General features: G+C 48.1%; 1 protein-coding gene and 1 non-coding gene across 15 annotated transcripts; both read left to right on the forward strand.

Moving 5' to 3' along the window:
* Window positions 1-2,379: 2,379 nt before the first annotated feature.
* On the forward strand, window positions 2,380-2,452 carry trnar-acg (transfer RNA arginine (anticodon ACG)). The gene has a single exon. It is a non-coding gene; the product is annotated as a tRNA-Arg (tRNA).
* Window positions 2,453-9,143: 6,691 nt separating this feature from the next.
* On the forward strand, window positions 9,144-43,561 carry LOC125739742 (uncharacterized). 14 transcript variants are annotated; one of them, XR_007397273.1, is made up of 13 exons: window positions 25,667-26,145; window positions 26,873-27,027; window positions 27,398-27,568; window positions 29,664-29,984; window positions 30,325-30,615; window positions 33,803-33,827; window positions 34,208-34,299; window positions 34,879-34,916; window positions 35,588-35,731; window positions 35,996-36,406; window positions 40,703-40,756; window positions 41,045-41,130; window positions 43,139-43,561. XR_007397273.1 is itself a non-coding variant. In XM_049010181.1 (12 exons), exons 1-11 carry the CDS (start codon window positions 9,893-9,895, stop codon window positions 41,096-41,098), a joined length of 1,377 nt encoding a protein of 458 aa, XP_048866138.1. In that variant the 5' UTR covers window positions 9,840-9,892; the 3' UTR covers window positions 41,099-41,130; window positions 43,139-43,561. The 14 variants fall into 14 exon arrangements, 11 of the variants coding, with proteins under 11 accessions (XP_048866142.1, XP_048866147.1, XP_048866138.1 ...); XR_007397274.1 differs by having other exon boundaries at window positions 27,440-27,568; XM_049010181.1 differs by lacking the exons at window positions 25,667-26,145; window positions 26,873-27,027; window positions 27,398-27,568; window positions 35,996-36,406 and adding exons at window positions 9,840-9,938; window positions 15,144-15,464; window positions 16,472-16,589 and having other exon boundaries at window positions 29,791-29,984.
* Window positions 43,562-71,862: the final 28,301 nt, after the last annotated feature.

A 71,862-nucleotide genomic window follows, 5' to 3' on the forward strand; every position in this document is an offset into this window, starting at 1 on the left:
TTCGACAACTGCGTTTTCTCATTTGTTTTTCAAATTTTGTCATACCCTCTGGGTCATATGCAGGATCTGGAGCCCATTTGTTTTCTTTGCTATTTGAACTGCCCATAACTTTTCCTATCTGTTCACCAGTTACCCTCAACAATGCACTTCAGGAAATTAAGCAGTTTACTTCGTTGCGAAAGCAGAAGCAAGTTTCTTCGTTGCAATAGAATTTGCGAGAAAGCAAAAGCAAATTCCTTCCTTGAGAGAAAACAAAAGCAAATTCCTTCCTTGCGATAGAGCAAGCTATTTATTATAAACACAAAGCCCTAGCGCTCCTTCGCTAGAGAGCATAAGCAAATATTTTGTTTTTAGCAGGATTGGAGGATAATATAATTAATATTTTATTATGCGCACCAGATACACATTCCAGCAATATAAATTTTGACTTGTGTCTCTGTCCTCATAAATGAGACAAATTTAGTTTGGGCACGGCCACTTGGCCTCCGGCGCTTTTTACACCGGTATCTCTGTCTAATTTTCTGGACACTTATTAATTCGTTTATCTGATATTTTGCACTAGGCACATTCACATTCATCACAACCAGGATATTTACACGCTCCACACATTCACACAATTTCCTCCGGCAGGACACGAATCACTGCACGGCAGCTACTATCCATTCACTTCCCTGGCAGGACTCAGTCCGCTACCAGGCTGCCCCCGGCAGAGCCGTGTTAGCTGCCCGACGGGACAGTTTCCACACACACAACCTTATTCATACTCCCTCCCTGTCAAAGACCTGTGTCTCTACAGACACCCGTATTTGCTTCCTTGCAAATACCTGTATTCACCTTCCTGTGAATACGAGGATCCTCCTGTGGATCACAATCCACTAGCGCTTTTCCCAAAGTTTGTCAAACAGCACATATAGATACTATATAGACTTAAACATCGACTTGCGATTAAATAAATCAACTTACAATTTTTCCCTTTAATTTTGGTCCGTTGATCGGATTGGGACGTCCAGGCGTCCGTCCGACGAGGATGGGATGCTGAGCCGGATCGAGTAACTTTTTTCCTCGCTCCTTGGCTGACGGTAGCGCTTCACCGCTCCCTTCTAACAGGACACCTCGTTCCTCGCCGACCGTGCGCTCTGGCTGTTCCCTTTCTCCGATCCCGGACGAGCCCCCAAATCTGTGGAAGAAATTTCTCGAAGTCCGATGTTTAAGTGTTTGACAGAACTTTATTATTGGATGAGCTCAAAGGGAACAGACACTCAAAGGGAACAGACCAATCATGCGTCTCGTGTTCTGCTCCCCGAACAACAAGTGCATACATTTCTTATAGCCAAAAATGCCGTCATCAGATAGTTCAAAGAAAAGGATCAGGTGTCTGTAGACACCCGGCACTTCTGCTTATTGAGGCTTGCTTATCAGCACAGAAATTCCTCTGCAGTTTCATACTGAGTCGAGTTAAATTTATCCAATTACCCAATTACTTTTATCTCACTTCCAGGTCATGCTGACCCGGGCCCTTGCTGAGCAAGCTACATTATGGCAAACGTTAGTTCCTTCATAGAAAATAGAAATCCCTTTACTTACATTAAGCAAGCTTGCATTAGTACATTGTGCTTGATACATCAGACTGATTCAAGTGAGGTTATATTGTTTCAGTCATTATAGGTAAATCAACAACACATTATAAACTCAATTGTTAATTACTGATTAGGTAATGCATTTTGCATAATCGTCTATATTCCATTATTGATTACTGATTAGCATAATCAAGAATTTTCTACCACACAGCCAAAAAGAAAACACCAAGAATATGAGAGATTTTGCTCAAATTTAGCAGTTTTTCGGCCATAAATGCGTGCATTGTCTAGGATGCTGGATGCGAAGCCAAAAACGTCACCGATGCGAAGGGAATGTCCGTGCTGTAACACCAGCGTGTCAGCGGGGCGGGCGGGTCCTTGTTTCACTGGCCAACCACACGGGGCCAGTCGCCTCGCTTGGCCAATCGGTCGAGACCGTTGTAAAACATTTAGTTGAAACACTTCTTCAACTGGCCAACAGAGGGCTGAAACATTTGTTGCACTAAAGGCGAAAGGATGCTGGCAAAAGGAACATAGATGACAGACAGATTTGGGAAGCATTCCGTATTTTCAGACTGTAGCATTTACTTTTAGTTGATTTTCCATCTGTCATTCTCATAAGCATTATTGCTACTTAAAAAGATTAAATTTCTTGTGACATTATTTGATACTGAGAGGAAGAATCTGTTTTTAAGAAATACTTGAAAGTCATCTGAAGTGTGAAATCGACAAAAGAAAGATCTGGATGCAAATGCATTTAATCCTTTTCTCTTTGTGTTATTTGTTTGTCCTTCTCTGCTGTGGGCCAGTGGCGCAATGGATAACGTGTCTGACTACGGATCAGAAGATTCTAGGTTCGACTCCTGGCTGGCTCGGCCATTTCTTTCCTTTACTCTAATGCCTTTAGGCGTTACTAGAACAGCCAGAAACAGAGAGAAAAAATACATTTCTATTCGCCACATGCTGTATTAGTGTTTCTGCACTAGCTAGGATCTTAATCATTCAGGAGTTGGATTAAACCATTACAGACCTGTTACATCAGTAAAAAAATACAAATTTATGTTTTCATAGGTATTCAAGATAATTTCATTAATCGTCTCGCTTGTGATAAGCAACAAAATGCCGACTACAGGTCACTCAGTTATTCAAAATGATCTAAGTTACAGGTTATTTAGCTGTAGGCCCGCCTCACCTCCGATGGATCAGTCAACGGTAGGGTTTCAGCACGTGCAATGCGTGTCCACGCGAATCAACTCGGGGCCAGAATAAAATAAGGTGGTGTGGGGACAGTATGATCGGGGTATGCGGGGAATTACTTTTAACACTTCGGATACAAAGCCAGGGATGGAATTAATCGGAAAAACTACTATTAAAACAAGGTAAGCCAGCTTTTTATGCTTTAATTTTGCTGTTTTAGAGACTTAATTGGCGGTGGCGTTGGGAAGGCTGGTGACGTGTCGCCGTCGTTCAGCCGATCAAAACAAGATTTATATCAATTTTCCAAAGGGTCCGAGCTTATAAAATATAAAATAATGTGTTTGACTGCGAACACAGCAGCAGTCTTGACACTGCTTTTAATAAGGGAATGTCATGTTGACATCTGTCAGCCCTAGTTTGTTAACAACTCGAGTTTGTTTATCCGTGTAAGTAAGAAACAGTTTTGTGTTTGGCTGGCATCTCCTAACTATCTGGATTATACCTAGACTATGTTTGGGCATTTTTGTGCAAGTGTTTTAAGCGTTTTATTTCACGAAGGCCCGATCGTTTGTTCTATTCCCATATATGGGGCCCGGTGCTGGCCCTCGCCTTGAAGCACTGTTGTTATCTAAGTAGTTTCAATTTCTTTGCTCCTGGGGCTATTATTGTTGTTGCAAAATTAGTATCAAATGTGTGCGGAGAGTTGTGTAATGGTATCTCAATTCGTGTGTGCGTTATTACACTTGTAAATTTGCGTACGAATCTCTAAATATCTGCTGAGATTTGCGAATGTGTACAATAATCTGCGAATGTGTATTCAGAATCCGCGCAGTCAGATTTGTAATAGTGGATGCGATTGGGTTTCAGTTGTTTGCTCTTTGTTTTTTTTCTTTCCTTCGGGTTTGTAAACATGTAAAAAAACTCTGAATGTGTAATTAGTACGTTTTTCTCTGAACAAAATGTGTGAGAAGGTGACGAAAATGGCCGCTTTGGTTCTATATATCCCAGTTTAGGGTAAACTAAACAGACAAATCTTCACATGCATTTCGATCAAAAATCCCGTGTGAAACGGCAGTTAATGAAGAGGACCGCCTGAATGATATCTGATGACTTATCTGTATTTTCAGCAGTGTTAATTTTGTTGACGAAAAATATTCGCCATGGTTATCATCAACGACCTTTATTTTCAGAATAAAAAGAGAGGATAACTAAATAAAAATTATTTCGCGAGGCCTAAGACTGTGACGAAGGGTATTGACACTTTCGTCAACGAATAAAAACGAGACGAAAATGTTTGCCGGAGACGGGATATACAATCAGAACTAATGTAGTTCGCATACAGGGATATTCAACTAAAATTTAAAGTTAGAGAAATTTTCTAGAAGCAAAGGTCTGGAAGATCATAATGTCTAACTATTTAGTATGACATATATTTAAATAACCTATTAGTTGTATGAACACTGCATCTAATCAATAACTGACTGGCAAATCAAATTAATTCAGTACAATTCAAAAAGTTTTCGACAATATTTGTCATGTGACGTAGAACTGAACATATATGCATAAAGTTTTCTCATTTACTAAATAAAAGTAGGGCTGCATTTCATCCATCCATCCATTCATTTTCCAAACCGCTCATCCTATCGGGTCGCGAGGGGTCGGGAGCCTATCCCGGAAGCAATGAGCACGAGGCAGGGAACAACCCAGGATGGGGGGCCAGCCCATCGCAGGGCACACTCACACACCATTCACTCACACATGCACACCTATGGGCAATTCTTAGCTACTCCAATATGCCTCAGCATGTATTTGGACTGTGGGAGGAAACCGGAGTACCCGGAGGAAACCCCACGATGACATGGGGAGAACATGCAAACTCCACACGCATGTGACCCAGGCGGAGACTCGAACCCGGGTCCCAGAGGTGTGAGGTAACAGTGCTAACCACTGCACCACCATGCCACCCCGGCTGCATTTTAAAATAAGAAAAAATAAATAAAACGTGGAAATTGTACATGTTTGGATAAAGTGCTTCACTTAAGCCGTAAAACCCTAATACCGTCGTGTTTGTGTCATATATGTTAGTGTTCATGGAATTAAGTATTGGTTTCGATAACCCAACAACGGTAATACAATTACAGTCTCGCTTTAATATAAATACAAACTTATCACTTCGATCGCTATTAGAGTAGGATATTATTTCGAAAAGATATCAAACGTGACATGTTTTTCTCATATTAGCTTTATATTTGTCAGAGTAACAACGCAAATGGAATGACGAGCTGTTTCAGGCAAAAACAGCAGATTTTACTTTTTATTCCAAATAAAACATGGGGTTACCAACTTCAGCCAGGTGGCTGGAGTGAGGTTTTCAGTTTGAGTTGTCTGCACACAAATGTAACAGTTCTTACCTTGTAAATAGTCTGTATTTAACCGTGTAAATTCCCATTTGACCAATTTTTGGTTTATAATGGAATATTACCGGTTTGCCGTAAGATTTCCTGCGTGAATCTGAATGCGTGAGTGTAATGCCAGATGCTTGAGATTTGGCAACCCTGAAAAGGTACATTTTTTTATTTCACCTGAGTAGATTTATATAACAAATAACATCACTTTATACAGTTGTTAAAAAGCAGAAACTTCAACGAACATGAAAGCACCAATAAACTACGTCTTCAAATATCCATCCATTTTCCAAACCGCTTATCTTAAAGGGTCGCGGGGGTCCGGAGCCTATCCCGGAAGCAATGGGCACGAGGCAGAGAACAACCCTGGATAGGGGGTCAGCCCAACGCAGGGCACACTCACACACCATTCACACACACGCATGCGCACCCACGGGCAATTTAGAAACTCCAATTAGCCACGGAAACCCCAAGACGACATGGGGAGAACATGCAAATTCCACACACATGCGACCCAGGAGGACACGAACCCGGGTCCCAGAGGTGTGAGGCAACAGTGCTAACCACCATGCCGCCTCCATCTTCAAATATTTATTTAAATATTTCTGTTTTAATATTCAGAGAGAACAGGCCTGGTGGCATTATAGCCTACGCATTTTGAAGTGATTTAATTTTGCACTAATGGCACTAGAGATTTTACAGTTCTCAGTTTCCGGGGTAAACAAACACAAGTTTGTGTTTCAAATAGGAGAGAAATCTGTGTATTTGTTTACTGCACAGTCAGACCTTAATACCATCCATTAACATTGCTTTCATTTCATCTTGGTGAATATAGTGCAACCACCCATCCATTTTCCAAACCGCTTATCCTAATGGGTCGCGGGGGGTCCGGAGCCTATGGTGAATATAGTGACTTTCAGAAATCAAAGTGAAACTTTAAACATTATACTTAGCACTTTTAATTTTAGACGACTAAATCAACTGAAGTTTTAGTTCACTGTAATTATGATATTTAGTCAACTAAAAGTAAAATTATGATTGAAACTAAATGAGCAAATTAGCAAAACTTTTCAGGAAGAGTTTTATGTTTTCTCATTTAAGGCATATTGGAAACTACCAGGCTGCAGACGTGAAAACCTGCCTTTGCCATACCGGGAGCGGAACCCGGCCCGCCAGGCTACAGGGATGTCTACTTTCGTCAGCTGGCTGACATGCCATTTTCATTGTGGATAAATCTGCACAATGCTTTACATGCACGTAAGAGTTTTATTACCTTGTAAACAGTCTGTTGGGTTTGAAAACTGCCCTAGTGCATTTGATGTAGCTAATTTGGGGCTTAAAGTGGAAGAATATATATTTACCATAACACTTCTTGCAACAGCATGAAAGTCGGAAAGCGTGAGTGTCACGCCAAATGCGTGCAAGGTCGCCACCCTGTGGATGAATCGGGAATCGCTGGACCGTATGGAAGCTCCGCGCCTCTAAACACGTGACCCAAAGAGGAAACAATAGAAACGCCTTATCGCGCCTCCGGTCGGACGATCTTCGGCTTTAAGTCAAACAATCGTTTCACCTGTAACGGCTCACCATTGGCCTCCACCGCTGAAATGTTTCAGGACTGTCCCGCGCGTGATAGGGGTGATAGGCACAATAATGCTTCAAATCAATTTGCATCCAATGGGGCAATTTAGCCAGGGTCTCTGCGATGAACGCAGGACCGTTGTCTGTGGTGATTTTAGATGGAATGCCCCATCGCAGAATCACCTCCTTTAGCAGACATTTAGCCACGCTCAGAGCATCAGGGCGACGGCAAGAGAATGCCTCCACCCATCTGGAAAACAGATCTACAATCACCAAGCAATACTTATATCCCCTGCACGGCGTTAGCTCATTGAAATCCATCTGCAGGTGATCGAATGGGCTTTGGGGACTCGGGGTCACTGCAGGGTCGGTTGGAGTGCCCTTTCCCACACTGAATTTCATGCACACCATACACTTCCCGGAGAATTGGGCAGCAGCTGCGGCAAACCCAGGGGCATGCCACACCCGAGTCAGCTGCCACCATCCCGACACGAGACACATGATCCAGGCTGTGAGGGACCAAGCAGTAACGTAATTAAAGAAACAGAGCTTTATTGACCCCCGAAATGCAAACAATAACAAACTCAAAACCTTAATAAGTGGGCCCATAAAAGAGGCCAACAAAAACAAACATGGCATAATTTTACAAAGCAAAACAGTAACTGAAGCAAACTGACCTTTCTAATATGATGGTAACATGAGGGAACATATATAGCAGTTTGGCCAAACCAATTAACACACAAAAGGGATAAAACAAATAAGCACTACATATAACTAAACAAAGCAAAACACAGCTAAACCCCAACTCCCCCCTCTTGCCATGGCAGCACATGGTTCGCTCCTACTCCAGGGGTTGTCTTTTGAGACACCTCCGCCCTCAGCCACACCTTTACGCTGAATAAAAGACCATCCCCTGCAAACAAAGTAACTACAAACCAAAGAGATTAAACAATCACTGCACACAACCCTACAATATCAAAATATATATACACACACGCACTACACCTAACACCAAAGACAAAACACAACTAAAACCTATGAATTACTACTGTAAAGCAATTTAATTAGAAAATGCATACAAATACTGAACTAAGTTCTTACTGTGTGGCTGTAGCCATCACAAGGCCATGAACGGCTTTCTCCATCCCTGGATACACAGATCTCTTCATCCGCGTAGCTCACCCTCCGTTGCACCTGTTTGAATCAAAAGGAAGGTGGGCGGAGTCAGGGAAGAGGCGTTCATCCTGGCCAGGAGTCATGGCAACGAGGAGGGTAGGCGGAGTCATGACAGAGGCGCTCACCCTGGCCAGGAGCCATGGCAACGAGGAGGGTAGGCGGAGTCATGACAGAGGCGCTCACCCTGGCCAGGAGCCATGGCAACGAGGAGGGTAGGCGGAGTCATGACAGAGGCGTTCACCCTGGCCAGGAGTCATGGCAACGAGGAGGGTAGGCGGAGTCATGACAGAGGCGCTCATCCTGGCCAGGAGTCATGGCAACGAGGAGGGTAGGCGGAGTCATGACAGAGGCGCTCACCCTGGCCAGGAGCCATGGCAACGAGGAGGGTAGGCGGAGTCATGACAGAGGCGTTCACCCTGGCCAGGAGTCATGGCAACGAGGAGGGTAGGCGGAGTCATGACAGAGGTGCTCACCCTGGCCAGGAGTCATGGCAACGAGGAGGGTAGGCGGAGTCATGACAGAGGCGCTCACCCTGGCCAGGAGCCATGGCAACGAGGAGGGTAGGCGGAGTCATGACAGAGGCGCTCACCCTGGCCAGGAGCCATAGCAGCAGGGGAGTTGGGTGGATCTGTGACATCCACCCTCACATCCTGTAGGACGACATTTCTGCTTTTCAGAATGAGTGTCTGTCTGAAATTATCTTCTACATCATGCTAATGATTTAGCTGCTCTATGCTCATCTGCAACAGAAAAATGAGGATATAGCAGTTCAGAAAAAAAACTAGACTTATTTGCTTCATTTGCTTGTATTTTAAACTCTGTGAGCAGGAATGATTCACCATGAAGACCAACAATCAATTATTTTACTATGAAATTATGTTTCTAAAATTATAAGATTCCAAATATTTATTCCTGGTAACAGCAGGACAAAGGCTTTGATGCTCAAACTGTTTTCTTTTTTACAGACAACAAATACACAGAAAATGTATCACTGCACAAACAAGCTCTCTCAAAGATGATATCCTTTGATAGAATGTACAGGGGCTCACAGTTCTTCATTTCATGCTTTAACTTTTGAAGTTACCAAAAATACCTGTGACTCACATGTATGACAGGAAACCAAGCAAGATAAAGAATTTTTAAAAATCCGCTTTGGCTGCACCTGCAGTTCATTTAAGAACAATGAGACATCGACAGTAAACAGTGACTGATTTTGATGCCTTACTGTCAGAAGCCCGTCTTCTGTTGGTCTTGCTGTGGTTCATCAATGTCCCTCTGTGTCTTTGATGTATGCTGGAATTAGATATCTGACTCATACATCTGCCATCCCAGCACTGCTGAGTGCTGGTTTTGAATGTGGCCATAACTGTGTCTGTGTGCAGTTTGCAGGCTTCCTCTGTTCACATGGCATTTCTCCACCTTCCAGTGCCCTGCAATGGACTGACGTGCTGTTGAAGGTTTACCTCACTTTACACTGTGTGCTTCCTGCATTAGGGTCTAGAATCTGTCTTGATCCGATCTAGATTCTACATAATTATTCTAATGATGAAAACAGATGAATCTTTGATACAACAGAGGGATCAAATAAATATACTTTTCATATAAGCAAAAACATAGCATAAATACACATCAACACTAATTCATGCATCATCTGTATTCATGCTGATATTTTAATTTCATTAATAAAGAAGTCTATCTTCCAATAGTTTATTTTCTGCTCAATAGACAAATAATAATAGAATGACATGCTGAATAATATGATAATTATTATATTTTGATATTATTAATGATAAACTTTCAGCCTTGTGGTTTTGTCACTTCCTGTGTAAAGTGTCCACTCCCCCTTCACTCTGCCTGCTGTGTGTGAGAATAGAAACGACAGAGACAGTGAAGGTAGAGAGGATGAGGAAGTGAGTGTCAGTCTCCACAGATCTGGGCTCAGTGACACACACACATATGGATCCTCTGATGCTCCTGTTTCTTCTCATTGCTGGGCTCACAGGTGAGTGTCACTCATTACAGTGGTACTGAGTAGAGATCTCTCTCCTGCTCCTCCACACACTGTCAGCTACAGGTGGGAGATGATGATGGAGATCTGTTGCTAGTTACATGATGATGTAGTTGATGTGTTCTTGGAAATAATGAATACTTTTTCAATTTTAACAAATTTCACATTTTTGCATACAGTGGTTATCACGATGAATCACTTATATGGATCAAATACTTGGGACAGATTAATTCTTGTACAAATATTGTTTTGATAATTTGTCTGTCGTAATCAAGTAGTCAGCTTTCACTGTTCATTTTGGGTCTTTTTTACTGCAGTAGTTATTTTCTTTGTTTACTTTACTTTGATCATCCTACTTTGCCCTGCGGCAACCCATCTGCTTCTGGCTAGCTACTTGAGGCTAGCACAGAAAACAAGACTGGAAAAAGAAAGTCATTTTCTTTCAATAACAAATATAGAATAATCAAAACTTATGATAAACCACCAAAAACAAGGCCACGGAGATGCAGCAGCAAAACTACAGTGAGCGGTTTGAAACAATGTAACATTCTGAAATTTGTGCTGTGTGTTGCGTCGGGGCAGGCAATGGAAGCCTTATTGACGAGAGACAGACTCAGGACAGGGAGCATGAGAACGTCAATGACAGACCTAGGGGAGACAGCCTAGCACACAGACTAAATACACAGAACTAAAGGGACGGAAACACAGAACGGCTGAGAACAATCAGGAATTCACACGAGGATGAAAAGGGGGTGTGGCATACAGGAGTATCGTACGAGCAGGTCATGACACTATGTAAAAAAATTCTATTGAATTGAATATTTATGAGGGGCGGCATGGTGGTGCAGTGGTTAGCACTGTTGCCTCACACCTCTGGGACCCGGGTTTGAGTCTCCGCCTGGATCACATGTGTGTGGAGTTTGCATGTTCTCCCCATGTCGTCGTGGGGTTTCCTCCGGGTACTCCGGTTTCCCCCCACAGTCCAAAAATATGCTGAGGCTAATTGGAGTCGCTAAATTGCCCATAGGTCTGCGTGTCTGAGTGAATGGTGTGTGAGTGTGCCCTGCGTTGGGCTGACCCCCTATCCTGGGTTGTTCCCTGCCTCGTGCCCATTGCTTCCAGGATAGGCTCCGGACCCCCCGCGACCCAATAGGATAAGCGGTTTGGAAAATGGATGGATGGATGGATGGATGGATGGCTGAATATTTATGTACAGTATTATGCTGTATTATAGCATATTCGAATTATGCACAGTTCAGTAATTTAATTTGTACGGTACAGTAATTCGAAAAGCGTTTGAAAGAGCTGTACTGTATTTTGACATCAATAAAATTGTCAATAAAATTCAGTGTCTGTACAGCGTCAGTTTTATTACCTTATATTCATGTAAAAATATACAAATCTCAATTAGATGATAATCTGTTTAAGACATAAAGAGAAAACATCTGTTATAATGATAATCCGCTTACAGTATAGTGATCAATTTCGCCCAGAGAGACGTGATCACTATAGGCGGCTTCCACTGTAATTCCAAAAGAAATTATCTTTGTGAAGTGTTTGCAAACTATTTCTTGAACAGTGATATTTAAGACATGACCAATTTATCATGAATCGATTTATTGATATTGTTTAGTATAACATTTAAATATTCTGTGTGATGTTGTCATGTCTTCCTTTTAGTGATCAAGCAGTATAAATACTCTGTTAGTGCTCATAAAATGCCCTTGTCTTTTGTACCCTGTGATTTTCTGTGAGGGTGACAACTGATCTGACTGGGGTCATTTCAGTTTGCATGGTCTCCCTGTGGTTACGTTGGTTTCCTCTCAGTTCTCTGGTTTCCTCCCACAGTCCAAAGACACGTGGTTCAGGTGAATTGGTGCCTCTAAAAGTGCCCACAGTGACTGTGTGTAAGTGTTTGCTCTGTGACAGACTGGCATCCTGTCCTGGGTGTTCCCCTGCCTTGTGTCCTGTGCATATCATTCACAAGTCAAATATTACAGAACTAGGTGTATTTATAAATACAGTCTGTGTGGTCATCACACAAAATGATGAGCCCATTCATTCACCTCCCCTGTGCCTTATTACCAGTGATTTAAGGTTCTGGTTTTCCTCTCAGGCCTTCCCACACACTCCCAAACTCAGATTCCCCATGGTTCTGATAAAGAAATGTGACCCTAATCCAAGTATTACACAATCAAAAAAATAGGGTTGGGCCCGTTGGGCATCAGGGCTGGTGTGGTGCTGAGGCACCGCCCGCCGCATTGTGACACTTGGGTCCCAACTTGAGCTGACCCATCCGGGTAGGCCTGTGGAATGTCTTGTCTCTCTGACAAGATGACCATCTCCCTCTGCTGTCGGGGAAGCATTAGAAACTCTGCATTTCAGTGGTGACATTCTCTAGGGTAGCCAAATCTCTGTAGCTGGATATAACTACTTTTGGTCTGGTCGCTCTGACAGCTGCCATACTCGGAGTAGCTATTGCTGTGGCGGATCGGCTCCTCCCGATGGTGTATGATATCACCCCTTTCAACGACCATATTATGACTCAGGCTAAGGCAGTCCTTTGGTGTTTTGTCTGTTGTCTTAGTGTATGCTCTGACCATGCTGAGAGATGTCTCATTGAGGGAGACATTTTACTCGCAACATTGCTCAGTGGTTGATGGGTACCCATGAGCTGATGCTCCTTTGGTCATGGGTGACTTCATTGTGAACACAGGCACTGACAGGGAAGGCTTTGAGGATTGTGTCGGTCCCCATGGGTCTGGAGAATGGGGCGACAGTGGCTCCATATTCCTTGACATTGCGAAAGGTCAGAGGCTACAGGTTGCGGAATCCTGGTTCCAATGCCCTAAGCCGCATTATTGGACTTTGTACTCCAATGCTGGTGGTGCTGCAAAGGAGATCAATTACATCCTCGAGGGCAGACCCTGGAGGATCCTGCAGGGTCTACAGAAGCATCCAGTTTGTGAACCACAGATTTGTTGTTGCTATTCTGAAGATCTGTTAGATTCAGTAGACTAAGATCCAGTACCTACTAGGAGAATGAGGCTGGACTTGGCAAGGCTCCAAGATCAAGCTGTTCTGATGAGTTTGCATGCAGTTTGAGGAATTTGCAGACTTGGGTGCGACTGCTGACTGTAATGTGATGTGCGCGACCTTCCCTGGTAAGACTCTGAAGGTTGCTGAGGGTTTTGTTGGTGTGGCTGGTGTTTTCAGAAGGAGGTATTTCACCAAGAGGAGTCATAGCGCATGATTTGGTGGCAACTCCAGTGTCTACCTGAAAAGGAGGGCTGTGAGGGCTGTAAGGGCAGATAAGGATGTGTTTGTAAGACAAATTTGTGAGCAGGTGACACATCATTTGTGGTCTAATGACCCACACCCTGCTTACAGAGGGATTGAAGTATTACATATATCTGAATCTGTTCCTCAGAGACTTGCAGTCAGGGCGGGTGATGGAACGGTCCTTACGGATGACACTGCAGTTGTGACCTGCTGGGCCGGCTACGTTGAGCAGTTGTTTAAAGCTGACCCTCCAGCTAGGATGTTGGACATCTCTGGGTCTACAGTTCTAAAAGAAGATCCTCCAATCAGCTGTGAACCACCCAGTCTCACTGAGATTGCATGGGTGGTGAATCAGCTGGGGGTGGGGAAGGCTGCAGGGATCTGTGGTATCTGGGTTGAACTTCTCCAGGCTGGTGGTAAGGCTGTCCTCCCGGCACTGCAGGCAGTCTTCGCTTCCATTTGGCAGTCAGACATCATCCTAACTGACTGGAAAACGGGACTTATAGTCCCTATCTGGAAAGGGAAGGGTGATCACCTGGATTGTGGCAACTACAGGCCGATAACACTGCTCTCACTGCCGAGTAAGGTCCTTGCTAGGATTAACAGGATTCGTGATCACTTGCTCACCTATCAGTGGCCAAAGCAGTCTAGTTTTACACCTAAGAAGTCTACCATTGGCCACATCCTTGCACTGAAAGTTCTCATTGAGTGTAAGCACGAATATCAACGGAGGTTCTTTGCAGCTTTTGGTTTAGTTTCTTAAGGCGTTCGATTCAGTTGATCGAGTTGTCCTGTGGGACATCCTGAGATTTTGCGGGATCCCCCTACAGCTTCTGGATGTCATGGCCGGCCTGTACATTGGTACAGTGAATGCTGTACAGAGTGGAGGAAGAACCTCTACATTCTTCCCAGTTGATTCTGGGGTTTGCCAGGGATGTGTTCTTGCTCCTACTCTGTTCAATGCTTGCATGGACTGGGCGTTGGGCAGGGATGTGGGGTCCAGTGGTTATGAGGCATTTGTTGGTGAAGTAAGATTTACTGCTCTTGACTTTGCTGTGCTGTGATCTTTCCGGAGTCAATGGACGCTCAGCTCGGGGCTCACCGGAGACTGAGTGAGGAGTCTGAGTTTCTGGGATTGCAGGTGTCCTGGATAAAGACCAAGATCCAGGCTTTTAATGATTTCTAAGGCACAGCCATCAATTGTGTGTCTGTCTGCAGGGGAATATCGACCTTGTCGAGAGATTTACCCGCCTCAGCAGCGACATTCATGTCTCTGGTGAATCTTCCTATAAAGTCAGCAGACGGATTAGAAAAGCATGTGGGGTCGTGAGGTTGCTGGAAAGGGGCGTGTGGCATTGCCAATATCTTTGCAAGAGGACGGGGGTTCAAGTCTTGAGAGCCCTGGTGCTCCCTGTGTTGCCCCTTATGGCTATAAGAGATGGACGCTATGCAGTGAGCTGAGATGAAGACTGGACTCCTTCAGTACTGTGTCTCTTCAGAGAATCCTTGGGTACCACTGATTTGACTTTGTGTCGAATGAGCGATTACTAGAGGAGCCCTGAATGAGGGACATTATCTGCATTGTGAGGAAGTTGTCAGTTACGGCACTACGGACATGTGGTGCGTTTCCTTGAGGGTGATCCGGGTCACAGGATCCTCAATGCTGTGGACCCAAGCGGCTGGACCAGGCCAAGGGGATGCCCATGCAGCACCTAGCTGCGGCAGATGGATGGCCATTTCCGGAGGGTGGGACTGGACAGTGTATCTGCCTGGAGGATCGCTGGCCGGGATCCCGGGGAGTTTCGCTGTATGGTGGGTGCAGCAACATGCTGCATCAGCGCATACTCCCCAACCTGACCTGACCTGACCTGATCGTGGTGTGGAAAATGTGAATTCAGTTGGTTGTTCTCCCTGCAGGTGCTGACAGTGTGTCCACAGGTGGATGGGTGACTGTTCGCAGTGGAAGATCTGTCACCATTCCATGTTTCTATGGTGACAGATATAAAACTCATGTGAAAAAATGGTGCAGAGGGTATAATGTGAGGTCATGTACTCCCATAGTACACACTGACTCTCCACAGGAGGGTAAAGTGTCAATCAGAGATGATCCTGACCAGCGAGTCTTCACTGTGACCATCAACAATTTGACAGCTGGGGACTCTGGTTGGTTCTCATGCTTTGTAAATATCAGTGGAGGTTCAGATGTTCGAGATTGGGTTTACCTGTCAGTAACTGAAGGTAAGATGCCTGAAGGTAAAATATCTGACCAGACCTATATAAGCATGAATGCAAATGTTCATTTTATGAGTTAAAATGACTGTAAAGTATTTATTTGTAAATAAGGATGGAATTAAAATAAATACAAGGAATGAATCAGCCAGTGTTAAACTGCATTTTTGTAAATTAAAGTCCAAATATACATATTTATCACTTATGTAATAAATAAAATCAGAGAGAAGTAACAGTACCAGTTTAAATGGGCTACATCAGGGGTCCTGCAACTTTCAGGGATAAATTTGAAGTTTTCATCTATCCATCCATCCATCCATCCATCCATATCCTGTAACCACTTGTCCTGTTCAGGGTCGCAGGGTATCCAGAGCCTATGAGTGGAAGGCAGGGAACAACCCAGGATGGGGCGCCAACCTGTCGCAGGGCACGCACACACAGACACACACACACACACAGACCTGTACTCATATCTTTGTGGGGACCATCTATTCATATCTATGGGCAAAACCTTATTCCCAACAATGAAACCCTTGATCCCAACCAAATCCTAACCTGGACCATAAGTAACCAAACAAAATACACAAGAAAATGGTCCCCACAACATCAAAATAACTGGTTTTTATTACATTGTGGGGATATTTGGTCCTCACAATGTAATGTTTACCTGAACCCCTTCTCCACACACACACCATTGATACCTACGGGCAATTCGGATACTTAACCTGAGCATGTTCTTGGACAGTGGGGGGCCACTAGAGCACCTGGAGGAAACCCCACAATGACACTGGGGGAGCATGCAAACTCCACAGACACAGAGCCATAGCAGAGAGTCAGACTCTATGTGAGGCAACAGCGCTAAGCACTACACCACCATGCCTTTAGCAAAGCAAATTTTTATATTCTTTGTTTAATACTCTGTGTTTAATATTCTGCCTCTTTATTAATTTGTGTATAAATGGTGTAATAGGGAGAGAGAGTTAATCAGCCTGGTAATTTTCATACCTTCCCTGCAGGTGTGTCCACACTGAGACGAGTGTCTGTACAGAGAGGAGGATCTGTCACCATCTCATGTTTATATGGTGACAGATATAAAACTCATGTGAAATACTGGTGCAGAGGGTATAATGTGAGGTCATGTACTCCCATAGTACACACTGACTCTCCACAGGAGGGTAAAGTGTCAGTCAGAGATGATCCTGACCAGCAAGTCTTCACTGTGACCATCAACAATCTGACAGCTGAAGACTCTGATAGGTACTGGTGTGGTGTGAAGATCAGTGGAGCCTCAGATGTTGGAGATCGAGTTAACCTGTCAGTCACTGATGGTAAGATGTCTGTACTGCAGACTGTATCCAATGAGATGCACAGTATGTAACAGGTCATTGAATCAAAAAGGAAGGACATTAACACAAATATTGTTTCCTGTAAAAGGAAAAGATACTTTAATATTGTAAAAATATGCATTTTATTTTCATTCAATGTGATAAACGAGATTTGAAAGAAGTAACAGTGTCAGTTTAAATGGGCAACTTCACAGAGTTAAATATGATAAGTAATATATGGCTTTTTGGAAAAACATTTGCATATGCATGTTTAATGAGCTGATTTTCATAATATTTCATTGTGGTGTAAATATTTCAGTATTTTATCTGTTCCTAATCTGTGTGTTCAGCTTCTTCGGGGCTGTCTGTGGACAAACAGGAGGTGACCGGTGTGGATGGAGACAGTGTCAGTGTTCAGTGTTACTATGGAAACAACAAAAGACATAGGATGTGGTGTAAGATTGGGGGCTCCTGTGCATCAGAGAGATCTGGGAGTTTGGATGGGAGGCCTGTCCTGATCAGGGATGACAAAGTAAATAAAACCTTCATTGTGACAATGAGGGGACTGGAGAGGAAGGACACTGGCTGGTATTGGTGTGCTGCTGGATATCAGCAGATTCCAGTTCATATTACTATCATCCATCCATCCATTTTCCAAACCGCTTATCCTATCGGGTCGCGGGGGGTCCGGAGCCTATCCCGGAAACAATGGGCACGAGGCTGGGAACAACCCAGGATGGGGGGCCAGCCCATCGCAGGGCACACTCACACACCATTCACTCACACAGGAACACCTATGGGCAATTTAGCGACTCCAATTAGCCTCAGCATGTTTTTGGACTGTGGGGGGAAACCGGAGTACCCGGAGGAAACCCCACGATGACATGGGGAGAACATGCAAACTCCACACACATGTGACCCAGGCGGAGACTCGAACCTGGGTCCCAGAGGTGTGAGGCAACAGTGCTAACCACTGCACCACCATGCCGCCCCATATTACTATCAAACGTAAGTAATTAATTTAAATCTGTGTGTGGATCATTTATACTTGAATATAAAAAGATAAATACTAATTAACCCAGCAGTTTCACTCATGAAGGGGGTTTGTGCTTCTTTGTGGGGATAATCCCCTATTTATCAGCTGTTGTGAAACAGAGTTATTTATTGGGATTATTGTTTCAATGATAGTGGCACGGTGGTCCAGTAGGCGGCGCTGTTGCTTCACGCCTCCATGTTTACGGGAATCTGGCTTCTGCTCTGTCTGTGTGGAGTTTGCATGTTCTCCACATGCTGTGTGGGTTTCCTCCAACAATCCAAAAACGCACAGTCAGGCTAATTGATGTCTCTAATATACAGTGTGTGTCTTCTAGTTTATGATCAATATGTAACATGAAAAAATCACACCATTTTGCTGCAAACATACAGCCAGCCCTTTGTTATGTATACAAATCCATGTAGCTTGCATTTTTTTTGTGGGAATGAATTGTTACTAAAGGTATGCTGACTGACTGATATTTCATTGCAGCGTAGGCCAGTGTTACAGTTGTACTCTGTAATATCTGTTCCAGTGCTGCATCCATCCATTGTCTGAAACTGCTTGTCTAACTCAGGGTCCCTATGGGCGCAAGGCAGGGAACGTCCCATGACAGGGTGCCAACCCATTGCAGGACACACTCACACTCCATTCCCTCACACAAGCACATCTACCGGGAATTTGACAACTCCAATTAGCCTCAGCATGTTTTTGGACTGTGGGGGGAAATCAGAGTCCCTGGAGGAAACCCCACAATGACACGGGGGGAGCATGCAAACTCCATACACACGGAACTCTGGCAGAGACTTGAGTACATGTGCCAGAGGAGTGAGGTGACATTGCAAGCCACTGCACCACTGTGCCACCCTGCCACAGTAAATACATTAAAATATGTTAATAAAATCATTTATCTCACCTGTTCACTATCAGTGCCCTGGGATGTGAACACTAATTCATTGTTCTCCATCTAATCATTTTCTCTGTAGAATATCTTTCATAATTTATATTTCAGTTTCAAGAGTGACCTTTTCTTAGTCTTTATTGACTAACAGAAAATTGCTTTTTATTAACTATCCTTTCTCCTGTTTCCACTGCTCTCCTTTTCTCTGCACATGATGAAGAAGGAGGGGATAATGAAAAACTGAGGTAAGCATTCAGCAGCATTTACAGTAGTGTGGGGGTCCTGCTAGCAGCATTTACCTGATCACACAGTAATGGGAAACTGTCATTTTAATTATAAGAGAAAAAGATATTATTTTTTATTTCATTTTCTTAATAATAAACTTGAGATCCCATCCCAACCAGGGTGAGCCCTTGCCTTGTGTCCTGTGTAATAGTACAGATGTGACTGTACCGTGTTTCTATAAAGCATGTAAGACTTTACTGTTCACATCCAACCTCTTATTCAGCTCTTTGGTCCAGCTGGCTCTGTATGTAGGACTGAGCTGATCGGTGCTGCTGTTGATTATCAAGGTGGTTTTAATTCAGTCAGAACAGATTCACTGTTTTGTTCTTCAGGTTTAAATGTGATATGTGTGACTGACAGACACACTGGTGTATTATATGTCTGACAGGTGGGAGCAGGTTCTGGATGCTGTACTGAAAGCTGGGACTGGTGTGTTTTATCTGATTTGCACCATCATCGCCATTCAGCTGCACTGGACCTCCTGTAAAAAGAGGGAACTAATCAGAGAGAAGCAGAGGGTCTCCCTGGATCAGAGGAAGCTGGCAGAGGAGATGACCTTCATAGAGCAGAATGAGTCAGAGGAGCTGTAAAATAAACGGTTATGCTAACTGCAATGAGGCCTCACTCGGCCCTGCTCAGTCTGTACAGTCATAGCATGAGAGTCAGTTAAACACAGAGGGGTTGATTATTTGCTGGGAACCTGTACAACCACGTATTGGCCACTTATTCACAAGTGCTTTGCTGCCACCTGCTGGTTAATGTTTCATAATAGTTATCTAGTGAAGGTAAGACTGGATTTTATTAAATTGTCTCTGAATTCTGAAAAAATACGGTACTATGCAAACGTCTTGGGCCATCAAAGAAAATGTTTAATGCTATTTATCTGGGTTGTGTATATTTGCTCAGAGCAAAAACACAATTATCATAAAAATATATGCAAATTAAAAGTAACACAATAAGAACTAACAAGAATTTCTTCTTTTCTCCATAAAGTTACTGATGCCTTGTTGGATCGCTAGATGAACCACGCTTTGGTTCCTAAACCTCTCCTCAGCGGCACCTCAGCCATTCCATGTATTTGTTAAATTTCACCACCAGCTCAATTAATTAATTTATTTATTAAACAAATGTTAATGATGCATTGATTAGCCATAGGAGGTGTGTTCATGGTCAAGTCAAAAATATATGGGTCTATTGGATGGTTGGTGAAAAATACTGTGGTGACTTTAGAAGAGATTTTGAAATGACTGGGCTGCCACACTTTGATGGACAAAATATTATAATTCTAGACGAAGATGAAGATCATTTGAACATAATTTTCTTTGATAGCCCAAGACTTTTGCACAGTTTTGTATATGTCTTTTATACTGGTCATTATTTGCTTTAATACATGATTAATAAATTGATACTTTACAAAACATTTAGTATTTTTCTGAAATTGGTAAATATTAAAAACGAATTTCACAAACTTAAATGGTTTGGGGTTTTTAGGTCACGCCTCCTCGTCAGAGCCCAGCAATCAGGGACTCTTTTAGAGAGTGATGTAATCAGGACCACCCACTTTTCAATCTGCTGTACAAATACACCAGCTTGTGTCTGCTAACAACAGCCTGTACATATCAGATAAGGAGGAAACAGTATCACATACATATTGGCCAACATCAAATGAAAATGTAACACACGAAAACAGGACCACCCACTTATCACTCTGCGTAAAATCACACCAGCTTGTCTCAGCTGACAGCAGCCTCACATATCAGCTAAGGAGGAAGACGGCATATCAAAAGTAAAAAGAAAGACACCATCAAATGAAAATATCCCTGTGTGATCTATTGGTTTCTGCTTTCACTCCTATTAAATGACAGTAAGTCTAGTTGCTGTCCGTGGTGCTGAAAACCTGGATCAGTAAATTCCAAATGAAACTTCTTTACCCGATTTAACTGTAACTCATGTAACTCACTTATTTTATTGGCAATGATGCTTTGTTGAGTCTAGAAAGGCTCAAAGAGGGTTACAGATAATTTAATTTAAGTAGTTTTACTTAAAAACCAAAAAGATTTGAACAATCAGTTCAACTTTGTACTATAGTGCTTCACAAAAGTAAAATCCATCGAGTTAAATCTCTTTACCCCCAAGTCAAGAAGGAATCAAATGCAGAAGCACATTGTGGGAGATACAAGGTGCAGACACATTAAAAGCACTTTTTTGTGTGAACATTATAAAACAGATTGATACACATTAAGCAGTTTGTAACTTTACATCCAGACGTACATCAGTCAGAAAAAGCAGGCGGTGACCAGCCCAACCAGCAGCTTCATCTCTGATTGTACAGAATCCCTTGTCAGGGTAACTTCTGAAGTCATGACTAAACTAATTTCCACTTAAGTAGCTGAATTTTGTGTATCCACTAGAGGGCAGCCACACATAGATTCCCTTATGAATGGTTCTGATGCTTCAGGAAAGCACTGTAGAGAGACCCAGGTATGCCAGTGAGGAACGGATAAAGAGCAGACGGATCCACCAACTAGCTGTAATATGTAGTATTTCAATTGAATTAAAACAAATAAATATAACAGTGTCAGAGTGTCAGATCCATGTGAATTTTTATCATTGATGAACTTTGAAAGCCTGAATATAACTGAGGAGGCCCACGGACCCCATTATGTGTGAAACACTATTGTGGTGCTGAGAGAAACACAAACAGCTCTCAGTCTGATATGACTGCTGCTAAGACCCACATGAAGTGAATCACCTGACTTTGCCCTCCCAGGACACCCTCACCCCTGTCATACAGACACCTTCCTAATGGACCTCTTGATTTGTACTGATCCACAGGTATTAAAAGGACCTACTGCAGTGACATTTTAAAACTGTATAAAACATAATAAAGACTGAAACAAAGGCCTGAGGTCAGACCCTCTGCATGTAGCACACAGTGTTTCTGCAGAGTCTCACACTCACATCCTGTATAACGACATTTCTGCTTTTCAGAATAAGTCTGATTTCACTGCTCTTTGCTCATTTGCAATATGAGGAAGTAACAGTTTAGAAAATATTTGATAGGACTTATTTGATTAATTTGTTTGTAGCTCTGTGAGCATGAATGATTCACTGTGAAGACCAGCTATCAATAATTTTGCTATAAAATCATGTTTCTAAAATGATAAGGTTGCAGATGTAATTAAAATATTTATTCCTGGTAAGAGCAGGACAACAGCAGCATCAAACTGTTTTCCTTTTTACAGGTAAGAAATAGACAGAAAATGCATCAGTGGACAAACAGTTTATGAAAATCAAAGATAGATGGATGATTTTTAAACATTTAAAACCCACAAAAAGGGAGGCAGTGAGGTTAAGGAGAGTCAGGAAGTGAGTGTCAGTCTCCACAGATCTGAGGGCAGTGAGACACACATAAGGCTCCTCTGATGCTCCTCTTCATCCTCTTCTTCACTGATGGGCCTCCAGGTGAGGATCACTTACTCTGGGACTCCACCATTCAGCGTAGTTAAGATGAAGATAAATTTTGCACAATATACTTACTACATCTGTATGTTCATATTCATATTGTTCCATGAAGTTTTATCACTTCCCGATAATGGTCTGTGGTGGTAGCATGTTGACTGACTGATTTTAGAATTGACTGCAGTCTTCTTTGTGTCCACTATGTGGCAGCAGTATACAGGAAATATCTTATTCTGTCACAGCTGCTGGTGTGTGTATAAATTCACATACTCTGATAACAAGTAATTCTGCCTCCAACTGTTTGTCAGGGACCTGGGCAGGAATGAATTACATGCCGACTGTACATACAACAGAGATGGGCTCAAGGGAGAACTTTGCCAGAAGTTGAAACACGACTTTAAGAATGACACTGATACAGAAGTGGATAGTTTAGGTCCAGAGAGTAAAAATCCAGTTTTTGATGTTGTTTCAAACAACTAGTTGTGTAAAGTGCCACAGACACAGAGTACTCAGCTGGTTGGTTGAAACTAAATCTTGGTCTGGATTTTTACTTTCTGGACCTGAACTATCCACTGCTGCACTGACCCCCACCTTCTTGGGGGAGGGAGTCAGTCCAGACCAGGTCCCCCCCCCCCCCCCCCCCAGCTAATAGGCTCCCTGGAAGCTGAAGGGTGTTCCAGCTAGACAGTGCTAAGTGATCTGAGTAATGGGGGGAGCACGGACACAACAGAGGGGGAAGTACCCCACCCCCCCCAGGAAGTAGAAGCGGAGGGTGAGGACAGCTCACTTAATTATCAATCACTGTTTCTCAGTGGTGCTATACTTTGTCTCACTCGCTGACAGTTTCTTGCTGATGTAGAGCCCTGGGCACTGCTCTTCCTCCTCCTCTTCCTCCTGCTCTTCCTCCCCCCCTGCCCCCAGACACCCTCCCTCCCCCAGTGGCACACACCCCATGGCAGTGCTGCTGGCCTCCTCAGCACATGCAGGGCTGCCCTTATAGAGCCACACATGCCACAGCCAGTCACTGCTGTAAAGGACGACGTTGGTCAGGTGGGCTGTGGTCTGTCAGTAGGTGACACAGAAGACAGCAGAACTCATATCAGCCAATCAGAGAGGATAAAGTGGGTTTTTCATTGGACTCCTCAATCACAGATAGAGACAGATAAACAATGCAGTTTTGGAGAATCAGGAAGTGAGTGTCAGTCTCCACAGATATGAGGTCAGTGAGACACACATAAGGGTCCTCTGATGCTCCTCTTCATCCACTGATGGGCCTCCAGGTGAGAATCACTTACTTCAGGATGGTTATTTCTTCACTTCGTGTTTATAATGACTAACAGCAGATATCCCAGGAAAATGTATAAATTAACTATAACTTGACAGCATGTAGTTCAACGCTTAACTGTGTATGAGCCCTCCAATGGACGGACATCATATGGATTAATGTCGGACAGGAGGTTATATTCAGAGTACAGGCAGTCGTCAGGTTACAAACCAGATCGGTTCCCAAAGTCAGTCTTTAAGGTGAATTTGTAGGAAAGTCAGAAAAGTAAATGCAGTACATGATAATAATTATCATTACTATTACTGCTATACAGTAAAAAACAAAAATACAGTATTGTACTTCCAGCCAGCAAGCCGCTGAAGCCGTGCAATGATTTCAGGAGCGTCACTAATGTCGTGTCTGTTTGTTATTACAAACCATTGTATTTAGCCCAAATTTTTTATATAAAAGGCTTCATGGCAGTCCGATCGTAAGTATGAGCTGTCCATAAGTCGGCCTCCTTAACTCGGGGACTGCCTGTAAAGACATCTGGGCTGACTGACTGATTTTAGAATTGATTGCAATATTTTATTTGTCCACTATGTGGTAGCAGTACACAGAAATGTTCTAATTCTATCATTACAGCTGCATGATGGACTGACAAAGTCTGCAGATATACTGACATATTGCAGTACCACCATATCTGTACCCGTAATCAAAACAGTGACAGTGAGAAAATCATTTGTGTTTTTATACACTGACACACATTTTTACAATTTGGTTTTATGGACAACATTGACTGCCATATATTACTAATAAGGGGCAGCATGGTGGTGCAGTGGTTAGCATTGTTGCCTCATGCCTCTGGGACCCGGGTTCGAGTCTCCACCTGGGTCACGTGTGTGGAGTTTGCATGTTCTCACCATATCCTCGTGGAGCTTCCTCTGGGTACTCCGGTTTCCCCCACGGTCCAAAAACATGCTAAGGGTAATTGGCTTTGCTAAATTGCCCATATGTGTGTGTGTGCGAGTGAATGGTGTGCGAGTGTGCCCTGCAATAGGCTGGTCCCCCATCCTGGGTTGTTCCCTGCCTTGTGCCCATGGCTTCCAGGATAGGCTCCCCGCAACCCAGTAGGATAAGCGGTTTGGAAAATGGATGGATGGATTATTAATATCCCTATGACTGTGTGAACTTTTATATGTAATACAACTTACAAATGTCATGATGTACCAAACAGTACTTAAAGTTGGATGAGAAAAAGCAACAAAGAACCTCAAATAATTTTTCAAATGTTTATTGTTTTACACAAGTAGCAAAGGGGTTCATAATAAAATAAAATATGCTGGCCTATAAAAAAACAAAAATTCACAAGAGACAAAATGAAAAGCAAACAAACAGCAGGACATGACAAACTTTTTGTGGTCAACCATTTCTTTAAGAAATCGGTATGGGCACAGAACCTGCTCAGTATTTGGAGGGGAGCGTCTGTAAAAGCACAAAAAAGGAACACGTTCAGCAACGGTCTCTGCAAGGGGATTCAAACCCACACGCTTTAGCGTTCGGACACCTACAAATTGTACAAATGAGAAACTTTAAACATTACAAGCTAACGTTAGCTGGCTCACTGGAGAAGCTCTGCAATAAGGGGAAACGTGTCTAATTTACGCCGTTTAAGCTACCATTAGCTAACTAGGTAATAGCTACCATAACTCCAAAGTTTAACTGAGATGTCAAGAAAATCAGTTACTAGCATACTTGACATTGCAACATTTAGTCCGAGCCATTACAAATGTAAACCACATAATAAAATTTGAAATATACACGGCAATACGGTAAATAATAACCTTAACAACACCATATTCGCTGCAGCCTCCCGGATCCTCGTCTTCCGGGTCGTTTGCAGGGTGCGCGTGACGTCAGAGGCAGAGCGTGCAAATGACAGAGAGTGCGCGTGCTGCGGCTCGTACTGACTAGTAGCGACAAACGTAACAAATATTACGGCAAATGAAATACTTTGGTGTACGGCAGAGGTGCAGAGTTTGCTGGAAATTTTGACGGACTACAGTATCCAGGAACAACTAGATGCAAAACACAAGAAGTCCGAGATATTTGTTAAAATACGGGGCTACCTTCTTATATGTGCAGCACGATTCAATTGTATTCGCTTAGTTGCTTACTGGATAAATCTATGAGGGCTGTGTGTCAATGCACGCAAGACAACCCCAGATAAATCGCAAAATAAGGACAATCATGAGCTCCGATATTCTGTGCAGTAGTGCTGTTCTTCAACACAAAAGACAACGCATGAAACAGAAAAGCACAACACAGAAAGTAGCACGGTGATAACGAAAGCGTGTTCAGGCCTGAAACTTTAAGTGCAATGTGTGCGCTGATCTGAGAGGCAGTCATACTAAGCCACAGTGAGTACACCCACAGAGGCGATCCTACTGGGCCTCTTGTTTTCGTATTGATCCACAGAAATTAAAAGGACCTAATGCAGTGGCACTTTAAAAACTGTATAATGCATAATAAGGACTGAAACAAAGGCCTGAGGATAGACCCTCTGTATGCAGCACAGTCTCACCTCAAGTAACTGAAAATATGTCAGCTACTTTATACTCGTGCATAAGAGAAATATGCAGGGCTGCCAATTCTAACGTATGTGACGTGACACACGCTCTCTGACTCTCGCACTCATGCCAGAGATCTTTCTTTTTATTATTTTTTTAACTTTTTTTTTAATTATGCATGCAAGAGATCTTAAGACAAGTCTATATTATTCCATTATGAACCTAAAATTTGCGGCATCAAAAGTGCTGTGGTAGTTTCAAACCATACTGACTACAACTAATGAAGCTACCCTGTGAGCTAAAATGATACTTTGTAAAGACCAACTATCAGTTATTTTATGTTGCTAAAATAAGATTTCAAATATTCTTAAAATATCTGTTCCTGTAAACAACAGAACAAAGACAACATCAACAATGTTTTCCTTTTAACTGATAAGAAATACACAGAAAATGCATCAGTGGACAAACACACATCGTAAAGATTATAACCTCTGACAGTATGTACTGGCCCTCACTGTTTTCTGCAGTGTCTCTCCCTCTCAGCTCTTCATTTCACACTTTATTTTTGTATCTGCAGAAAATAGCTGTGAGTCACATGAATGACACAGGAAACCAAGCAAACTGACTTAAATTTTTTAAATATTCCCCCTGCACTTGCATGTTTGCCCCATGTCGGTGTGGGGTTTCCTCTGGGTTCTCCTGTTTCACCCCACAGTCCAAAAACATGCTGAGGTGAGTTGGAGTTACCATATTGTCTGTAGGTGTGCATGTGTGTGAATGGTGTGTTTGCCCTGCAATGGGTTGGTGCCCCATCCTGGGTTATTCCCTGCCTTATGGCCATAGCTTCCCAGATAGGCTGTGGACCCTCGTGACCCTGCACAGGACAAGTGGGTATAGAAGATGGATGCATGGATGGATAATATTAATGGATATAAACTGGATACTGTCGTTCATGAAGTCTTCTTTACTCCGGCTGAAATTTTTATTTTATTACTGAAGGAGTCTATGCATTGATAGTTTATGTTCTTGAGTAACAGTAATGTTATGACTTGATGAAGCGCTAGACATTCAGCCTTGTGATTTTATCACTTCCTGTGTAAAGTGTCCACTCCCCCTTCACTCTGCCTGCTGTGTGTGAGAATAGAAACGACAGAGACAGTGAAGGTACAGAGGATGAGGAAGTGAGTGTCAGTCTCCACAGATCTGGGCTCAGTGACACACACACGTATGGATCCTCTGATGCTCCTGTTTCTTCTCATTGCTGGGCTCACAGGTGAGTGTCACTCATTACAGTGGAACTGAGTAGAGATCTCTCTCCTGCTCCTCCCCACACTCTCAGCTGCACTTTGGAGATCATGATGGAGATCTGCTGCTAGTTACAATAATGTGGTCCTGGATATTTTGAATACTTTTTGATATTTAACAAATGACACATTCTTGCATACAGTGGAAGCCACTTATTGTGATCACGGTAATATGGATCAAATGCTTGGCACAGAGCCATTCCTGTACAAATACTGTTTAGATAATTCAGTTATAGTAATCAAGCAGTCTGCTAACACTGATCATTTTGGGTCCTTTTCGACATGACGACCTATAGAAAAAATGAAAACGGAGGTAGTAATTCTTTTTTTATATATAATGTAATTTCACTTTGATCGTCCTGTAACTTTGCCTTGCGGTAACCTGCCTGCTTCTGGCTAGTTACCTAAGGCTAATGCTGCGTGCACAGAAAACATGAAAATGTGCTGTGAAAATACAAATGTATTGAACTGAATATTTATGTACAGTACTGTACTGTATTATAGCGTATTTGAATTATGCACAGTTCAGTAATTTAATTTGTACAGTACTGTAATTTGAAAAGCGTTTGAAACAGCTGTATTGTGTTTTGACATCGTCAATAAAATTCAGTGAATAGTTACGCTGTGCAGTTTATTACCTTATATTCATGTAAAAATATACAAACCTCAATTAGATAGTAATCTGCCTGAGGCATAAAGAAGAAGAATAAAATCTGTTGTAATGATCATCCGCTTATAGTGACCAATTTTGCCCAGACAGACGTGATATAAACAGTTTCCACTGTAATTTCAAAAGAGAAAATTATACTTCATGAATTTCTAATTTTGTTTTTTTAAAAAAGCAGATTTCATTTGCTTTTTAAAGTCTTTTGCAAACTATTTCAGGAACAGTGATATTTAAGGAATGATCAATCTATCGTGAATCAGATTATTGATATTAAGTATAATATCTAAATATACTGTGTGATGATGTCATCTCTCCCTTTTAGTGATCAATCAGTAAAAAGACACTGTTACTGCAGATAAGATGCCCTCGTCTCTTGTACCCTGTAATTTTCTGTGAGGCTGACTGGGGTCATTTCAGCAGTACAGGTGGTTATGTGAGCAGACGGCCGGGATGCCATCTGTCATTTCTGTGTGTACAGTCAGTGGGGTCTAAACACCCAGCTTCATGTGCTACTGGAGCAGGTCTGTGTTTATCAGGGCTCAAGATCAACCTCAGGGATCGAGATTAGACCTGCTTGTCTTTCACTCTACAGTGGGTTTGGAGAGCTAGTTAACCTCTAGCTGGTAGAGACTAGGGGCAGTGTGGGGGCCTCACACCCCCAAGCTTGTGGTTTTGATATCTGGCCTAGCTCTCTGTGGGCAGTTTGCATGTTCTTCCTGTATCTATGCTGGTTTCCTCTCAGTTCTCCGGTTTCCTCCCACAGTCCAAAGACACGTGGTTCAGGTGAATTGGTGCCTCTAAAAGTGCCCATAGTGACTGTGTGTGAGTGTTTGACCTGTGACAGACTGGCATCCTGTCCTGGGTATTCCCCTGCCTTGTGCTCTGTGCTGCCTCAGATCAGCTCCACGCTCCCTGTACTGTACTGACCCTGTACTGGATAAGCATGTGGAAGATGGATGGCTGAACTAAAATACATTTAAATACTTTCTGTATCTCATTCTTAAGTCAAATACCACAGAATTAAGTTTACAAATGAAGCCTTAGTGTCACAGGGGTGTGGTCGTCCCACAGTGACAAGCCCATTCATTCACCTCATCTAGGCCTTTTACTAGGGATTTAAGGTCCTGGTTTTCCTCTCAGACCCTAGAACACACTCCCAGACTCAGATTCCCGATCCCACATCCCGCTGTAGCCCTTCCCAAGATCTGACACCTGTTTTGTTTTCCTGTGTCTCTCCCTTGTTCTTGTGACAAAATGACAGTCTTTGTCTTTTAAACATCCCTGTGGTTCTAATAAATGAATGTGACCCTAATCCAAGCATTATACAAACATTATACAGTTACTTAGAGATACTGTGATGTGGAAAATGTGAATTCAGTTGGTTGTTCTCCCTGCAGGTGCTGACAGTGTGTCCACAGTTGGATGGGTGACTGTACAGAGAGGAGGATCTGTCACCATCCCATGTTTCTGTGATGACAGATATAAAACTCATGTGAAATACTGGTGCAGAGGGTTTAATGTAAGTTCATGTACACCCATAGTACACACTGACTCTCCACAGGAGGGTAAAGTGTCAGTCAGAGATGATCCTGACCAGCGAGTCTTCACTGTGACCATCAACAATCTGACAGCTGAGGACTCTGATAGGTACTGGTGTGGTGTGAAGCATAGTGGAGCCTCAGATGTTGGAGATCGGGTTAACCTGTCAGTCATTGATGGTAAGATGTCTGTACAGCAGACTGTAGCCAATGAAATGCACAGTATGTAACATGTCATTTAGCCAGAAAGGAAGGACATTAACAGAAATATTAAAGGAAAAGATGCTTTAATATTATAAAAATCTGCATTTTATTTTCATTCAATGTGATAAACGAGACTTGGAAGAAGTAACAAGTGACAGTTTAAATGGACGACTACATGGGGTTAAATATGATAAGTAATATGTTAAGAAATGTCAGTTTATTTGACAAACATTTACATATGCATGTTGTAATGGGCTGATATTCATAAACATTTCATTGCTATGCAAATCTTTGAGTGTTTTATCTGTGTGTTCAGGTCCTCCAGGGCTGTCAGTGGAGAAACAGGAGGTGACGGGTGTGGATGGAGACAGTGTCAGTGTTCAGTGTTACTATGGAAACAACAGAAGACATAGGATGTGGTGTAAGATTGGGGGCTGCTGTGCATCAGAGAGATCAGTGAGTTTGGATGGGAGGCCTGTCCTGATCAGGGATGACACAGTAAATAAAGTCTTCAGTGTGACAATGAGTGGGCTGGAGAGGAAGGACACTGGCTGGTATTGGTGTGCTGCTGGAATCCTGCAGATCCCAGTTCATATTACTGTTAAACGTAAGTAATTCATTTAAATCTGCATGTGAATCATTTATGCTTGAATATAAATAGATAAAAACTAATTAACCCTACAGTTTCCTTCATGAAGGGGGTCTGTGTTTCTTTGTGGGGATAGTCCCCTATTTTCAGATATTGTGAAATAAGGTAATTTATTGGGATTATAGTTTCTATGCTAGTGGCACGGTGGTCCAGTAGGCGGCGCTGTTACTTAACACCTCCATGTTTAGGGGTTTGAATCTGGCTTCTGCTCTGTGTGTGTGGAGTTTGCATGTTCTCCATGTGCTGTGTGGGTTTCCTCCCGCAGTCCAAAGACATGAAGTCAGGCTAAATGGCGTCTCTAATAGAGAGTGTGTGTCTATGTACCCTATGACTGACTGGCATCCTGTCCAGGATGTACTCCATCCCTGTGCCCTGTCCTACCTGGGATAGGCTCCAGGCCCCACATCCCTGACCAGGAGAAAGGGGTGGAAGATAGATGGGTGGATGGCTGTAGTTTTATGTGTCTATGAATGTATTGGAATATTGACTTACACATCAGCCTTAATTCTTAGAGAGACATCCTGTAATTCAGCTCTGATAACCTCATCAGATACTAATACTGTCATGACCTGCTTGTCGGCTCCTCACGTGTGCCACGCCCCCTGCTTACCCACGTGTTCTTTCCCGATCGTACCCAGCTGTGTCTGATTATTTTCAATCAGTCCTGTGTATTTCAGTCCGTGTCTTACCTGAGTCCTTTGTCTGTCATTGTTGTTAGCTGTAGTATTGGTGATGGTTTCCTGTCTGTCTCTAGTCGCTAGTCCTAGTTTCCCCCAATAAACCCCCGTTTTGCCCCGATACCTGCCTGTTTGCCTGCTTCGTACCAGCTAACCCGCACGATCACCTGCCTGCACCACCCCGATCGTGACAGAATGACAGACCGTAAGAAAAGGAGGAAGCAGAGGAGAAGGAAGCACCTGGAGGAGCCGATCAGTCTGGGCGCCTGCTCCCTCGCCAACCCCTGGCCTCTCGCGGAGGGCGAGAGAGAGGAGCTCGTCCTGGGCTCTGACCCAGAACCGCTCTATCTGGGAGCCTACTCCCTAGCGAGGCTCTGGGCTCCCAGCGACGACGAGGAGGATGAGCCCTTTACGTTCCCTGTGCTGGAGCCTATCCCCCCAGAGCAGCTACCGCCCCTGGACCGGTACAGTTACCGGCCCGAACGACTGGCAAATTGGGGAGGTTTTAGGGCTGTAAGGGACTCGATCCCCCGAGTGCCCCGGGTCCCGAAGAGGATCGCACCCGTCTCCCCCTCCCAGGACTTGCCAGTTCTGCCTGCGCTGTCAGCGCAGCTCCCGCCTCTGCAACCTGCGCAGCCGGAGCAGCCATCACCGCTGTCCGCTACGTCTGCGCAGCTTCCTCCACCTGCGGCTTGCGAGTCCGAGCAGCCGCCGCTGCCTGCGGACACCGATCCCGTGCAGCCGCCGCTGCCTGCGGAGACCACGCCCCCGCCCGAGGCGCCCTCTCTGCCGCTCCTACAGCCTGCAGCTCCCGGGCAGGCACCCCCCCTGCAGCAACCTGCAGCTCCCGGGCAGGCGCCCCCCCTGCAGCAACCTGCAGCTTCCGGGCAGGCGCCCCTTCCACTGCCTGCCCTAGTGACTTTGCCCCCAGTGACTGCTCTGTCCTCGCCCCGTCATCCTCGACCCCGATCGAGGGCCGTTTTGTCTGTGTCCCGCAAGGGAAGGGGACACAGACGTCGGACTGGGGTCCCACCCGCCCTGCCCCCTGGCTCGCCCTCCCTCGCCTGCACTAGGGCTCGGTTGGCGCCTGCGGGTCCTGGCCCTCTGGGTCGGCTGTCGCCTGCGGGTCCCCCTCCGCGGCCTCGTCGCCCTGCCTCGCTCCCACCTCCGGTGCCTGGTCGGTCGCCTGCGGGCTCCCCGACGGCGGCTCCGCTGTCGCCTGCTGGTCCACCCGCTCCTGTGCCTCCTCTGCCCCTCCGGGGTCCCCTCCGGCTCCGGCCTCCCGGCCCGCTGCGGCCCCTCCGGCCGCCTCCCATCGCCCGCTGGGGCTCCCTCGGGCTTTCCCCTGTTCCCCCGCCTTCTCTCCCTTCTTCCCTGCCTCTGTCCCTCCTTCCTTTTGTTCCTCCTGTTCCCGCTATGTCCCCTTTCCTGCTTTGTCTTTCTGCCTTCCCTGTCCTTTGTCAGCTCCTGTCTCGCATCCTGTCGCTTGCCCTGTTTTGTGCATCGGTCCTGTTTCCCGTCTCTCGTTGATGGTTCTGTTTCTGTTGCTCCAGGTCCCGGTTCCCGTGTCCCGTCTGTCGCCTCCTCCCTGGCACGCCCGGTGAAGCGCGCCTTTGGAGGGGGGGTTCTGTCATGACCTGCTCGTCGGCTCCTCATGTGTGCCACGCCCCCTGCTTACCCACGTGTTCTTTCCCGATCGTACCCAGCTGCCTGCCTGCACCACCCCGTTCGTGACAGATACTTTACCCAACACCCGAGGCCTGCAGCGGGGCGTCCGGGCCTATGCCAGAGCCCCAGAGCTGTGGTGCTAGAGATCGACTTTTATTTAAATTAGAAATATATTATTTTATACTATTCACAAACAAGACAGATTAATAAATAGAGGTAATGTGCTTTCTGCCAGGATGGGACTGCTGGCTGTCTGCTTCTTACATCCAGGACCAGCGGTTAAACGAGATATTACAGTCACTCTGCAGTCACCCTGCAACAATTTGTCAACCGGCGGCCATTTTGTTTCATTGTTTGCTTCCTTCTCATGGGCTTATCGCTCACGGCTCCAAAAGCTCTTGTGCTGACGCCCCGTTACCCACTGCCGCGGACATTAGCTGACCGACATGCCTAGACATGCAATACGCATAAATCCCCCCCCCCCCCCAAAACAGGATGGCTGTGTTTTACCGATATAAAATAGTACATTTTGTTTAAAGCTACAATAAATATATTATAATATTTTCATAAAATAATTAATCTCACCTGTTCACTATCAGTGCCCTGGGATATTAACACTTTGGTCATGACACTAATTCATTGTTCTCCATCTAATCATTTTCTCTGTAGAATATCTTTCATAATTTATATTTCAGTTTCAAGAGTGACCTTTTCTTAGTCTTTATTAACAGAAAATTGCTTTTTATTAACAATCCTTTCTCCTGTTTCCACTGCTCTCCTTTTCTCTGCACATGATGAAGAAGGAGGGGATAATGAAAAACTGAGGTAAGCATTCAGCAGCATTTACAGTAGTGTGGGGGTCCTGCTAGCAGCATTTACCTGATCACACAGTGATGGGAAACTGTCATTTTAATTTTAAGAAAAAAAGATATTGTTTTTTATTTCATTTTCTTAATAATAAACTTGAGATCCCATCCCATCCAGGGTGAGCCCTTGCCTTGTGCCCTGTGCTGCTGGGGAACGACTGCAGGCCTGTTTTTACAAAATAGTGTAACATGTTGTGTGATAATCTCTAGCTATTTTCATGCTCTTTGTTAATGTCTCCTGTTCCTCACATGTGTCCTGTGTAATAGTACAGATGTGGCTGTACCGTGTTTCTATAAAGCATGTAAGACTTTACTGTTCACATCCACCCTCTTATTCAGCTCTTTGGTCCAGCTGGCTCTGTATGTAGGACTGAGCTTATTGGTGCTGCTGTTGGTCATCATCATCACATGGAAAGTGCGGGACAAACACAGTGAGTGGCAACTTCATGCTTTTATCCTTTTCCAAAGATTGCTTGACAGGGACACAGACAGCAGCATTCAGACACACAGGTCTATGCAGTGAAATTAAAACATAAAACGTGGTCACAACCCTTTGGAAAAGGAATAACAGTGCAGAGCTAAAATCCACTATAGTACAAACAGGACATCAGAGGACAGCAGCCCTGAAGGAGCCTTTCTAACCCGAACCCTTTCCTCCATGATCCATGATCAGACTTTCCTCTGACCCCCTGAGTCTGTGTCCACCCAGCTGAGCTTATAAAAACCTCCCTGAATTAGTTATTCTAACCAGGGCCGGCTGGGATTCACTGATTGGTTACCAGCAAGCTCAGACTGGTAATCAGTTGTCATAGAAATAAGAAAACTATTGCCCCTATTGAGTAGATAGTTTTACTCATTAATTAGACTTGATAATATTTTCAGATGTATGTACATGCTGATTAAAAGTGAATGTGTTTGTTACGAAGCAAGTCATCTGTGTCGGTTAAGGACAGAGACAATGGTGTCAGCAGAATAATTTTCTATTTTTTTCCTCATTTCTTTCCTTGTAGAGAAAAATGTGGCTGGGGGCCAAAATCTAGGAAGGACAGTAAGTTCATGTTTCATATGGGAAGAAAATCTGTCATGCTCCGATCATGCCGATCCTCTTGTGTGCCACGCCCCCTCACCTACCTCAAGTTGAATCCTCGTGTTATCAGCTGCTTTTTGTTACATCTAATTAGTCCTGTGTATTTAAGTCCGCCTCAGAGTATGTTTCCCCATTCAGCGTATTTCCGAACCCACAAATGCTACCCAGGGTCATTAACATCTTAATGTTACTGGTGGTCCTTGAGTTCCCGATGGTGTCATCCCCTAATAAATCCCTTGTTTTCCCGATCGTGGCATATATGGTTGCCCGTGTCTTGTATGCACCCTGTACGACCCTCGCATGTCTTTAGCATCATGTAAATTACTCACTTTTATGTACACGCACAAAAAACACGTCACGTCTGGGGAATATTAAGGGGACAGTATACGGGATGAGGAGAGCAATTTTTTTGGAAAAAATAAATGAACAGCTTCGGTCTTCCTTAAAACGCGACATTTTGGCGACGAGAATAGAGCTTGCACTTCCACCACCTTCACCTTCTCTTGCACTTCCCGGCAAACCTCCTGTCCCTTGGACTCGCTGGCTGGAATCATTCCAGACATACTCGGATGTCCTGGGACAGCATGAAGTCAGCGACGCTCGGAAGAAAGCCATACTTATTCACTGCTTAGGCACGGAAGGACGGCAGATCTTTCGGACGCTCGGACCTGCGGAGATGTATGAAGACGCTGTTTCGCTCCTGGGTTCTCACTTCGCAGCTCCACAAAGTGTCATCCTGTGGCAGATTCTTTTTCGCCGAAGGCGACAGCAGCCGGGTGAGTCCGTACATCAGTACGTGGCTAATCTGTGTGGTTTAGCCAGTCTTTGTAAATTTGGTGGCATGCAGGATGAATTCATTCGTGGTCAGCTGGCTGAACACTCTAACCACCCTAAAATTAGAGAGCGACTGTTGACGGCAGCACATGACCTCGCTAGCGCTATACAAGTCGCGTTTCAAATTGAAACAGCAGTGGAGTTTACGTCTAAATTACCTTACCGCTGTCACCTCGCTCCCTGCACAATATGTATCTGCATCACAGCCACCTTCGTCAGGACTATCTGAAGTTGGTTCAGACGTGCATTATACACCGCGAAAGCAACAACGACAACGCTGTGGGAATTGTGGCTCATTCTCCAATGTGTCGACCCGCCCGTCCGATCCTCCTGGATGCCGTGGAATCCCCGTGTTTACCAGCTGTTTCGAAGTGTCTTCATTAGTTTTGTGTATTTATGTCCAGGTCAGAGAATGTTTCCCTAGTTCTGTCATTGTATTGTTATGGTGATTTTTGTTCCGTATGCCGATCCGGCTCCCTATTAAATCCCTTTTTGTCCTTCACCTGTTTTCCCAGTCCGAGCTTGCCGTATCATGACGCCGTGTTACTGGGGCCCGGAGCTGTCCTGCCCATGGGCAACGGTGCCAGCGCTGTGGCAAAGTTAACCATTTTGCCAATGTATGCCGGTCGACCCCTGCAAATTCTACAGCACTGTCACTCTCCACTGCACCTCCATCTGCTTCTACAACTATTCACACTGCCAGCTTTTAAAACCTGTACTGTAGAGCTGGACAAAGTCTGCCTTCCCCTCTTATTGGGTACTGGGGCCACATTCTCTCTGTTAAATCTAGATACTGTACGGTAGTTTTTTTCCCATGTGCCACTTTCTAAGGCCGTTCCTGCTCCATGTGGCTATGGCACTTCCAAAATTCACATGTTAGGCTCCAGCCGGCTATCAGTCCGCTGTGGCTCTAAACTAGTCCCAGACTTTCCCTTTCACGTCTCCCACCATTTTGCCAACATGGGCCTTGACTTTTTTACTGCTCTTGGATTCTTCCTACTGGATACGACTGGATCTGCCGTTTTAACTTGCCATGGCAGCAGCAGTCCCCTGTTGGAGGGCGTAGGCTGTCTCTCCACATTTAATCACCAACCCCTACTTGTCCCATCTATAACTTCAGTACTTCAGCTCCCATGTCCCAGAGTCCCCTGGCCCTTCATGATGGTGTTGCTGCTGAGCTGCGCCACCTGCTGGAGGCAGACATTATTGAGCTAGTTGATGCTTCTAAGTGGATCTCAAATCTGGTGATAGCTAAGTAGAAATGCAGGAGTCTGTGTCTCTGTGTCGACCTCCGGGCTGTAAACAAGGCCGTTGTCCCTGACAAGTACCCCCTCCCTTCCATAGTAGAAGTCACTTCCCACTTTCATGGCTCGATGGTCTTCACAAAACTGGGCCTTCGTCGGGGCTATCTGCAGATCCCTCTCCAGCCTGACAGCCAGAATCTCACGGCTTTTGTGACACATGCTGGAGTGTTTCAGTGCACATGGGTCTCATTTGGGCTTAGCTCTGCCCCCAGCTGCTTCCAGAAGATTATGACTACCATCTTCACTGGCATACCTGGGGTGATTATCTACCTCGATGACATCATGGTCCATGGATTCTGCCTCACGGCTGAGGGCCTCATTCCACTTCAACCTAATATTGAGGCCATTCAGCGTATTTCTGGACCCACGAATGCTAACCAGGTTCTCTCTTTCCTGGGCATGACAGCTTATTACCTGTGTGTTTTTTGCCTCACTACTCCGCCACCACAGCTCCATTACATCAGCTGCTGCAGAAAGATGCATTTGGATGCCAGCCTGCTTTGAGGCTTTCCAGCTCCGGAAGTCCCATCTCACATCACCTCCTATTCTGGCAAACTTTTCCCTCTCCTGCCCCACCTCTGTCACCTGTGATGCCTCAGCTGTGGCAGTTGGAGCTGTACTGTCACAGCTGCAGGATGGAGTGGACTGGCCCATTGGCTCTGCCTCCCGTGCTCTCACCCCCACCGAACGAAAATATTCCGTGGGCGAACGTGAGGCTCTAGCCTGTGTCTGGGCCTGTGAGCGGTGGCACATGTATCTTTATGGCAGGGCATTTACACTGCGCACTGACCACTAGGCCCTGACAGCCTTGCTTGCAACAGCTAGTACAGGATGCAAACCACAATGACCGGTGGTCTGAGGAACTGCAGCAGTACAATATCATCCTGTTTTACCCCAGGTTGTGATAACGTTGTGGCAGACCTGCTGTCCCGCTACACCCAGTATCCTGCAGCACCTGACTCGATCTCTCAGGAACCAGACCTCAGCCAGATGATGCACACACCACTGAAGGCAGCTGTCTCCTTTGATGAACTCCGGCTGGCCTCAGAACCAGACCCAGTCCTTCCTCAGCTTCGTACATACATTCGCACAGGCTGGCCGACTGAAGTCTCTGCTGAGGTGACCCCTTACCACAGGGTCAGGGATGAGCTTTCATGTTGGAATGAGCACTGCGTAGCTCGTGGAGCTGTCACAGTGGTGCCAAGCAGCCTTCAGGCCCGTGTTCTTAGCATGGCACATGAAGGCCATTTGGGCATTGTACATGTCAAACCACGTTGTAGGGACCTAGTATGGTGGCCCGGCATTGATAGGGACATAGAAAACCTAGTTAGGGATTGTGCAGCTTGCCTTATGAGCAGGAAAATGGGCCAACCTGCACCACCCCCCCTGCAGCCTCCGGTTTGGCCCATCCTGGGGAACATCTCCTACTGGATATCTGTGGGGAACTACATGGAGTTCCACACCAGCAGCGGTTCCTCCTTGTGGTGCATGATCTCCACTCTAAGTGGCCTGAGGTGGTCTCCACTGGCACTGTCACGGCACGGGTACTCACTGACTTTTTAGACGCCCTCTTTGCTCGATGGGAAGTTCCTCTGGCTATTACGATGGATAATGGGCCCCAATTTGTGTCTGCTGAGTTCGAACCCTTTCTGACGGATCCAGGCATCCGTCACATCTGCACAGCTTCATATCACCCCCAGGCCGATGGCGGAGCGGAGCGTCTCAATCAGACCCTTAAGTATGGCATCTGAGCCCACTTAGCTGAAGGTTACCCCTTTTCAGCGGTGCTCCTTCACACACTGCTCCATTACAGAGCCACCAAGCACAGCACAACAGGCTGCTCGCCAGCGTCACTTATGTTGGGCTGCGAACTGCAGCTTCCACTGGATCGACTCAAGGCCAGTGGCCCCTCCCCCTACATGCTGCCACAGGGTGTCCGCCCAGCAGCACAAGATGAAGCTGCGGTTTCATCGGTCTTGGGGGACGAGGAACCCCACTATTGCCGTTTCGGATTGGGTCAGAATCCGCCGCGCTCATCGTGACCACAAGCTGGTCTCATTCTGGTCCCCTCCTATTCAGGTGGCGGGGAAGCTAGGGCCAGCTACCTTTTCTCTTTCTGATGGGTCTCGATGGCACGCTGGCCGCCTCCGCAAGGTGGCAGCTCCGGAATTGGCCAGCACTCATGTTCATGCTGGCTCCCCTTCATCAGAAGGTGATTAGAACTTACCTATGGAACGAGGTGTGCTCACATCTGAACCCATAGTGCAGCACACTCAGTGCCCAGCCGCACATCCATTCGAGTCTACATTGGAGTCCCCTCGAAGATCAGCTCGCATCCAGTCTCGCCCAGGTTACCCAAGGGACTTTGACTGAATTCTGATATGCTGACCTTGCACCTGGCTCTCTGTGCAGTTCATTTAATGTGCTGGGTACGCTAAGTACTATTGTGCTTTTCCATGCCAAATTGTGTTAATATATTGTTTATCTGAAACATTTTAGGGCATCCCAAACAACTGGGTGAGTGCAGTTTGCCGAATTATCATGACTGATTTTGTTTTCTGGGGGGGGGGGGAGTAGAGGTTATGTACTCGCACAAAAAATACGTTACGTTTGGGGAATATTAAGGGGACAGTGCGCAGGAAGAGGAGAGCAGGTTTTTTGGGAAAAAATGACTGAACAGCTTCAGTTTACAACCTGTCTCGTGTCTTCCTTAAAACGCGACACCCACCGTTTGCGTACCTGACGGTCCAGCCTCTGACCTTCCTGTGTTTTCATACTGTGTTAGGTCTGGTGCTTGTTGGGTGCTTCTTATTTTCCTGCTAAAGACTGCAAATAAAGAGCGTGTTCTACCCCGACAAGCAAGTCTTTTTGTTCTTTGCTGCTCTTTCAATGTCTTGGTCTGCTTGGTGGTCTCCCCTTGTTATTCAGTACCGGGTGTCGTACTCCCCTTGTTATTCAGTACCGGGTGTCGTACTCCCCTTGTTATTCAGTACCGGGTGTCGGTTCTCACCTTGTTATTCAGTACCGGGTGTCGTACTCCCCTTGTTATTCAGTACCGGGTGTCGATTCTCCCCTTGTTATTCAGTACCAGGTGTCGTACTCCCCTTGTTATTCAGTACCGGGTGTCGATTCTCCCCTTGTTATTCAGTACCGGGTGTCGTACTCCCCTTGTTATTCAGTACCGGGTGTCGATTCTCCCCTTGTTATTCAGTACCGGGTGTCGATTCTCCCCTTGTTATTCAGTACCGGGTGTCGATTCTCCCCTTGTTATTCAGTACCGGGTGTCGTACTCCCCTTGTTATTCAGTACCGGGTGTCGATTCTCCCCTTGTTATTCAGTACCGGGTGTCGTACTCCTCTTGTCATTCATTACCAGGTGCTGATAGTTCCTTTATTATTCATTGCCAGTTCAAAAGTGAGTTACTGCATTATGATGGTTTCTAAATGGAAATAAAAAGTCTTAATTTTGGAAAATAACTTTAATGGTAAAGTTATTTACTTGTACACTGGATTATCTCCAAATTCATCACTAATGACGTTTCATTGTTGTCAGTTAAAGAATGGACAGGTGGTTCTGTAGAGATACATGGTCATAATGTTCCTCTCTCAGACCTCTGAGGAGCCTGGTGCTGATGTCACCTACAGCTCCATTGTCCTGCCAGAGGTAAGATGGTTTCATGTAAATCAGTTTTTGTGATACTGCTCCTATGCCCGTACCAATGAGAGTGACAAGTATATCAATAATGTACTGACTGGGCAGGTACATCTACACCTCAGCTGATCTCTCAGATCCATGTGTATCAGAATTAGCAGTAATGAACCAAGAAGTACCATGATACCCCTGATATTTCATAGTGATTCACATGGGAGGTTTGGGAGTTTATGGATTTGTGGTTTCTGTACAAAGGTTAGTCTTGTACCTCCACTGTAAGCAGCTAAATGCTCTCAGCAGGTGTCCTCAGGATGTTCTTCACACTGTCCTGCTGTAACCCAGCCAGCGACGTGATCTACAGCTCAGTCACCCTGAAGCACAGAGAGGTGAGTTTGGAGAATCTGCTGTAACATGAGCTGTGATACATTTAGTCTGTGCCATGCTGCATGTGGGTCATATGTTCACTGATTATAAATTATGCCACCGGCCATGGAAGAAAATCCCGACTGCACTGTTTAAAGAAAAGCATTACTTTTTATAACGTAACTGCCATATTTAAACGATTATGAGAAACATAAAACACACTTTAGTTCGACCTCCTAATGACAATTCAGTCTATTGGACATCTATAGACAACAGTAGTGGCTGGTTCCAAAATGAAGGAAAAACACCACAACTAAATAAAGTGACACTTTATAAGAAGGACAAAATCCATACATCTAAGCAACACCCAAGCAATCCATGACCCCCGACGATCCAATGCACAAACCAATACAAGATGCATCACAGACCCGCGCCACCCACCAAGAACCAACGGTAAAGTATCTGCAGCCCCCCCTGAGCACCCCACACCCACTAAGCCACCAGCCAGGGGACGCCAGCCCACAGCCACCCCATACATCAACCGGCATGCCACCAAATTAGCTGGCACGTCAATTAACGCAAGAAGCAATCGCCAAGCATCACCCCCCAACAGACAACCCAGCAAGCGTGAAGCAGTCATGCAAAGCCAAAGCGACCCCACCGCCAGCCCATGACAACCCATGATAGTCAGCATCCATAGACATCCACCAGTGTACTTTACTGCCACTTCCGCTGCCCCGCTAGTCAGTGTTGCAGTGGAGGGCATATCACACACCCAGCACGTTTTCCCAGTCTCCGGGAGTTGAAGAATAACAAAATCATCACTCATCCCCCTTAGTCCGCTGATGATTATACTTTTGTCCTGATATTGCTGACCGTTTCGGTATTTTATAACCATCTATTCGTATATTTTTGCTACATACATTCAGCTCTGCTTTACAGCCACTTCCTAACCCTGATGTCATATGGGAGCTCCGGCCCCTCACACACTCTGCTCTACAGCCACTTCCTAACGCTGATGTCATATGGGAGCTCCAGCCCCTCACACACTCTGCTCTACAGCCACTTCCTAACCCTGATATCATATGGGAGCTCCAGCCCCTCACACACTCTGCTCTACAGCCACTTCCTAACCCTGATATCATATGGGAGCTGCAGCCCCTCACACACTCTGCTCTACAGCCACTTCCTAACCCTGATGTCATATGGGAGCTCCAGCCCCTCACACACTCTGCTCTACAGCCACTTCCTAACCCTGATGTCATATGGGAGCTCCAGCCCCTCACACACTCTGCCCTACAGCCACTTCCTAACCCTGATGTCATATGGGAGCTCCGGGCCCTCACACACTCTGCTCTACAGCCACTTCCTAGCGCCTGATGTCATATGGGAGCTCCAGCCCCTCACACACTCTGCTCTACAGCCACTTCCTAACCCTGATGTCATATGGGAGCTCCAGCCCCTCACACACTCTGCCCTACAGCCACTTCCTAGCGCCTGATGTCATATGGGAGCTCCAGCCCCTCACACACTCTGCTCTACAGCCACTTCCTAACCCTGATGTCATATGGGAGCTCCAGCCCCTCACACACTCTGCTCTACAGCCACTTCCTAACCCTGATGTCATATGGGAGCTCCAGCCCCTCACACACTCTGCCGTTTCGCTGATATTAAAGTGCCAGCATCACCGCAACAGAAAGGAAGAATTACTGTGGTACTAATTACACAATCAGATGGTCCCATGGCATCCAAGCTGCCAAAATACACACCCTGCCTACTGTTCACCTAGCTATGAGTTTCCTTTGACACTGTATATGGTCATGATTCCAGCATCATACCTGCGGTTCACTTGGCATCAGATTTTAATCGGATGAAACTAAAGAGGTTTCACAGATTAATGTATCAATCTGGTTCATTTCCTGTTCCTGTAGAACTAACATTGATTCTCTACATTCCCTGAAATGCTAAGGAAGGTGTTAGTGTCTGAGAAACCAAATTGATGTTAATGCTTGTCTGTTCCTTGTCCAATAGGGGGCAGCAACTGAGGCACTGCTCTACATGTGGGGAGCTGCTGCCCAGGATGAGAGGGACACGCAGATACTCCAGTGATGGGGAGGGATCATCACCATGGAGGAGAATCTTACAGTGATGTGAGCTGTATTTAAATGGCATGCAGCAATGTCATGTTACAGTGTGACAGTAAGAATCAGCCAGTGAGAAACAGACATTCGTGGCTGTTGTGCATTTTTACCGTGATCAAGACGCCATTTGCTGCACTTGTACGTCGCTTTGGAGAAAAACTTTTGCTAAATAAGATAAATGTAAATGTGAGGTTTTATTCTGGCGGTCTGCGAAATGTCACTTTTATATTAATGGAGAAAATATCATTAGCAGTATTAGTTTATTTGTATAATATAAAATGTCTATTATCATAATATACAGTATTTTGAGAAAGTATTGGCCAGTGTCTCTTTCTCTTGTCTGTCCGTCCTTCCTTCCTTCCATCCATCCATCCATCCATCCATCCATTTTCTGTCGCTTATCTGGGGTCGGGTCACAGGGGCAGCAGTCTAAGCAGGGATGCCCAGACCTCCCTCTCACCAGCCACCTCTTCCGGCTCCACCGGGGGATACCAAGGCGTTCCCAGGCCAGCCGAGAGAAACGCCCCAGGGCCTCCTCCTGGTTGGACATACCGGAAACACCTCCCCTGGGGGCGTCCAGGAGGCATCCCAGCTAGATGCCCGAACCCCTCAGTTGGCTCAGTTCAATGCGGAGGAGCAGCGGCTTTACTCAGTGCTCCTCCCGAATGTCTGAGCTCCTCACCCTGTCTCTAAGGCTGAGCCCAGGCCTGCTGTGGAGGAAGCTCATTCCGGTCGTTTGTATCCACAGTCTCATTCTTTCAGTCACTACCCAGAGCTCAAGACCATAGGTGAGGGTAGGAAGATAGATCGACTGGTAAATCAAAAGCTTCGCCTTCCAGCTCAGCTCCCTCCTCTCGACAGTACAGTACAGCGTCCACATTACTGCCAATGCTGCACCGATCCGTCTATCATTTCTCTTGTGTACAGTATACACACTGATGAGGGTTTACTGACACCCCCTGCTCGAGTAACTTCACTATTTTGATGCTTTATTACAGATTTGCAGTTTATTGATAGATGGAATATTACTGAAAATGCAGAACACAGACTGTGTGACTTGTCATACACCATGTTAATAAAAATGCTTTTCATTGCTCCTGCATGCTGCAGTGGTGGCTGTGTGTAACACGGACGCCTCATACTATCAGGGGTTTGGGTTTGAATCCTGCCCCTGGCTGTCAGTGTGCTGTTTGTGTCCCCGGTTTGGGCCCCGTGCTTCCTGGGATGTGCCCCAGGCTGACTGTGACCCCAGCCTGGGCAAGAGGGGGAAAGATAGATGGATGATTTTTAAACATTTAAAACCCACAAAAAGGGAGGCAGTGAGGTTAAGGAGAGTCAGGAATTGAGTCTCCACAGATCTGAGGTCAGCGATACACACATAAGGCTCCTCTGATGCTCCTCTTCATCTTCTTCCTCCAGGTGAGGATCACTTACTCTGAGACAAGCTCTCACTCTCTCTCACTCCACCATTCAGTGTAATTAAGATGAAGATAAATTTTGCATAATATATTTACTACATTTATATTCATATTCTTCCATGAAGTTTTATCACTTCCTGTTAGTTTTTCTGAATTGCCAAAACACTAAACCTCAGTTTAAAAACTAAACTGTCAACTACCAAAACTCCTTCATCAAATCAATTCCACAGTTTGCAAAATGATAAATCCACTGTTTGTCTGCTTAGATACAATTAGCAAATCTGAATCTCCCAATTAGCAAAACTCTAAACACATTCTCATTCACAAAACACATTTAGCAGTGTGGTGCACTTGGACCCAGAATGGCACACACAGACTCTAAAAGTTACACAGAAATAACACCCTATTTTCATCATTAACACTATCACTCAAAACTGAGCACACGTGTGCAGTCTGTGATGTGTGGAACCCATTCAATAAACAGGATATAAGCCAAGTCAAATGAAAGCGGTGTGACTGAATTCAACATGGAGCATTACAACAGAAGAGGAAGAGGAGTGCGAGTCAGAGGTGGTGGACGAGGAAGAAGACCAAGAAGAAGAGGTGTAATTTCAAATGAAATCAGAGCAACGGTCATAGATCACGTTGTGGTTCATGGCATGATGATGAGGGAAGCAGGACAACATGTGCAACCAAAACTATGTCGGTTCACAGTGGCCTCCATGGTCAGGACCTTCAGGGAAGAAAACCGGTAAAATGTATTTTTGTCTCTGAAAGTTACGGCGTGACTTCAGTGTCAGTCAATGGCTCCACCAATCTCTATAAAGGGGACAGGGAAAAATAATTTCCTTACGGCACTATATCTGTTTTTGTACAGTAGAGAACATTTACAGTACAGCATGTATACTGCTAACAATATTATCTTTTTGCAGAATTGACAGATGGCCACATACAGTAGGGGTGGAAGAGCACGTAAGTTCTCAGAAGAATAAGAGATAGTAATTGTTGAGATGGTCCATCAAAACAATGCAATACAACTTGTGTGAAATACAACAGCAGATTATTGAAGACAAGGTGCATTTCGATAGAATAAATCATGTGAGTCTTTCAACAAATGACCGTGTCCTGCAACGCAACCAGATAAGGATGAAACAAGCCTATAGGGTGCCGTTTGAGCGAAACTGAAATAGTGAAAGAGCAACGAAATCAATATGTGCAAGTAACTAAACTGTTACAGTACACTCTGCACTAGCATGTACAGTATACTGTACTATATATGTCATTCACAGAACGGAGGGTAATCTATTTTCATTGTGTATAGAGACTTTTTGAACTTGACTCAATGGAGAGGCCTCACGAATACATCTTCATGGATAAAGCTGGATTCAATCTGGCAAAAAGGAGAAAGAGAGGTCGCAGCATAACTGGTCAACGTGCCATTGTAGAAGTGCCTGGCCAGTGTGGTGGAAATGTGACCATATGCGCTGCCATCAGCAGCTATGGGGTTGTCCACTGCCATGTTGTTGTTGGGCCATATGACACTGACCTTCTTCTAACATTCCTGGATGGTCTATGGGATGCTTTGCTTGGACATGAGCGGAGAGGTGACGAGCAGGCAGAGCATCGCATTTATGTTATCATTTAGGACAATGTGAGCTTTCACCGTGGTCCAAGAATACGTGATTGGTTTAACAATAACCAGCATTTTATGAATGTTTGCCTTCCTCCATATACTCCCTTTTTAAACCCTACTGAGGAATTTTTCTCAGCATGGCGGTGGAAAGTATATTACCGAAATCCCTACATACAGGAAAATCTCATCCAAGCAATGGATGCAGCGTGTGATGATGTAAGAATGGAATCTTGCCAAGGCTGGATTCGGGAAGCCAAAGGATTCTTTCCACGTTGTCTTGCAAGGGAGAACATTGCATGTGATGTAGATGAAGTCCTGTGGCCTGACTGGATGCAAAGGCATGATGATGCGGCTGAATGACTGATTGATTTTGATGTAAAAATATGTAAAAGTACAGAGTGCATTTTGTTTTGCTGCAGGTTTCTTTGTTTGGATGTAAATAAGCTTTCATAGGTACAGGAATGTCCTAAATAAAGATTATTTTCCTTTTATCCCAGAGTGATTTGCATTTGTTTATGTAGTGTGTCAATTTCTGAGTAGTGTTTTGTGTGTTTTCTGACAGTTGTGCTTGATTTTGAGTAAAGTTGGTTCTTTTGAGTTGTCTCGGTTCAACTGTTTGATTTTGCAAGACAAGTAAAAGGTTTTATGAGCATAGCTTGAACTTTAGGGTTTGTGCTTAGTGTTTTGAGAAAAGGAGAGGAGATTTTAGGAAATGCGTTTTAGCAATTCAGAAAAACTGTAATAGTCTGTGGTGGTAGCATGTTGACTAACTTTGATTTTAGAATTGACTGCAGTCTTCTTTGTGTCCAGTATGTGGCAGCAGTATACAGGAAATGTCTTACTCTGTCACAGCTGCTGGTGTGTGTATAAATTCACATACTCTGATAACAAGTAATTCTGCCTCCAACTGTTTGTCAGGGATCTGGGTAGGAATGTATTACATGCCGACTGTACATACAACAGAGATGGGCTCCTGGGAGAACTTTGCCAGAAGTTGAAACACGACTTTAAGAATGACACTGATCCAGAAGTGGATAGTTTAGGTCCAGAGAGTAAAAATCCAGTTTTAGATGTTGTTTCAAACAACTAGTTGTGTAAAGTGCCACAGACACAGAGTACTCAGCTGGTTGGTTGAAACTAAATCTTGGTCTGGACTTTTACTTTCTGGACCTGAACTATCCACTGCTGCACTGACGCCCACCTTCTTGGGGGAGGGAGTCAGTCCAGACCAGGTCCCGCCCCCCAGCTAATAGGCTCCCTGGAAGCTGAAGGGTGTTCCAGCTAGACAGTGCTGAGTGATCTGTGTAATGGGGGGAGCACAGTCACAACAGAGGTGGATGTATCCCCCCCCAGGAAGAAGAAGTGATGGGTGAGGAGGGCTTACCTCATTATTAGTCACCGTTTCTCAGTGGTGCTATACTTTGTCTCTCTCGCTGACAGTTTCTTGCTGATGTAGAGCCCTGGGCACTGCTCTTCCTCCTGCTCTTCCTCCCCCCCTGCCCCCAGACACCCTCCCTCCCCCAGTGGCACACACCCCATGGCAGTGCTGCTGGCCTCCTCAGCACATGCAGGGCTGCCCTTATAGAGCCACACATGCCACAGCCAGTCACTGCTGTAAAGGACGACGTTGGTCAGGTGGGCTGTGGTCTGTCAGTAGGTGACACAGAAGACAGCAGAACTCGTATCAGCCAATCAGAGAGGAGAAAGTGGGTTTTTCATTGGACTCCTCAATCACAGATAGAGACAGAGAAACAATGCAGATTTGGAGAATCAGGAAATGAGTGTCAGTCTCCACAGATCTGAGGGCAGTGAGACACACATAAGGCTCCTCTGATGCTCCTCTTCATCCTCTGATGGGCCTCCAGGTGAGAATCACTTACTTCAGGATGGTTATTTCTTCACTTCGTTTTTATAATGATTAACAGCAGATATCCCAGGAAAATATATAAATTCATTATAATTTGACAGCATGTAGTTCAGCCCTTAACTGTGTATGAGCCCTTCAATAGACGGACATCATATGGATTAATGTCGGGTAGGAGGTTATATTCAGAGTACAGGCAGTCGTCAGGTTACAAACCAGATCGGTTCCCAAAGTCAGTCTTTAAGGTGAATTTGTAGGAAAGTCAGAAAAGTAAATGCAGTACATGATAATAATTATCATTATTATTACTGCTATACAGTAAAAAACAAAAATACAGTACTGTACTTCCAGCCAGCAAGCCGCTGAAGCCGTGCAATGATTTCAGGAGCACAGGGGGTTCATTTGAAGCCGGCACCTGGCGATATTTCGGCGCCTGTGGGTAAGTACATCGCCGGATACTTTCAGTTGCTGAAAAAAAATCTGCCTCTGTTCCCAGAATCAAACGATCAGCACTCGGTGCCACAGTAAAAGATTTTTTTGCAGAAATTTCCATGTTCTGTCTAGGTGCAGCCATCTTCATCTTAGCTTGGCTTTCTTAATTCTTATCTTTGTTTTGATTGGCTATTTTTGGCAAGCTTTTATTCTGCGTTTTCTGATTGGCTGATTGAGGCAAGTGGACAAAATGGCGTCTAGAAAGCAAAGCAGGAACTGAAGGTGAGTTTAATACTTAATGAAGTGAGACCAGCATGGCGTAACACTATACTATTTCATCCCGGTGTCGTCGCTTCGGTTGCCGCATGCATTGCATTGACATACAACTCGACTCGTCGACTTATTCACACAGTACAGATGCACATGGATCAGACCAGCAGCAGACGATCGATATCTTCGTTCGTTCGAGCCAACATCGGCGTAAAATTGGTGAAAAATATGGGGAGATATTGCATGACACTGATTTTGTTCGAAAGCTAAGGCCGACAGCTTATTTCCAAAGTGAAATATTCTGACAAAAAAACGACAAAACGCTGGAGCATCTGAACTCGCTGATCTAGTTGTGTGTGTAGGCTAGCTACCATTACTAGCCATATAATGTACAACGATGATGTCACGATCAGCCGAGCCTGTTTACAAACATTAACACATGTTCCAAGTTAACCCATTCTGACAGTTTTTATACCAATTATGAACCTACATCAGTTTGGCTCAGAGGCATTGTATTTTGAAAGAGACTTTTAGTTGGTAACTTGGAGTGGTTGTTTTTTTCATAAGTACTAGTATTTCATGGGCATGACATGAGTGTACCTGGTAGGATTATGGAATTATTTTGATTTAGGAGACCACTGAATTTACTGAATGAAGAAGCTACATTCAGACAGTTGTAGGTTCCTTTAACATGTCTAATAGGGTGTGAAATAAATAAATGAATGAAGTCATAGACATAATTTCCTTTGTTATGTTAACTTTATTTTTTTTAATGATTGGTTAATGGTTAAAAGTCTTATTTCAGATACTGGTAAGCTGACCTCTTGTTGATGAAACCATTACTTGATAATTGAGCACTGCAACTGACCAGTACATCAATCATTAATCAACATAATCTAAGAATGAGATACATTTGGTGTCCTCAGTAACAGACTGCTACTACTACTTAGTACTACTACTGTATGATGAAAGTTTGTGTCAGTAAAATTTGGTGGAATGAGGCCTCTAAGATGCCTGAAAAAGGGAATATTAAAGGTTCTACATTTCAAAATTTTCTCAGAAGGACCCCTACAACCCCCTGAAATTGGTTTACGTCGCATGTCTCGGAGTTTGCGTGTCGAGTTTCCCTGAACAATGGTAGCCACCTACTTTCAAGGTGGTAACCTCTTTCTCTTGAAACTAATGAACCCCCTGGGAGTGTCACTAATGGCGCATCTGTTTGTTATTACAAACCATTGTATTTAGCCCAAATTTTTAATATAAAAGGCTTCATGGCAGTCCGATCGTAAGTATGAGCTGTCCATAAGTCGGCCTTCCTTAACTCGGGGACTGCCTGTAAAGACATCTGGGCTGACTGACTGATTTTAGAATTGATTGCAATATTTTATTTGTCCACTATGTGGTAGCAGTACACAGAAATGTTCTAATTCTATCATTACAGCTGCATGAAGGACTGACAAAGTCTGCAGATATTCTGACATATTGCAGTACCACCATATCTGTACCCGTAATCAAAACAGTGACAGTGAGAAAATCATTTGTGTTTTTATACACTGACACACATTTTTACAATGTGGTCTTATGGACAACATTGACTGCCATATATTACTAATACCCCTATCAGTGTGTGAACCTTTATATGTAATACAATTTATAAATGTCATGATGAACCAAACAGTACTTAAAGATGGATGAGAAAAAGCAACAAAGAAAATCAAATAATTTTTCAAATGTTTATTATTTTACACAACAAGTAGCAAAGGTGTTCATAAATAAATAAAATATGCTGGCCTATAAAAAAACAAAAATATGTGAGACAAATTGAAAAGCAAACAGCAGGACATGACAAACTTTCTGTGGTCAATCATTTCTTTAAGAAATCGGTATGGGCACAGAACCTGCTCAGTATTTGGAGGGGAGCGTCTGTAAAAGCACAAAAAAGGAACATGTTTGAACTACAGCACAGCTTCATCACCCCTCTGTCTTAATAAAAAGCCCAATAAGCATCTTCCATCTTGAATTGCCATTTTAATACGCCTTTACTCTAGCCCCTGTCTAGGGGTACGCAGTGGTAGCAGGTCGCGTTCGGTGTGGTCTGCCTGGGCCGGGGTTTACATGGGGGGTGCTGTCCTGGGGGCTGCCATGCCTCTCCCTCTGCTCTGCTCACGGTGCACGGCGGCCCAACCTGCGTTGATCAAACAACAATCTTCCCCCCATCAATCTTCCTTTTTCTCCCACCTCTCCTCTCTTCCATCTCTACCCCCTGATGTGTTACTTGTATCTTCACCAACACACAATGCATGCCCACCATTAAGGGGAAACAGTACGCAGCCTCAATAGTCTACAGATATTCACTACATCACAACGCCTAATGATTATGTAATTGTATTATTATTGTTATTTAGTTGATTTTATTATTATCTTTTGATTATCTTTCTTCTGTTCTATCTTTCCTTCTGTTTTCCCTGAAAAAAGAGCTTATAAGACACATATCCATACATCAAGACATGGGTTGTGGTTATTTGTCATGTGTTGCCCCGTAATCATTTGCTAATTTATCTGATATGTGACTTAATTTATACATATAAATGTATAAAAGTATGTAAGGTGTTTGCATTGTATTTTATTTAAATAATTGTCTTATTATTGTTGATAGTGGTAATTTTTTTTTCTTTTTTTCCCCCCAATTATCCCATGCTATCTGACATTTGTCCTACTTCTTATATTAATGAATGTTTGATGTTCTTGTTCGCAGCTTAATAAAAAAAGAAAATTAAAAACTTCATTAGAAGCCCGATAAGGAACTATCCCAACCCTAACCTTTATGCCTAGTTCTAAGCCCAGTCTTTTCATAGGATACAGCTCAAGTCGTGACCTCGTATTCGCGAGATGCGGCTCAGTTTGCAGACTCTCAGCTCCTACCTACCTCAGCTAGCAGCTCAATTTTTGGCTTCACAGCTGCACGAAGCTCCTTTTCCGTCCCTCCCTTGCTGTGTGAAGCCACTCCATCCTCGAATGCACTGGTGAGAGAAAACCCTCCAGGGTGTTTATTACTAGACTACAAGTACAGAAAAGTGGCTCGATGGGGTACAACTTGCAGCCTTTAACCTTGCGACTTCCTAGCTCATAACAAGCAGCTGAGCCCTCATCCTCCCAGCATGCACCATGTGGCTCAGCTCGTGGCCTCATTGCTCAAGCCACTCGGCTCAGCTCTTGCTCTTCCAGCCCATGCCACGCAGCTCCGTTCGCGGCCTCCCACCTCCCACCATCCTCGAGTCTCCTGATGACGGAAAACGATGTTCTCCAGAATTTTTATTGTTTTGGTCGTGATGGGGTTCAAGGCACAGTGCTGGCTAAATATCACTCTTGCAAAAAGGAGCCCGAGGAGTCTTATTTCCAGAGAAGCTTCCTTAGTCTCTGAGTCTGACTGGGTCTGGCTCCAGATGACAGGAGAGTATGACAACCTGTTGGACGCTTTAGACTACGAGTTCAGCAATGTGGGTCGAGGCGGTACAGTTTGCGGCCTCTCAGCTCTCGGGACACAGCTTGGACCAAGGCTTCCTCGCTCGTCGGACGTGGCTCAGCTCGCTGCCTCCTAGCTCGCGAGACACGGCTCAGCTCGTGGCCTCTCAGCTCACGGCATCCTAGCTCATGCCACGCGGCTCAGCTCGCGGCCTCATTTGCTCACGCCACTCGGCTCAGCTCTTGCACTTCCAGCCCATGCCACGCAGCTCCGTTCGCGGCCTCCCACCTCCCGCCATCCTCGAGTGCCCTGATGACGGAAAACGTTGTTCTCCAGAATTTTTATTATTTTGGTTGTGATGGGGTTCAAAGCACAGTGCTGGCTAGATATCACTCTTGCAAAAAGGAGCCCGAGGAGTCTTATTTCCAGAGAAGCTTCCTTAGTCTCTGAGTCTGACTGGGTCTGGCTCCAGATGACAGGAGAGTATGACAACCTGTTGGACGCTTTAGACTACGAGTTCAGCAATGTTGGTCGAGGCAGTACAGTTTGCGGCCTCTCAGCTCGCGGAACACAGCTTGGACCAAGGCTTCCTCGCTCGTCAGACGTGGCTCAGCTCGCTGCCTCCTAGCTCGCGAGACACGGCTCAGCTCGGGGCATCCCAGCTTGCGGGACGCGGCTCAGCTCGTGGCCTCTCAGCTCACGGCTTCCTAGCTCATGACACGCAGCTCAGCCTGCGGCCTCCTAGCTCATGCCACGCGGCTCAGCTCGCGGCCTCATTTGCTCACGCCACTCGGCTCAGCTCTTGCTCTACCAGCCCATGCCACGCAGCTCCGTTCGCGGCCTCCCACCTCCCGCCATCCTCGAGTGCTCTGATGATGGAAAACATTGCTCTCCAGAATTTTTATTATTTTGGTCGTGATGGGGTTCAAGGCACAGTGCTGGCTAGATAGCACTCTTGCAAAAAGGAGCCCGAGGAGTCTTATTTCGAGAGAAGCTTCCTTAGTCTCTGAGTCTGACTGGGTCTGGCTCCAGATGACAGGACAGTATGACAACCTCTTGGACGCTTTAGACTGCGAGTTCAGCAATGTGGGTCGAGGCGGTACAGTTTGTGGCCTCTCAGCTCGCGGGACACAGCTTGGACCAAGGCTTCCTCGCTCGTCGGACGTGGCTCAGCTCGCTGCCTCCTAGCTCGCGAGACACGGCTCAGCTCGTGGCCTCTCAGCTTACGGCATCCTACCTCATGCCACGCGGCTCAGCTCGCGGCCTCATTTGCTCACGCCACTCGGCTCAGCTCTTGCTCTACCAGCCCATGCCACGCAGCTCCGTTCGCAGCCTCCCACCTCCCGCCATCCTCGAGTCCCCTGATGACGGAAAACATTGCTCTCCAGAATTTTTATTATGTTGGTCGTGATGGGGTTCAAGGCACAGTGCTGGCTAGATAGCACTCTTGCAAAAAGGAGCCCGAGGAGTCTTATTTCGAGAGAAGCATCCTTAGTCTCTGAGTCTGACTGGGTCTGGCTCCAGATGACAGGACAGTATGACAACCTCTTGGACGCTTTAGACTGCGAGTTCAGCAATGTGGGTCGAGGTGGTACAGTTTGTGGCCTCTCAGCTCGCGGGACACAGCTTGGACCAAGGCTTCCTCGCTCGTCGGACGTGGCTCAGCTCGCTGCCTCCTAGCTCGCGAGACACGGCTCAGCTCGTGGCCTCTCAGCTCACGGCATCCTAGCTCATGCCACGCGGCTCAGCTCGCGGCCTCATTTGCTCACGCCACTCGGCTCAGCTCTTGCTCTACCAGCCCATGCCACGCAGCTCCGTTCGCGGCCTCCCACCTCACGCCATCCTCGAGTGCCCTGATGATGGAAAACGTTGTTCTCCAGAATTTTTATTATTTTGGTTGTGATGGGGTTCAAAGCACAGTGCTGGCTAGATATCACTCTTGCAAAAAGGAGCCCGAGGAGTCTTATTTCGAGAGAAGCTTCCTTAGTCTCTGAGTCTGACTGGGTCTGGCTCCAGATGACAGGACAGTATGACAACCTCTTGGACGCTTTAGACTGCGAGATCAGCAATGTGGGTCGAGGCGGTACAGTTTGTGGCCTCTCAGCTCGCGGGACACAGCTTGGACCAAGGCTTCCTCGCTCGTCGGACGTGGCTCAGCTCGCTGCCTCCTAGCTCGCGAGACACGGCTCAGCTCGTAGCCTCTCAGCTCACGGCATCCTAGCTCATGCCACGCGGCTCAGCTCGCGGCCTCATTTGCTCACGCCACTCGGCTCAGCTCTTGCACTTCCAGCCCATGCCACGCAGCTCCGTTCGCGGCCTCCCACCTCCCGCCATCCTCGAGTGCCCTGATGACGGAAAACGTTGTTCTCCAGAATTTTTATTATTTTGGTTGTGATGGGGTTCAAAGCACAGTGCTGGCTAGATATCACTCTTGCAAAAAGGAGCCCGAGGAGTCTTATTTCCAGAGAAGCTTCCTTAGTCTCTGAGTCTGACTGGGTCTGGCTCCAGATGACAGGAGAGTATGACAACCTGTTGGACGCTTTAGACTACGAGTTCAGCAATGTTGGTCGAGGCAGTACAGTTTGCGGCCTCTCAGCTCGTGGAACACAGCTTGGACCAAGGCTTCCTCGCTCGTCGGACGTGGCTCAGCTCGCTGCCTCCTAGCTCGCGAGACACGGCTCAGCTCGGGGCATCCCAGCTTGCGGGACGCGGCTCAGCTCGTGGCCTCTCAGCTCACGGCTTCCTAGCTCATGACACGCAGCTCAGCCTGCGGCCTCCTAGCTCATGCCACGCGGCTCAGCTCGCGGCCTCATTTGCTCACGCCACTCGGCTCAGCTCTTGCTCTACCAGCCCATGCCACGCAGCTCCGTTCGCGGCCTCCCACCTCCCGCCATCCTCGAGTGCTCTGATGATGGAAAACATTGCTCTCCAGAATTTTTATTATTTTGGTCGTGATGGGGTTCAAGGCACAGTGCTGGCTAGATAGCACTCTTGCAAAAAGGAGCCCGAGGAGTCTTATTTCGAGAGAAGCTTCCTTAGTCTCTGAGTCTGACTGGGTCTGGCTCCAGATGACAGGACAGTATGACAACCTCTTGGACGCTTTAGACTGCGAGTTCAGCAATGTGGGTCGAGGCGGTACAGTTTGTGGCCTCTCAGCTCGCGGGACACAGCTTGGACCAAGGCTTCCTCGCTCGTCGGACGTGGCTCAGCTCGCTGCCTCCTAGCTCGCGAGACACGGCTCAGCTCGTGGCCTCTCAGCTTACGGCATCCTAGCTCATGCCACGCGGCTCAGCTCGCGGCCTCATTTGCTCACGCCACTCGGCTCAGCTCTTGCTCTACCAGCCCATGCCACGCAGCTCCGTTCGCAGCCTCCCACCTCCCGCCATCCTCGAGTCCCCTGATGACGGAAAACATTGCTCTCCAGAATTTTTATTTTGTTGGTCGTGATGGGGTTCAAGGCACAGTGCTGGCTAGATAGCACTCTTGCAAAAAGGAGCCCGAGGAGTCTTATTTCGAGAGAAGCATCCTTAGTCTCTGAGTCTGACTAGGTCTGGCTCCAGATGACAGGACAGTATGACAACCTCTTGGACGCTTTAGACTGCGAGTTCAGCAATGTGGGTCGAGGTGGTACAGTTTGTGGCCTCTCAGCTCGCGGGACACAGCTTGGACCAAGGCTTCCTCGCTCGTCGGACGTGGCTCAGCTCGCTGCCTCCTAGCTCGCGAGACACGGCTCAGCTCGTGGCCTCTCAGCTCACGGCATCCTAGCTCATGCCACGCGGCTCAGCTCGCGGCCTCATTTGCTCACGCCACTCGGCTCAGCTCTTGCTCTACCAGCCCATGCCACGCAGCTCCGTTCGCGGCCTCCCACCTCACGCCATCCTCGAGTGCCCTGATGATGGAAAACGTTGTTCTCCAGAATTTTTATTATTTTGGTTGTGATGGGGTTCAAAGCACAGTGCTGGCTAGATATCACTCTTGCAAAAAGGAGCCCGAGGAGTCTTATTTCGAGAGAAGCTTCCTTAGTCTCTGAGTCTGACTGGGTCTGGCTACAGATGACAGGACAGTATGACAACCTCTTGGACGCTTTAGACTGCGAGTTCAGCAATGTGGGTCGAGGCGGTACAGTTTGTGGCCTCTCAGCTCGCGGGACACAGCTTGGACCAAGGCTTCCTCGCTCGTCGGACGTGGCTCAGCTCGCTGCCTCCTAGCTCGCGAGACACGGCTCAGCTCGTGGCCTCTCCTAGCTCATGCCACGCGGTTCAGCTCGCGGCCTCATTTGCTCACGCCACTCGGCTCAGCTCTTGCTCTACCAGCCCATGCCACGCAGCTCCGTTCGCAGCCTCCCACCTCCCGCCATCCTCGAGTCCCCTGATGACGGAAAACATTGCTCTCCAGAATTTTTATTATGTTGGTCGTGATGGGGTTCAAGGCACAGTAATGGCTAGATAGCACTCTTGCAAAAAGGAGCCCGAGGAGTCTTATTTCGAGAGAAGCTTCCTTAGTCTCTGAGTCTGACTGGGTCTGGCTCCAGATGACAGGACAGTATGACAACCTCTTGGACGCTTTAGACTGCGAGTTCAGCAATGTGGGTCGAGGCGGTACAGTTTGTGGCCTCTCAGCTCGCGGGACACAGCTTGGACCAAGGCTTCCTCGCTCGTCGGACGTGGCTCAGCTCGCTGCCTCCTAGCTCGCGAGACACGGCTCAGCTCGTGGCCTCTCAGCTCACGGCATCCTAGCTCATGCCATGCGGCTCAGCTCGCGGCCTCATTTGCTCACGCCACTCGGCTCAGCTCTTGCTCTACCAGCCCATGCCACGCAGCTCCGTTCGCGGCCTCCCACCTCACGACATCCTCGAGTGCCCTGATGACGGAAAACGTTGTTCTCCAGAATTTTTATTATGTTGGTCGTGATGGGGTTCAAGGCACAGTGCTGGCTAGATAGCACTCTTGCAAAAAGGAGCCCGAGGAGTCTTATTTCGAGAGAAGCTTCCTTAGTCTCTGAGTCTGACTGGGTCTGGCTCCAGATGACAGGACAGTATGACAACCTCTTGGACGCTTTAGACTGCGAGTTCAGCAATGTGGGTCGAGGCGGTACAGTTTGTGGCCTCTCAGCTCGCGGGACACAGCTTGGACCAAGGCTTCCTCGCTCGTCGGACGTGGCTCAGCTCGCTGCCTCCTAGCTCGCGAGACACGGCTCAGCTCGTGGCCTCTCAGCTCACGGCATCCTAGCTCATGCCACGCGGCTCAGCTCGCGGCCTCATTTGCTCACGCCACTCGGCTCAGCTCTTGCTCTACCAGCCCATGCCACGCAGCTCCGTTCGCGGCCTCCCACCTCACGCCATCCTCGAGTGCCCTGATGACGGAAAACGTTGTTCTCCAGAATTTTTATTATTTTGGTTGTGATGGGGTTCAAAGCACAGTGCTGGCTAGATATCACTCTTGCAAAAAGGAGCCCGAGGAGTCTTATTTCCAGAGAAGCTTCCTTAGTCTCTGAGTCTGACTGGGTCTGGCTCCAGATGACAGGAGAGTATGACAACCTGTTGGATGCTTTAGACTACGAGTTCAGCAATGTGGGTAGAGGCGGTACAGTTTGCGGCCTCTCAGCTCGCGGGACACAGCTTGGACCAAGGCTTCCTCGCTCGTCGGACGTGGCTCAGCTCGCTGCCTCCTAGCTCGCGAGACACGGCTCAGCTCGTGGCCTCTCAGCTCACGGCATCCTAGCTCATGCCATGCGGCTCAGCTCGCGGCCTCATTTGCTCACGCCACTCGGCTCAGCTCTTGCTCTACCAGCCCATGCCACGCAGCTCCGTTCGCGGCCTCCCACCTCACGACATCCTCGAGTGCCCTGATGACGGAAAACGTTGTTCTCCAGAATTTTTATTATGTTGGTCGTGATGGGGTTCAAGGCACAGTGCTGGCTAGATAGCACTCTTGCAAAAAGGAGCCCGAGGAGTCTTATTTCGAGAGAAGCTTCCTTAGTCTCTGAGTCTGACTGGGTCTGGCTCCAGATGACAGGACAGTATGACAACCTCTTGGACGCTTTAGACTGCGAGTTCAGCAATGTGGGTCGAGGCGGTACAGTTTGTGGCCTCTCAGCTCGCGGGACACAGCTTGGACCAAGGCTTCCTCGCTCGTCGGACGTGGCTCAGCTCGCTGCCTCCTACCTCGCGAGACACGGCTCAGCTCGTGGCCTCTCAGCTCACGGCATCCTAGCTCATGCCACGCGGCTCAGCTCGCGGCCTCATTTGCTCACGCCACTCGGCTCAGCTCTTGCTCTACCAGCCCATGCCACGCAACTCCGTTCGCGGCCTCCCACCTCCCGCCATCCTCGAGTGCTCTGATGATGGAAAACGTTGCTCTCCAGAATTTTTATTATTTTGGTCGTGATGGGGTTCAAGGCACAGTGCTGGCTAGATATCACTCTTGCAAAAAGGAGCCCGAGGAGTCTTATTTCGAGAGAAGCTTCCTTAGTCTCTGAGTCTGACTGGGTCTGGCTCCAGATGACAGGAGAGTATGACAACCTCTTGGACGCTTTAGACTACGAGTTCAGCAATGTGGGTCGAGGCGGTACAGTTTGTGGCCTCTCAGCTCGCGGGACACAGCTTGGACCAAGGCTTCCTCGCTCGTCGGACGTGGCTCAGCTCGCTGCCTCCTAGCTCGCGAGACACGGCTCAGCTCGTGGCCTCTCAGCTCACGGCATCCTAGCTCATGCCACGCGGCTCAGCTCGCGGCCTCATTTGCTCACGCCACTCGGCTCAGCTCTTGCTCTACCAGCCCATGCCACGCAGCTCCGTTCGCGGCCTCCCACCTCACGCCATCCTCGAGTGCCCTGATGACGGAAAACGTTGTTCTCCAGAATTTTTATTATTTTGGTTGTGATGGGGTTCTAAGCACAGTGCTGGCTAGATATCACTCTTGCAAAAAGGAGCCCGAGGAGTCTTATTTCCAGAGAAGCTTCCTTAGTCTCTGAGTCTGACTGGGTCTGGCTCCAGATGACAGGAGAGTATGACAACCTGTTGGACGCTTTAGACTACGAGTTCAGCAATGTGGGTCGAGGCGGTACAGTTTGTGGCCTCTCAGCTCGCGGGACACAGCTTGGACCAAGGCTTCCTCGCTCGTCGGACGTGGCTCAGCTCGCTGCCTCCTAGCTCGCGAGACACGGCTCAGCTCGGGGCATCCCAGCTTGCGGGACGCGGCTCAGCTCGTGGCCTCTCAGCTCACGGCTTCCTAGCTCATGACACGCAGCTCAGCCTGCGGCCTCCTAGCTCATGCCACGCGGCTCAGCTCGCGGCCTCATTTGCTCATGCCACTCGGCTCAGCTCTTGCTCTACCAGCCCATGCCACGCAACTCCGTTCGCGGCCTCCCACCTCCCGCCATCCTCGAGTGCTCTGATGATGGAAAACGTTGCTCTCCAGAATTTTTATTATTTTGGTCGTGATGGGGTTCAAGGCACAGTGCTGGCTAGATATCACTCTTGCAAAAAGGAGCCCGAGGAGTCTTATTTCGAGAGAAGCTTCCTTAGTCTCTGAGTCTGACTGGGTCTGGCTCCAGATGACAGGAGAGTATGACAACCTCTTGGACGCTTTAGACTATGAGTTCAGCAATGTGGGTCGAGGCGGTACAGTTTGTGGCCTCTCAGCTCGCGGGACACAGCTTGGACCAAGGCTTCCTCGCTCGTCGGACGTGGCTCAGCTCGCTGCCTCCTAGCTCGCGAGACACGGCTCAGCTCGTGGCCTCTCAGCTCACGGCATCCTAGCTCATGCCACGCGGCTCAGCTCGCGGCCTCATTTGCTCACGCCACTCGGCTCAGCTCTTGCTCTACCAGCCCATGCCACGCAGCTCCATTCGCGGCCTCCCACCTCACGCCATCCTCGAGTGCCCTGTTGACGGAAAACGTTGTTCTCCAAAATTTTTATTATGTTGCTCGTGATGGGGTTCAAAGCACAGTGCTGGCTAGATATCACTCTTGCAAAAAGGAGCCCGAGGAGTCTTATTTCCAGAGAAGCTTCCTTAGTCTCTGAGTCTGACTGGGTCTGGCTCCAGATGACAGGAGAGTATGACAACCTGTTGGACGCTTTAGACTACGAGTTCAGCAATGTGGGTCGAGGCGGTACAGTTTGTGGCCTCTCAGCTCGCGGGACACAGCTTGGACCAAGGCTTCCTCGCTCGTCGGACGTGGCTCAGCTCGCTGCCTCCTAGCTCGCGAGACACGGCTCAGCTCGTGGCCTCTCAGCTCACGGCATCCTAGCTCATGCCACGCGGCTCAGCTCGCGGCCTCATTTGCTCACGCCACTCGGCTCAGCTCTTGCTCTACCAGCCCATGCCACGCAGCTCCGTTCGCGGCCTCCCACCTCACGACATCCTCGAATGCCCTGATGACGGAAAACGTTGTTCTCCAGAATTTTTATTATGTTGGTCGTGATGGGGTTCAAGGCACAGTGCTGGCTAGATAGCACTCTTGCAAAAAGGAGCCCGAGGAGTCTTATTTCGAGAGAAGCTTCCTTAGTCTCTGAGTCTGACTGGGTCTGGCTCCAGATGACAGGACAGTATGACAACCTCTTGGACGCTTTAGACTGCGAGTTCAGCAATGTGGGTCGAGGCGGTACAGTTTGTGGCCTCTCAGCTCGCGGGACACAGCTTGGACCAAGGCTTCCTCGCTCGTCGGACGTGGCTCAGCTCGCTGCCTCCTAGCTCGCGAGACACGGCTCAGCTCGTGGCCTCTCAGCTCACGGCATCCTAGCTCATGCCACGCGGCTCAGCTCGCGGCCTCATTTGCTCACGCCACTCGGCTCAGCTCTTGCTCTACCAGCCCATGCCACGCAGCTCCATTCGCGGCCTCCCACCTCACGCCATCCTCGAGTGCCCTGTTGACGGAAAACGTTGTTCTCCAAAATTTTTATTATGTTGCTCGTGATGGGGTTCAAGGCACAGTGCTGGCTAGATAGCACTCTTGCAAAAAGGAGCCCCAGGAGTCTTATTTCAAGAGAAGCTTCCTTAGTCTCTGAGTCTGACTGGGTCTGGCTCCAGATGACAGGACAGTATGACAACCTCTTGGACGCTTTAGACTGCGAGTTCAGCAATGTGGGTCGAGGCGGTACAGTTTGTGGCCTCTCAGCTTGCGGGACACAGCTTGGACCAAGGCTTCCTCGCTCGTCGGACGTGGCTCAGCTCGCTGCCTCCTAGCTCGCGAGACACGGCTCAGCTCGTGGCCTCTCAGCTCACGGCATCCTAGCTCATGCCACGCGGCTCAGCTCGCGGCCTCATTTGCTCACGCCACTCGGCTCAGCTCTTGCTCTACCAGCCCATGCCACGCAGCTCCGTTCGCGGCCTCCCACCTCACGCCATCCTCGAGTGCCCTGATGACGGAAAACGTTGTTCTCCAGAATTTTTATTATTTTGGTTGTGATGGGGTTCAAAGCACAGTGCTGGCTAGATATCACTCTTGCAAAAAGGAGCCCGAGGAGTCTTATTTCCAGAGAAGCTTCCTTAGTCTCTGAGTCTGACTGGGTCTGGCTCCAGATGACAGGAGAGTATGACAACCTGTTGGACGCTTTAGACTACGAGTTCAGCAATGTGGGTCGAGGCGGTACAGTTTGTGGCCTCTCAGCTCGCGGGACACAGCTTGGACCAAGGCTTCCTCGCTCGTCGGACGTGGCTCAGCTCGCTGCCTCCTAGCTCGCGAGACACGGCTCAGCTCGGGGCATCCCAGCTTGCGGGACGCGGCTCAGCTCGTGGCCTCTCAGCTCACGGCTTCCTAGCTCATGACACGCACCTCAGCCTGCGGCCTCCTAGCTCATGCCACGCGGCTCAGCTCGCGGCCTCATTTGCTCACGCCACTCGGCTCAGCTCTTGCTCTACCAGCCCATGCCACACAACTCCGTTCGCGGCCTCCCACCTCCCGCCATCCTCGAGTGCTCTGATGATGGAAAACGTTGCTCTCCAGAATTTTTATTATTTTGGTCGTGATGGGGTTCAAGGCACAGTGCTGGCTAGATATCACTCTTGCAAAAAGGAGCCCGAGGAGTCTTATTTCGAGAGAAGCTTCCTTAGTCTCTGAGTCTGACTGGGTCTGGCTCCAGATGACAGGAGAGTATGACAACCTCTTGGACGCTTTAGACTACGAGTTCAGCAATGTGGGTCGAGGCGGTACAGTTTGTGGCCTCTCAGCTCGCGGGACACAGCTTGGACCAAGGCTTCCTCGCTCGTCGGACGTGGCTCAGCTCGCTGCCTCCTAGCTCGCGAGACACGGCTCAGCTCGTGGCCTCTCAGCTCACGGCATCCTAGCTCATGCCACGCGGCTCAGCTCGCGGCCTCATTTGCTCACGCCACTCGGCTCAGCTCTTGCTCTACCAGCCCATGCCACGCAGCTCCATTCGCGGCCTCCCACCTCACGCCATCCTCGAGTGCCCTGTTGACGGAAAACGTTTTTCTCCAAAATTTTTATTATGTTGCTCGTGATGGGGTTCAAGGCACAGTGCTGGCTAGATAGCACTCTTGCAAAAAGGAGCCCGAGGAGTCTTATTTCGAGAGAAGCTTCCTTAGTCTCTGAGTCTGACTGGGTCTGGCTCCAGATGACAGGACAGTATGACAACCTCTTGGATGCTTTAGACTGCGAGTTCAGCAATGTGGGTCGAGGCGGTACAGTTTGTGGCCTCTCAGCTCGCGGGACACAGCTTGGACCAAGGCTTCCTCGCTCGTCGGACGTGGCTCAGCTCGCTGCCTCCTAGCTCGCGAGACACGGCTCAGCTCGTGGCCTCTCAGCTCACGGCATCCTAGCTCATGCCATGCGGCTCAGCTCGCGGCCTCATTTGCTCACGCCACTCGGCTCAGCTCTTGCTCTACCAGCCCATGCCACGCAGCTCCGTTCGCGGCCTCCCACCTCACGACATCCTCGAGTGCCCTGATGACGGAAAACGTTGTTCTCCAGAATTTTTATTATGTTGGTCGTGATGGGGTTCAAGGCACAGTGCTGGCTAGATAGCACTCTTGCAAAAAGGAGCCCGAGGAGTCTTATTTCGAGAGAAGCTTCCTTAGTCTCTGAGTCTGACTGGGTCTGGCTCCAGATGACAGGACAGTATGACAACCTCTTGGACGCTTTAGACTGCGAGTTCAGCAATGTGGGTCGAGGCGGTACAGTTTGTGGCCTCTCAGCTCGCGGGACACAGCTTGGACCAAGGCTTCCTCGCTAGTCGGACGTGGCTCAGCTCGCTGCCTCCTAGCTCGCGAGACACGGCTCAGCTCGTGGCCTCTCAGCTCACGGCATCCTAGCTTATGCCACGCGGCTCAGCTCGCGGCCTCATTTGCTCACGCCACTCGGCTCAGCTCTTGCTCTATCAGCCCATGCCACGCAGCTCCGTTCGCGGCCTCCCACCTCACGCCATCCTCGAGTGCCCTGATGACGGAAAACGTTGTTCTCCAAAATTTTTATTATGTTGGTCGTGATGGGGTTCAAGGCACAGTGCTGGCTAGATAGCACTCTTGCAAAAAGGAGCCCCAGGAGTCTTATTTCAAGAGAAGCTTCCTTAGTCTCTGAGTCTGACTGGGTCTGGCTCCAGATGACAGGACAGTATGACAACCTTTTGGACGCTTTAGACTGCGAGTTCAGCAATGTGGGTCGAGGCGGTACAGTTTGTGGCCTCTCAGCTCGCGGGACACAGCTTGGACCAAGGCTTCCTCGCTCGTCGGACGTGGCTCAGCTCGCTGCCTCCTAGCTCGCGAGACACGGCTCAGCTCGTGGCCTCTCAGCTCACGGCATCCTAGCTCATGCCACGCGGCTCAGCTCGCGGCCTCATTTGCTCACGCCACTCGGCTCAGCTCTTGCTCTACCAGCCCATGCCACGCAGCTCCGTTCGCGGCCTCCCACCTCACGCCATCCTCGAGTGCCCTGATGACGGAAAACGTTGTTCTCCAAAATTTTTATTATGTTGGTCGTGATGGGGTTCAAGGCACAGTGCTGGCTAGATAGCACTCTTGCAAAAAGGAGCCCCAGGAGTCTTATTTCAAGAGAAGCTTCCTTAGTCTCTGAGTCTGACTGGGTCTGGCTCCAGATGACAGGACAGTATGACAACCTCTTGGATGCTTTAGACTGCGAGTTCAGCAATGTGGGTCGAGGCGGTACAGTTTGTGGCCTCTCAGCTCGCGGGACACAGCTTGGACCAAGGCTTCCTCGCTCGTCGGACGTGGCTCAGCTCGCTGCCTCCTAGCTCGCGAGACACGGCTCAGCTCGGGGCATCCCAGCTTGCGGGACGCGGCTCAGCTCGTGGCCTCTCAGCTCACGGCTTCCTAGCTCATGACACGCAGCTCAGCCTGCGGCCTCCTAGCTCATGCCACGCGGCTCAGCTCGCGGCCTCATTTGCTCACGCCACTCGGCTCAGCTCTTGCTCTACCAGCCCATGCCACGCAACTCCGTTCGCGGCCTCCCACCTCCCGCCATCCTCGAGTGCTCTGATGATGGAAAACGTTGCTCTCCAGAATTTTTATTATTTTGGTTGTGATGGGGTTCAAGGCACAGTGCTGGCTAGATATCACTCTTGCAAAAAGGAGCCCGAGGAGTCTTATTTCGAGAGAAGCTTCCTTAGTCTCTGAGTCTGACTGGGTCTGGCTCCAGATGACAGGAGAGTATGACAACCTCTTGGACGCTTTAGACTACGAGTTCAGCAATGTGGGTCGAGGCGGTACAGTTTGTGGCCTCTCAGCTCGCGGGACACAGCTTGGACCAAGGCTTCCTCGCTCGTCGGACGTGGCTCAGCTCGCTGCCTCCTAGCTCGCGAGACACGGCTCAGCTCGTGGCCTCTCAGCTTACGGTATCCTAGCTCATGCCACGCGGCTCAGCTCGCGGCCTCATTTGCTCACGCCACTCGGCTCAGCTCTTGCTCTACCAGCCTATGCCACGCAGCTCCGTTCGCAGCCTCCCACCTCCCGCCATCCTCGAGTCCCTTGATGACGGAAAACATTGCTCTCCAGAATTTTTATTATGTTGGTCGTGATGGGGTTCAAGGCACAGTAATGGCTAGATAGCACTCTTGCAAAAAGGAGCCCTAGGAGTCTTCTTTCGAGAGAAGCTTCCTTAGTCTCTGAGTCTGACTGGGTCTGGCTCCAGATGACAGGACAGTATGACAACCTCTTGGACGCTTTAGACTGCGAGTTCAGCAATGTGGGTCGAGGCGGTACAGTTTGTGGCCTCTCAGCTCGCGGGACACAGCTTGGACCAAGGCTTCCTCGCTCGTCGGACGTGGCTCAGCTCGCTGCCTCCTAGCTCGCGAGACACGGCTCAGCTCGTGGCCTCTCAGCTCACGGCATCCTAGCTCATGCCATGCGGCTCAGCTCGCGGCCTCATTTGCTCACGCCACTCGGCTCAGCTCTTGCTCTACCAGCCCATGCCACGCAGCTCCGTTCGCGGCCTCCCACCTCACGACATCCTCGAGTGCCCTGATGACGGAAAACGTTGTTCTCCAGAATTTTTATTATGTTGGTCGTGATGGGGTTCAAGGCACAGTGCTGGCTAGATAGCACTCTTGCAAAAAGGAGCCCGAGGAGTCTTATTTCGAGAGAAGCTTCCTTAGTCTCTGAGTCTGACTGGGTCTGGCTCCAGATGACAGGACAGTATGACAACCTCTTGGACGCTTTAGACTGCGAGTTCAGCAATGTGGGTCGAGGCGGTACAGTTTGTGGCCTCTCAGCTCGCGGGACACAGCTTGGACCAAGGCTTCCTCGCTAGTCGGACGTGGCTCAGCTCGCTGCCTCCTAGCTCGCGAGACACGGCTCAGCTCGTGGCCTCTCAGCTCAAGGCATCCTAGCTTATGCCACGCGGCTCAGCTCGCGGCCTCATTTGCTCACGCCACTCGGCTCAGCTCTTGCTCTACCAGCCCATGCCACGCAGCTCCGTTCGCGGCCTCCCACCTCACGCCATCCTCGAGTGCCCTGATGACGGAAAACGTTGTTCTCCAAAATTTTTATTATGTTGGTCGTGATGGGGTTCAAGGCACAGTGCTGGCTAGATAGCACTCTTGCAAAAAGGAGCCCCAGGAGTCTTATTTCAAGAGAAGCTTCCTTAGTCTCTGAGTCTGACTGGGTCTGGCTCCAGATGACAGGACAGTATGACAACCTCTTGGACGCTTTAGACTGCGAGTTCAGCAATGTGGGTCGAGGCGGTACAGTTTGTGGCCTCTCAGCTCGCGGGACACAGCTTGGACCAAGGCTTCCTCGCTCGTCGGACGTGGCTCAGCTCGCTGCCTCCTAGCTCGCGAGACACGGCTCAGCTCGTGGCCTCTCAGCTCACGGCATCCTAGCTCATGCCACGCGGCTCAGCTCGCGGCCTCATTTGCTCACGCCACTCGGCTCAGCTCTTGCTCTACCAGCCCATGCCACGCAGCTCCGTTCGCGGCCTCCCACCTCACGCCATCCTCGAGTGCCCTGATGACGGAAAACGTTGTTCTCCAGAATTTTTATTATTTTGGTTGTGATGGGGTTCAAAGCACAGTGCTGGCTAGATATCACTCTTGCAAAAAGGAGCCCGAGGAGTCTTATTTCGAGAGAAGCTTCCTTAGTCTCTGAGTCTGACTGGGTCTGGCTCCAGATGACAGGAGAGTATGACAACCTGTTGGACGCTTTAGACTACGAGTTCAGCAATGTGGGTCGAGGCGGTACAGTTTGCGGCCTCTCAGCTCGCGGGACACAGCTTGGACCAAGGCTTCCTCGCTCGTCGGACGTGGCTCAGCTCGCTGCCTCCTAGCTCGCGAGACACGGCTCAGCTCGTGGCCTCTCAGCTCACGGCATCCTAGCTCATGCCACGCGGCTCAGCTCGCGGCCTCATTTGCTCATGCCACTCGGCTCAGCTCTTGCACTTCCAGCCCATGCCACGCAGCTCCGTTCGCGGCCTCCCACCTCCCGCCATCCTCGAGTGCCCTGATGACGGAAAACGTTGTTCTCCAGAATTTTTATTATTTTGGTTGTGATGGGGTTCAAAGCACAGTGCTGGCTAGATATCACTCTTGCAAAAAGGAGCCCGAGGAGTCTTATTTCCAGAGAAGCTTCCTTAGTCTCTGAGTCTGAGACTGGGTCTGGCTCCAGATGACAGGAGAGTATGACAACCTGTTGGACGCTTTAGACTACGAGTTCAGCAATGTTGGTCGAGGCGGTACAGTTTGCGGCCTCTCAGCTCGCGGAACACAGCTTGGACCAAGGCTTCCTCGCTCGTCGGACGTGGCTCAGCTCGCTGCCTCCTAGCTCGCGAGACACGGCTCAGCTCGGGGCATCCCAGCTTGCGGGACGCGGCTCAGCTCGTGGCCTCTCAGCTAACGGCTTCCTAGCTCATGACACGCAGCTCAGCCTGCGGCCTCCTAGCTCATGCCACGCGGCTCAGCTCGCGGCCTCATTTGCTCACGCCACTCGGCTCAGCTCTTGCTCTATCAGCCCATGCCACGCAGCTCCGTTCGCAGCCTCCCACCTCCCGCCATCCTCGAGTCCCCTGATGACGGAAAACATTGCTCTCCAGAATTTTTATTATGTTGGTCGTGATGGGGTTCAAGGCACAGTGCTGGCTAGATAGCACTCTTGCAAAAAGGAGCCCGAGGAGTCTTATTTCGAGTGAAGCTTCCTTAGTCTCTGAGTCTGACTGGGTCTGGCTCCAGATGACAGGACAGTATGACAACCTCTTGGACGCTTTAGACTGTGAGTTCAGCAATGTGGGTCGAGGCGGTACAGTTTGTGGCCTCTCAGCTCGCGGAACACAGCTTGGACCAAGGCTTCCTCGCTCGTCGGACGTGGCTCAGCTCGCTGCCTCCTAGCTCGCGAGACACGGCTCAGCTCGTGGCCTCTCAGCTCACGGCATCCTAGCTCATGCCACGCGGCTCAGCTCGCGGCCTCATTTGCTCACGCCACTCGGCTCAGCTCTTGCTCTACCAGCCCATGCCACGCAGCTCCGTTCGCGGCCTCCCACCTCACGCCATCCTCGAGTGCCCTGATGACGGAAAACGTTGTTCTCCAGAATTTTTATTATTTTGGTTGTGATGGGGTTCAAAGCACAGTGCTGGCTAGATATCACTCTTGCAAAAAGGAGCCCGAGGAGTCTTATTTCCAGAGAAGCTTCCTTAGTCTCTGAGTCTGACTGGGTCTGGCTCCAGATGACAGGACAGTATGACAACCTCTTGGACGCTTTAGACTGCGAGTTCAGCAATGTGGGTCGAGGCGGTACAGTTTGTGGCCTCTCAGCTCGCGGGACACAGCTTGGACCAAGGCTTCCTCGCTCGTCGGACGTGGCTCAGCTCGCTGCCTCCTAGCTCGCGAGACACGGCTCAGCTCGTGGCCTCTCAGCTTACGGCATCCTAGCTCATGCCACGCGGCTCAGCTCGCGGCCTCATTTGCTCACGCCACTCGGCTCAGCTCTTGCACTTCCAGCCCATGCCACGTAGCTCCGTTCGCGGCCTCCCACCTCCCGCCATCCTCGAGTGCCCTGATGACGGAAAACGTTGTTCTCCAGAATTTTTATTATGTTGGTCGTGATGGGGTTCAAGGCACAGTGCTGGCTAGATAGCACTCTTGCAAAAAGGAGCCCGAGGAGTCTTATTTCGAGAGAAGCTTCCTTAGTCTCTGAGTCTGACTGGGTCTGGCTCCAGATGACAGGACAGTATGACAACCTCTTGGACGCTTTAGACTGCGAGTTCAGCAATGTGGGTCGAGGCGGTACAGTTTGTGGCCTCTCAGCTCGCGGGACACAGCTTGGACCAAGGCTTCCTCGCTAGTCGGACGTGGCTCAGCTCGCTGCCTCCTAGCTCGCGAGACACGGCTCAGCTCGTGGCCTCTCAGCTCACGGCATCCTAGCTTATACCACGCGGCTCAGCTCGCGGCCTCATTTGCTCATGCCACTCGGCTCAGCTCTTGCACTTCCAGCCCATGCCACGCAGCTCCGTTCGCGGCCTCCCACCTCCCGCCATCCTCGAGTGCCCTGATGACGGAAAACGTTGTTCTCCAGAATTTTTATTATTTTGGTCGTGATGGGGTTCAAAGCACAGTGCTGGCTAGATATCACTCTTGCAAAAAGGAGCCCGAGGAGTCTTATTTCCAGAGAAGCTTCCTTAGTCTCTGAGTCTGACTGGGTCTGGCTCCAGATGACAGGAGAGTATGACAACCTGTTGGACGCTTCAGACTACGAGTTCAGCAATGTTGGTCGAGGCGGTACAGTTTGCGGCCTCTCAGCTCGCGGAACACAGCTTGGACCAAGGCTTCCTCGCTCGTCGGACGTGGCTCAGCTCGCTGCCTCCTAGCTCGCGAGACACGGCTCAGCTCGGGGCATCCCAGCTTGCGGGACGCGGCTCAGCTCGTGGCCTCTCAGCTAACGGCTTCCTAGCTCATGACACGCAGCTCAGCCTGCGGCCTCCTAGCTCATGCCACGCGGCTCAGCTCGCGGCCTCATTTGCTCACGCCACTCGGCTCAGCTCTTGCTCTACCAGCCCATGCCACGCAGCTCCGTTCGCAGCCTCCCACCTCCCGCCATCCTCGAGTCCCCTGATGACGGAAAACATTGCTCTCCAGAATTTTTATTATGTTGGTCGTGATGGGGTTCAAGGCACAGTGCTGGCTAGATAGCACTCTTGCAAAAAGGAGCCCGAGGAGTCTTATTTCCAGAGAAGCTTCCTTAGTCTCTGAGTCTGACTGGGTCTGGCTCCAGATGACAGGACAGTATGACAACCTCTTGGACGCTTTAGACTGTGAGTTCAGCAATGTGGGTCGAGGCGGTACAGTTTGTGGCCTCTCAGCTCGCGGAACACAGCTTGGACCAAGGCTTCCTCGCTCGTCGGACGTGGCTCAGCTCGCTGCCTCCTAGCTCGCGAGACACGGCTCAGCTCGTGGCCTCTCAGCTCACGGCATCCTAGCTTATGCCACGCGGCTCAGCTCGCGGCCTCATTTGCTCACGCCACTCGGCTCAGCTCTTGCTCTACCAGCCCATGCCACGCAGCTCCGTTCGCGGCCTCCCACCTCACGCCATCCTCGAGTGCCCTGATGACGGAAAACGTTGTTCTCCAGAATTTTTATTATTTTGGTTGTGATGGGGTTCAAAGCACAGTGCTGGCTAGATATCACTCTTGCAAAAAGGAGCCCGAGGAGTCTTATTTCCAGAGAAGCTTCCTTAGTCTCTGAGTCTGACTGGGTCTGGCTCCAGATGACAGGACAGTATGACAACCTCTTGGACGCTTTAGACTGCGAGTTCAGCAATGTGGGTCGAGGCGGTACAGTTTGTGGCCTCTCAGCTCGCGGGACACAGCTTGGACCAAGGCTTCCTCGCTCGTCGGACGTGGCTCAGCTCGCTGCCTCCTAGCTCGCGAGACACGGCTCAGCTCGTGGCCTCTCAGCTTACGGCATCCTAGCTCATGCCACGCGGCTCAGCTCGCGGCCTCATTTGCTCACGCCACTCGGCTCAGCTCTTGCTCTACCAGCCCATGCCACGCAGCTCCGTTCGCGGCCTCCCACCTCACGCCATCCTCGAGTGCCCTGATGACGGAAAACGTTGTTCTCCAGAATTTTTATTATTTTGGTTGTGATGGGGTTCAAAGCACAGTGCTGGCTAGATATCACTCTTGCAAAAAGGAGCCCGAGGAGTCTTATTTCCAGAGAAGCTTCCTTAGTCTCTGAGTCTGACTGGGTCTGGCTCCAGATGACAGGAGAGTATGACAACCTGTTGGACGCTTCAGACTACGAGTTCAGCAATGTTGGTCGAGGCGGTACAGTTTGCGGCCTCTCAGCTCGCGGAACACAGCTTGGACCAAGGCTTCCTCGCTCGTCGGACGTGGCTCAGCTCGCTGCCTCCTAGCTCGCGAGACACGGCTCAGCTCGGGGCATCCCAGCTTGCGGGACGCGGCTCAGCTCGTGGCCTCTCAGCTAACGGCTTCCTAGCTCATGACACGCAGCTCAGCCTGCGGCCTCCTAGCTCATGCCACGCGGCTCAGCTCGCGGCCTCATTTGCTCACGCCACTCGGCTCAGCTCTTGCTCTACCAGCCCATGCCACGCAGCTCCGTTCGCAGCCTCCCACCTCCCGCCATCCTCGAGTCCCCTGATGACGGAAAACATTGCTCTCCAGAATTTTTATTATGTTGGTCGTGATGGGGTTCAAGGCACAGTGCTGGCTAGATAGCACTCTTGCAAAAAGGAGCCCGAGGAGTCTTATTTCCAGAGAAGCTTCCTTAGTCTCTGAGTCTGACTGGGTCTGGCTCCAGATGACAGGACAGTATGACAACCTCTTGGACGCTTTAGACTGTGAGTTCAGCAATGTGGGTCGAGGCGGTACAGTTTGTGGCCTCTCAGCTCGCGGAACACAGCTTGGACCAAGGCTTCCTCGCTCGTCGGACGTGGCTCAGCTCGCTGCCTCCTAGCTCGCGAGACACGGCTCAGCTCGTGGCCTCTCAGCTCACGGCATCCTAGCTTATGCCACGCGGCTCAGCTCGCGGCCTCATTTGCTCACGCCACTCGGCTCAGCTCTTGCTCTACCAGCCCATGCCACGCAGCTCCGTTCGCGGCCTCCCACCTCACGCCATCCTCGAG

The sequence above is a fragment of the Brienomyrus brachyistius genome, chromosome 4 (genome assembly GCF_023856365.1).
Source record: "Brienomyrus brachyistius isolate T26 chromosome 4, BBRACH_0.4, whole genome shotgun sequence".
In the NCBI taxonomy this organism is placed as follows: domain Eukaryota; kingdom Metazoa; phylum Chordata; class Actinopteri; order Osteoglossiformes; family Mormyridae; genus Brienomyrus; species Brienomyrus brachyistius.

Excerpts from the sequence above, each read along its gene's own strand:
- LOC125739742 (XM_049010181.1), top strand. The coding sequence starts at position 9,893 with ATGGATCCTCTGATGCTCCTGTTTCTTCTCATTGCTGGGCTCACAG. Across the intron at positions 15,465-16,471 it reads TTACCTGTCAGTAACTGAAG|GTGTGTCCACACTGAGACGA; the intron begins GTAAGATGCCTG and ends CCTTCCCTGCAG. Across the intron at positions 34,917-35,587 it reads GCCAAAATCTAGGAAGGACA|GCACGGAAGGACGGCAGATC; the intron begins GTAAGTTCATGT and ends TTCACTGCTTAG.